The sequence below is a fragment of the Nelumbo nucifera genome, chromosome 1 (assembly GCF_055504915.1).
Source record: "Nelumbo nucifera cultivar China Antique chromosome 1, China Antique-T2T, whole genome shotgun sequence".
Taxonomy (NCBI): domain Eukaryota; kingdom Viridiplantae; phylum Streptophyta; class Magnoliopsida; order Proteales; family Nelumbonaceae; genus Nelumbo; species Nelumbo nucifera.
In genome coordinates, this window is record NC_142649.1 from 138140367 (window position 1) to 138212455 (window position 72089).

Here is a 72089-nt window from a genome sequence, read left to right on the forward strand (position 1 = left end):
TAAAAGTATTTTGTGGTTAGACAATACTGTGGATATTTGGAAGGACTTGCATGATAGATTTTCTCAAGGAGATGCTATAAGAATCTCAGAACTGCAAGAAGAGATTTATAATTTTCGACAAAACTCACTTTCTGTCACTGATTATCACACACAATTGAAGATTCTATGGGATGAATATGTTACTCTTAGACCTGTTCTAGTTTGCACTTGTGAGCCCCAATGTTCTTGTCAAGCACTTAAAGATGTTAAGAAAGCTTATCAGAATGATTATTCTATCAGATTCTTGAAAGGCCTCAATGATAATTTCGCAACAGTAAGGTCACAAATCTTCTTGATGGATCCTTTGCCCAACATTAACAAATTGTTTTCTTTAGTGCTTCAGCATGAAAGACAATTCAATAATCCTGTGATTAAGCTTGAGGAACCAACCTCTGTATTCTTAACCCAAGGACAATGATCTAATTACAATCGAAGACCATTTGTTCCACAAAATTCACAGCAATCTCAGAGATCTTTTTCCTTTTCTAACTCTGGTTCAGGAACCACTAATTCAAGAAGGTCCTATGCTAATACAGGATCCAAGCCAATTTGTAGTTATTGTAACACTCCAGAACATACAGTTGAAACTTGCTATAAAAAGCACGGATATCCAGTTGGCTACAGAGGAGGAAAAGGCAAATTTGGTTCAAAAGCTGCACATGCCAATCAAGTTTCTTATAACAATGAATTAGCAGACGAAGGCACAGATGTTGTGGATTCTTCAATTCCTAATTCTGCATCTAGAGGTCATAATGAGTTCACTTCAGCCAATAATATGGCCACCTCTCCAATTACTCAAGACCAATACAATCAGCTCTGATACCATATCGCAATTTGAAGGGAGAGATAATTCTCTTTCATTGATTTCGTAAATATATATATATATAGCAAATGAAGAAACAAATAAAAAATGAACAAAAAGGAAAACTGATAAATTGTAAATTACAAGTTTAGTCTTCTAATAGGGGTGTAAAAGTACATTGAAAATCAGTGTAAAAGCCATTTTCAAAACTTTTCTACTTCGATTACCAATGTATTTTATACAATGATTTTTCGATGTAAAACTCGATCGAAGTAACCATGATGTAAAAACATAACAACGGCTCTTTCGTCTCCTCTCTCTCTCTCTCACTGTCAAGCACTTCCGAGATTCTTTCGCTAGCATCCTCCACCACCGTCGAGATTCTGCTAGTCACCCCATTCTCTCTTCCACTCCCTCCCTCTCTCATTCTCTCTTGCTCTTTCTTTTCTTTTTCTCACTATCTATTCTCTTTTTGTCACAGGTTCGAACGCACTCGTCTCAAAACACAGAGGACACTCTCAAGAATTTCATAGTCCCCATCTCGCAACGAACCGAAGGTACCAGATCTAGACGTTGGCCTTCAGATCTGAGGGAATGTTGTCAACTCATTGTGGTTTTCTTAGATCTACGATTTATTTTTATCTTTATGGTTTGCGATTTGTTTGTAGTTCTTAAAACTGCAACTTGTTTTTTTATTAGGTTGTTAGATCTGCGATTTGATGGGGAGCTGTCTCCCAATGAACTAGATGATCTTGGGATCCATCTAAATGTGATTTTCAATTTGGATGTCAAAGACCTAGGTCCATTTGATAACAGCTGACATGGCTGAAATGAATGGCTCCTTTGATTCCCTCTTTTAATAAAATCACCATTTATAAAAAAAAAGGGCCGGATAGCATGTTGAGTTGATTTCTATATCTTACATGACTAATTATCCACTAAAACACAAAAATAATCATTCAATTCATCCATCGTGGCTGTTATCAAATCTTCCTTCACCTTAAATTGGTTAAGTCCCCAAAGTGTATCAACTTCAGGCCATGTTCATTTTTCGTGAAAGGGGAGAAAGTTTGGTCAATGGGATTGTGTTTGGATTTCAAAATTTTGTGGGACCCATGGTAAGTTTGATTTATCCGGATGTCACTTCCCCAGGTAAACGATACCCTTGCGAGACTCGGGTAAGTGGATGGTAAGCAGATAAAAATATGAAATTTCAATATTGCCCCCACAAGATATAAAAGTTCGAGACTCTTACCTTTCCGAAAAATCACCTCTGTGTTTCCCTCCTTCACTTCGTTCTACTTCTCTGAAAATCACCTTCTGCGTTTCTCCTCCACTCCTTTCTTCTTCTATGCCATTAATTCTTTCAGACAGAAAATGCTGAGTTCTTCCATCGCTGATGCGTGTCTTTGAGTTCTGCTTCTCTGTGTACCTCTGCGTTTCTCCTCTGAAAATCACCTCTGCGTATCTCTGAGCTCTGCTTCTCTGCATTTCTCCTCTGAAAATCACCTCTGTGTATCTCGGAGTTCTGCTTCTCTGCCTTCGCTACTGCTATATGAACTCATCGCAAATGCTGAAGAGTTGTCGTCGCCGTCCTCCCTCTGTTGCCGGCACCATTGATCATCCCAGTTGTTGTGGCCGTTCCGTCTAGTTGCCGTCTCTGTTCATTTTTTCCTCCATTTAAACAGTAAGAATCACTATTTCACTTGTCGTTGATCCACCATTCCTCTGTAATGCATCTTATTTTTTTTCATCTTATTCAAAAAATGTTGTTTCTCATCTTATTGTTTCTCTTTTATTATTATTTCATTGATTTCCTTTTTTTATTTTGATTTTTTTGTTTCCAGATTTCTTGCATGTGATACCTAGAGTTTTAACATTGTCTTGTTTTCTATTTCATGAATTTGTTAGGCACTAGAGGAAGATGTTAGGCACTGAAAACATGTTAAAAGATCATATTGAGAACCTTTGGTGGCTGAATATTGTTAGGCACTAGAGGAAGAACAATGCAGGATTGAAAATCTGCACGGAGCTCATTAATTGTTTCTTCGGAAGCTTCAAGCAAGCCTTTGGTGTCTGAATCTGAAGCCCTTGAATTAAATGATAAAAGATCATATTGAGAATTATCAGAAATAGGAGATACACCACGAGGCAAACTACTTTGGGAACTAGTTGAGTCTTTTATTTCAGTTGGATCATATGCATCGCCACTCAAGTTGTTTCCAGGGGAAATGTCCATCTTGTCTGTAGAACTATCGGCTGAGTCAGAACTATGGTGTGACCCTGATGCCCAGAAACTTTGGTCCTGTGGTAATAAAAGTAGAGAGCAAAATTATGTGATTTTCGAGGAAAGAAATGCTAATCAGTACAACAAAAAGCAGAAAAATAAAAAAATAAAATTGCATATGTAATTTGCCTACAGAGAAAAACCTCTTGGATGTAAGAAATCTCAGTAAGACTGTAATATGAAGAAAGCTATAAAACTAGAGAAGCATCAAGGGCCTGTCTGACAATATTACCTCAGATGCACCTATCCAAACTCATCCTATAGGTAGTAAAGAGATAAGATACACTATATCACATTACACTACAAATAAGGAAGAATGAAATCTGGTTGAGATTCTATTGTGGATGGATGAATAATGTGATATAAAATTTATTGTAATATAAAATGTAATATAAAATATACATTCATTATCACTTTCTGGTGCCCACAGACGGGCGACTCCACTAGGGAGACCCTGAGAACAGTGTGTGCCATTTTCCTTGCTGGTTCCAGCTGTGGCAATCGGTTTCGGTTCCCAGACAACAGTTTGTTTCCTGTAAAATTTAAAATCCCTCTTGTTTACACTTTTTTTGCAGCTTGTTCTGAGCTTGTTTTTAGTTGAAGCATTCCTAGTTTTATTAGTATGGGCCTGGATTGAATTCCTAGGATGGATAGCTGTCTTGATTTCTGTGATTAAATCATCTCGGTTTGGATTCTAATTAATGGGTAAATATGAGGATTTTCCATCATTGCTGATTTTGAATTTGTGATGGCTTAATTGCATATGCATAAGGTCAGGTCATTAGTGGTTAGATTTTATGTTCAAATAACTCCTTGTGATGAATAAAATGAATAATTTCTTTGTAGTTTCTATTGGCTTAAGCACGAGTGATTTTATTTTTAACTCAAATCAGGTTTGGATGTTACTATTTACTTCATGTTGATGCTTATTTGTTGCTGAATATGATAAAATGGACATATATGGATTGAGGTAGTGAGAAATGATTTAACAGCCCATATTTTTATAATGGATATGGCACTGAATAGAATGGTGTGGCAGAACAGGATTCATGTAGTTGACTGGCCCAACCTCATATAGTTGGGACAAAGCTTAGATGATGACAATGATGATGATAGCCACCCATGGTATGCAGTTGTCCCAAGTTTTGCTAAAAAAATACCATGGGACTTACTGCCTTAGGGGTCCAAAAATATCTGGTAAAACTTAAAAGATAACAAAAGGTAAGAGTTGACATATCTCCAATGTTCCATCATTGGGGATTGCCTTTTCTAAGAAAAGGTAAGAGTTATATTACATCCAGAAAGCAAAAAAATATACAAAATATGGAGAAGCAGTTTCTCCTACCAAACGATGCATGGGAATGGGGATATTGCTCCATTAAAAAAATAAAAAAACTATTGATTTCTGAAGTAGGGAGACCATCTGCTATGGCATTCAGACTAGTAGAGGCAGAGCACTATGCAAAAATGGATCCTTCATGCTCATGGTGTGGTCAAGTTAAATTTTGATAGTTGATCCATCAGCAAGCCTGTCGAGAATGAAGACAATGTTTGTTGATAGTAGCAATACGTTTTAGGTGCTACCTTCTTCTTACCTGGTTCATATATAGCAGAAATTACCATCTCAAGTCTGAACTGGAGCAATTAATTTCCAACTGCTAAGAGTAGACTCAAAGTTGAGGTCATTTCATGGTTTCAGGAAATTATTGAAATGATTCCATTTCACATCAATTAAACATGCCATAAGGTTTAGTTTGGGAAGAGTGTACAATTGCAATATGTACAGTGCAACAATAAGGTTTATAAATAACATTTATTGCACATGCAGTTCACTAAACATATTTGTATGTGCGTTCTTTTCAAATGGAGCCTAAGGAACCAAAATCTTTCACTATTAGTAAGGATTCATTTTGGTTGGCAGTCGGAAATCGGAATTATTAAAATAATTAGTATTTAATACTTCATAGATGTGTCCATGAATCTTTGGTTTTTCATCTTGCCAAGTCAGATTCCTGAACATGTGTTGGATTTTGATTCTTGTGACTATGTCTATGCAACATTGCTTTGTAGTTTTTGGGAAGGCTTGTTGCTTGTATCTCTTTCTTTCAGCTAAAGAAGTTTCCATTATCAATCAAAAGTTAAACAGGGGACCATTCCTTATCAGATTCATGTTGAAGTTGATTAGTTTTATTTCTATTTATATAGTTAGAACATGCATGGGATTCAAAATATGCTTTCAATGCAAACTTTTTTTTTTTTTGCAATTCCACTCTAGGGCCTTATCCTCTTAATTAATGGATTGTAAGTCCCCAGTTCAGTTTCTGCTACTACAATCACTCTCCTTGTTGGCCTTCCCCTATCTCTTTTAAATTCATTCACTTGAATTGTGATATGTTTATCTTCTATGAATTGGTTCCTTTTCTATATTTCTAGCCTTTCAAATAAAAAAGATACACTTACAATTGAGTGTATCCTTAGGAGCCCAGTATGTAACAACCTCAATAAAATTTAACAGTGTTCAATATAAAAATATAGCATTCTCTTTCTTTTATTATGTACTTAAATTCATTCATGCCCCAAGGTATCATTCTCTGTGATGCTCCTCCCTGGCACAAAATCACCATTCTCCCTTGACATAACTCTGTCAAAATATATACATAAGCAAAACCCAATATATATATATATATATGTATGTATATATATATCCAACATTCTGAAGAAATTTGTAGTTTTGTACATGCATTTACAGAGACTAGCAGGTCTAACTTCCCCAAAAAAGTTTCTAGCTTATTATCATCATCCTCAAGAATGGCCATAATTATCATCAGCACCTCATGGTGCTATACCAAACAACTTAACAAGCAATTCATGGACTTTCAAGGGAAATGAATGTAGTAGCAGCTCACACGAGATTCCTCATGATTTAGGCATTAGACAATTCTCACAGTCTGTCGACGGTCAGTTCTCCGGTGAGCTTGAATTTTCTCAGCAAGGAAGCAGGCAATACATGGAACTTCGGAGCTCAAGGGCATATGATTCTTCTAATAATCAGATGCACTGGTCTCTTTAAATGGATTCACTTAGAGCTTAATAGGTTTATGCTATGCATTTGCCTTTTTTCCCGAGTTTTGCTTGGACCTCTTTTTTGAGTTTCAATTCCTGGCTTTTGACCTTGAAAATAAGTTCTGGTTTTGCTCAGTTTTAAGTTGCAGTTCTACTCCTTTAGTAGCTTATTGGGTATGCTGGTATTAATTAGGAAGAGCAAGAGCTCCTTTAATTAGTTTGTTTTAAATTTGAAATCCAGATATTTAACTTGGCCTTGGAATATCAATGGAGCATCCACTTTTCAGGTAATGCAAGCAGCTAGCAAACTTGGTATCTCAATTACTGTCAATAAAGTAGGAAGTGATTCCCCAAACACTGGAGCTCCTACCACTGTCTCTCCAATTGATGGGTCTAAAGAATGGCAACCAACATTTACTTTGGACGAAGATGGGCTCCTTCATCAGTTACGTGCTGCTCTTGTGCAGTCTCTTGATACTGCTGCATGGCAGTTGCTCATACACTGTTATTATCCTCTTTTGTTTTTCTATCACTAGTTATTGTTTGTCATGCCTATATTTAGATGTTTTCATGTGGATCTTCTGTTTGCAGCAAAGTTGCCTTTACCCAATATGCAACAACAGCCTCATCAACTTTCATTTGTCCCTGCCATACAGGAGTGCATTGATGCTATAACTGAACACCAAAGGCTTCATGCTCTAATGAAAGGAGAATGGGTTAAAGGTTTGTTACCACAGAGCAGTGTCTGAGCTGATTACACAGTGCAAAGGATCAGGGGCAAGTTTTCTTATATTTTACTCTTGCTTATAGGCCTAGGTTGAACCTTTTATTACAGTTGCTTCCATTTGGATGGGATAACTCATATAGCAGTCACTATAATCATGGCCTCATGGGTTTTGTGGAATCTCACAGAGCTTGCTAAAGGAATCTGCTTGAAGAATTATGAATATCTGGGGAGTGGGGAGGTTTATGACAAAGTGAACAAGAAATGGACTCTTGAGCTTCCAACAGATTCTCGCTTGCTAGTATATCTTTTTTTATTTTGGTAGGATGAGGTGGGGGATCTCTGTTAATAACACTTCACTGCTTTCATTACAGGAAGTAACAGAGAAACTTATTTTGCAAGTGCTTTGGGTCCTCACGTTATTATTTTCTTCTTTTGTTGTATATGCCCATTTGTGAATTTCATAATTGTGATTTTGAAGGTCAAAGGATTGACATGATCTTATAAGCATTGACATTTTAAACTCTCCTCTGCTATTTGTTATTTGTGAAAATTCAATGGTTCAGTAAATAACCAGAACTAGTTTGATTTTCACAAAGAAAACCAGAAATTATAACAGTCTTAAATGCCCAAAATTTGAGCCCAAAATAATGGCAGATGGTGTTTTCTTCTATCGTTCCAGAGGAAAAACTTGAATTAGGCTCAAATTGGGTTTAAAAGAAGAGGCAGCATGGTTTATTTCCGAAAATTTTAGGGGCATTTAAGACTTTGTGACATGGTTTTCAATCTATGTCCAAGGAGTAAAATTGGAAAGAGAGGAAAAATATAACAATTTACCCAGGAAAGTAGGTGTTGCAAAAGAACATGGGAAAATAAGAAACTTCATTTACCTGGATAAATCAAACAAAAAAAAGAACATGCGTGTAAATGCACTTACCCAGAAAACACTTACCTGCGTAAGTGCATTTACCCAGGTAAATGTGTTTCCGAAAAAAGAACATGGCCTGAGTGTCTAAAGTATTAACGGGATCTTTGTCATGGTTGAATCCTTAAATCCAATGGGTCCATAGAAGGTCTTACAATAAATGGAGTTGGCAAAGTAATAGCTATTAGTTCCTGTACTTGGAAGCAATCAACGAGGTGGGGTCCCCCTCCCCTAGATGTAATCAAGTCAAATTTAGATGGATGTTCTATTCGTATACTAGGTGCTCCAATTTCTAACGTGGTGCTTCTAGAGCTGACTAATAAGTTTCCTGTATATTCAAGAACATAGGTTTTGAAGATTCTCATGAATCATAGAAATTGGTAGCACTTCAGGGACATGGACTGGTGTTTCTCCTTTAACTTCAACTTGGTGGTTTTCTTTGTCAGTAGTAACAAAAGATTTATTGGTAAAACATGAAAACATAGATAAAGGGAATAGAACACACAAGCAAGAAAGGAAATATATAAAAAAAAATACACTATAGATTAAATTTTTTCACTTCTATACAGCATAGGATCAAACTGCCAAATTGAGTGTCTGATCAGAAACCCAGATTACATCAGGTTTTTTGATAAAAATATATCATTTGTATGAAGGAGGCATTTGGTCTTTGGGATACAGGTTTTCTGTTTTGTTTAGTGTAGGTATGTTGTATATTCTCAATGGCAGCCCCAGGGACCCATTCCATTCTTGTCCTCATCTCCCCCATAAACTTTTTAATTTCCCTAATCATATTCCCGGTGGAGGTCACCAAACATCATGTAAAGGATTTTCTTTTTATGAATGATCATGCAAATGATTCTTTACAGTGGAAGAAATGGCCACTAGTTGCTACTATAGCGGAATTGTATACCACCTCCAGATTTAAGTAAGACCCTTTCTTATACAAATTTGATCATCTGAACTAGGTTCCAGCTTAGCTAGTTAAAAGGTTTCACTGCAAAATATAAAACAAATTAGATTCTATTTAGGTATATATTGAGGGGAAATGATTTAATTTTCACTTTTGTTAGTATGGAATGGTCGTATACAAAATACCATGGGGGTCATTCTTTCCAATGAGCTAGCTCATGTTGATATCAGGGAAATAATGCTATTGAATGGAAGTCACAAATCCTTTAATCAATATAGCTAAGATTGTCACAGTCGTTATTTGAAGATTGATAAAAAGTGGGCAATTTACGTACTGAGAATCATTAAAATCCTAATTCAATTATTTCTTGCCTGAATCCTTCAAATTAGGCTATGGGGATTAGTTTAGAATTCATTTAATTGATAAAGCACCCTCTTGTTTGCAGCAACAGATAAACCATCAACATAACAACTTTTGCATGAAAATATCCATAAAGCATAATCTTTCTTGATTAATTCGTTGTGAACGTAGGCAAATACTACCTCCTAAAAGTGCTTTTATAAAAGTGCTTTCATAAAAGTACTTCCATAAAAGTATTTTTATAAAAGTACTTTCATTAAAGTGATTTCATAAAAGTGCTTTCATAAAAGTACTTTCATGTAAAAGTACTTTCATAAAAATGCTTTTGTAAAAGTGCTTTAATATAAAAGTAGTTTTACAAAAGTGTTTTTGTAAAAGTACTTTTGTAAAAGTGATTTTACAAAAGTAGACATCTATGACAACAGTTTTATAGGTAGAATTTCCTCAAAAAATGAAACAAACAAGGTGAAGTATGATTATTTTTCATGTTGCAAGCTCATGGGGCTGATTTTTTGTTCTAAAAAGAATGTGACCGTTGGCAAGAATTTTATAACCAAACACTCTATTATTCATTTTTGCCCATTCTTGCCTAGAATGGACAAGAATTAAAACATGGCCTTATAATCCGTCCATGCCAGAAGGTATTTAAGCAGTCTAACTATCTCGCTCCTTAATCAACGCTACTCTTTTAATTTACCGCTTCTTCTTCTTCTTCTTCTTCAGTTCACCATACTCATGGCTGCCGTCAGAATCTTGGAAGAACATTTGCCTGAGTTAAAGAAGAAGCTGTACGAATTACAGCAACTGTGCGGGAAGGAAGAGTTTCAATTCGTGAATAACGCATCTAATGCAGCCTTAGGAAGGGTGGAAAATTCGGAGTGGGAGCAGCTCATAAACCGCTTCAATAATCTGTCGGATCTCTTCGGTCAACATGCCACTCAAATCCAGGATACCATAGCCGAACTTACATGTATCATCCACGACATCATGAAGATAAAATCCACAAGTTCTTATGTTGCCTACGGCTTGCCCTCTTCTCAATCTCAGCTGGAAGGGGACCCTGATGATGTCTTTGTTCGGAAAGCGTCGAGAGAATGGGGTGACCTTGGCATCGAAGAGAAGATGTTGAAGAGTTCAGTCATCACCGATCTTAGGCTGAGTTTCGATTATCTCACAACACCCGAACTCAAGCTCTGCTTGCTTTGCTTCTCCGTCTTCCCAGAGAATGCTGTCATTAAAAAAAGGGAATTAATCTACTGGTGGATTGGTGAGGGCTTCGTAACAACCGCGGGAGACAAGACCGCCGAAGAAATCGGCCATGAATACATCCGCGAGTTAATGAACAACCACTTGATCGAGCCCTTCCCGGAAATAGGATCTCAAGAAGCAAAGTGCTGCAAAATGCACCCTTGGGTTCGACAGATGGTGATTTCTGTCGCTAAGGAAGCTCAGTTCTTCGACTTTTATCCCATGGAACATCCCACCTCCGAGAACAATGAAAGGTCGGGGAGTCGCCTCGAAACTTCCTCACGATCTCGTCGGGCATGCTTAGCGACAACCAGTCGTCAAGGGTCTCCAGATCTAGAAAGACTGTATCACAAAGAGCTGCTGACACTATTCAATGTTGATGCTTGTTATCTTGATTTCAGAACGGATACATTCTCGAGGATGACGAAGCTAGTGGTTCTGCAACTAGGCAGGTGGAAGAGATGGCCCAAGCATCACATCGAAGTGGAAGATACCGGTTTCCTTGAAGGCTTGAGGGGTATGAAGCACTTGAGGTATCTGAGTCTCCAAGGCATATCTAGAATAACGAATCTTCCAGCTTCCATAAGCAAGCTCACCCACCTCACCATCTTGGACCTCCGAGCGTGTCACAACCTCGAGGAATTGCCTCCTGAGTTGGCGTCTCTGAAGAACCTGACTCACTTGGACCTGTCCGACTGTTACTTGATAGAGTACGTTCCTAAGGGGATCGGCTCCTTCTCCGAGTTACAGGTGCTGAAGGGATTTGTTATCGGTAATTCCAAGATCAATGACTCATGTACGCTAAGCGAGTTAGTTGAATTGCAGAGACTGAGGAAGCTAAGTATCAATATAGCAAGCGACGCAGTTGTTGCGGAAGGTGAGTTTGATAAATTGCAACAGTTGAAGGATCTTCGTTCTCTAACCATAACATGGGCACTAAAAGAAGAGAAGCAGGACGATAACGGTATACGGTCATCGACGGACGCAGTTGCAGAAAGCCTGGACTCCATTTCATTTCCTACAGGCCTCAAAAAACTAGACCTCCGATGCATCCCTCGTGAAGAGGCACCAAACTGGCTCGAGCCCAGAAAACTGGAGAATCTGGAAAAGCTATACATCAGGGGAGGGAAACTGAATCGATTACTGTGGGATCAACAGGATCCCACCTGGAAAAAAGTCCGAGTTTTGCGTCTGAGGTTCCTAGACAGCTTGGAGATGGAGTGGACCAAGTTGCGGAGAGCATTCCCATGCCTAGAATATCTTAACGTAGTTAATTGCCCTCGGCTCAGGAGGTTCCCCTGCAATGCTCAGGGAGATTGGGAGAAGCGAAAGAACCACCCCTGATTAGAATTTTATCTTGTGTTCTTTCCCATGTTGGGGATAAGTGATTGATTAATGTCCTTCTTTAGTGTTTTTAATGGGAAATAAAAAGCTAAACAAAATAGCTAAGAAGGGAAATCTAAAATCTCTCAGCTGGGAAATTTTCTTGCAGAGATGAAATATAATCAAATTCAGCAGAAAACTTTTAGACATTATTTCCTTTCCCATTTCACACTTCTTTCTTTTCCGTGGCTCTTATTTCTCCTAATTGATCATGTGCTATGTAACAATGCATTAATCTATATCTTTTATATTTCCTTCCAGAAATTCTAAAACAGTTTGTAGGGCATGGAGAGGAGAGCCCATCTGATGACTATTTAATCCTGATTCTAAATGTGGATGATCTCATTTTTCCTTTTTTTTGGAGCAGTAAAAATGAGAAAAGGATTCAAGCGCAGGGTAAACTACAGACCATGGTAGCAGAGATGTATTTTGGGTCTTTTATCAACACCATCTGTACAAAATTTAGTGTTGAAATTACCTGCGGCCCACTTCCTTTCCAGCTTATTTGTTATGCTTAAAAAAATGGATCAGTAGGTGAGGGTGCAAATGACTTGCTATTCTAATCAGACTTTAATAGATGTTGTTGCAATTCAGGCTTATAATCCCACTGCTGTCTTTAACAAGACTATCCGGGTAAATTTTCCCTTTCATCATATCAATTTTCTGTTTGTTTGCAGTGCAAATCTGAGCCTCAAACAATTTTTTTCCTACTTCAGTTTTGCATCCCTTTGTAATTATGATTTACACTCCTATCTGAAACCTAAATTTGTACTTTTTGTCTCATTTTCACTCATTGTCAGTGCAGATTTTGCATCTCAAAAACTTTGTGCCACCTTATTCCTACCTCAATTTCTCTCTCATATAAAGTAGGGAGTGGGGACTATATCATCTTTCTTCTTATCTCACTCCCAGTCCCAAACAAATAACCCTCCTACTTCCATTCTCTTTCATATAAGGTGGAGACCACATTAGTTTACTTCCTATTTTACTTCTCACAAACAAATAACATAGAATCAAATCTGAAAAAAAAGTAAATCAGAATATACTCTCAACTTATTTGCACTCCCAGCATTTACACCATTACAAATGAAATTCACACCACAAACAAACTGAGCCATACCAAAATAAAAAGATTACAGGCAGTGGGGTTTTGTTCAAATACTTTTCTCTTTTAAAAGGTCGTCAGAATGTCAGATATAGTTTTCTGGGTTTTGTTCAAATGCTAAGATCTCCCCTCGGGTTTACTTAACCTACCCCTTATAGTTTGGGATTAAGTTATTCCACCCCTCCCTACTATTACCTGTTAGTTTTAGCCAGTGATGGAACATGCTGACGTGCCATTTCAATCTTTTCAAAAATCCATTTTACCTTCATTTGGCACGGATATGAAATGGATAAAAATTTCACCATTAACTTTGTGGTGGGTATGAAAGGTTGAAAATAGGTTCATGAAAAACTAAAAATGACAATAAAAATTTGAGATTTTAAAACTGTATTCATTGTTTATAAATAAGGATGCTTTTATTAATATATATTTTAAAAGCAAAGCTTCTATTATTGTTAAGGGCATTTTGGTGAAAAAACTCTTATTTTCTATCCATTTGATTGACAACTCCAGTGGTTTGGTGGTCAAAAGGGGTATAACTCTTTGTTTATGTCTTGGGTTGAAACAAATTACTATAATTTGCCCCGCCTATGAATCAATCAGCATTTTCACAAATTTAATAAATGAAGGCCCTTATTTTCATATTTGTTATTAATTACTTTAATTTTGAATCTATTAACTCTTTTAAAATTTCGAATATCAAATTGTACCCCCATGAATGGATTGTTGAAAAATCCACCTAATCATTCAAATCTTTGTTGCAAAGTCTATAAACTATATTCCCTCTGTTTGAATCATCAATCATAAGAACTTACTTCAATTTTGACTGTAACTCCAAGTAGTATCTGGTAAGAGGAAATGAGGAATAAGTATCTGACTGAAGTTATAAGTAATTCACCCAAAAAGAAAATCACCATACCTTTCTTCCTAGTCTTGCGTGAGGTAGGGTTGCAAACAGATCGGATCAGATACAATATACCTAGATCCAAATTGGACTCATTAATAGATCAAATCTTATCCATTAAATAACATTAATGAATTGAATTTGGATTGGAATTGGACATTAAATAACATTAATGAATTAAACTAATAATTATATATTGTTATTAAAATAGACAAAAATGACTTTCATTGTATATCATCAACAAAATGATTGAAAAATAACTTGTATGAAACTTAAATCTGTGATTTTTTAGTAAAAATACAACATCCAAACCAGTTTTACTAATAAATAAAATGTAAATCTTATATATATATATATATATAAACTGAATTAGATTGAATAGTAGTGGATCCAGATTCTGTTCAATTATAAATGAATTGAATCTGGATTACCCTTAACGGGATCAAAGTTGAATTTGGACAAACAGATAACATTTGCAGCCCTAATGTGAGGAAGGTCATCAGGCTTAGAAGTGTCACACATGATCAGGATGAAATGTACTGCAACAGTTCTTTACTGTTTGTCTCTTTCATCTTTCAAGCTCAACTTTGAGCACAAGTCATGGTGGAAAGAAAGAATTGCAGGATGGATTGGCCAGGACAGAGAGGACAAGGGGCTTCTAACTCTTCAAGCTTTTCCTATGTATTGCGATTTTTGGTCTGAGAAGGAAACCTGGGTAAAACAGCATTCTAACTGTAGACTGCCTACACAAAAGCTTGCTATTTCCAATCAATCACGCAACTGGGCAACATGGTCCAAAAATATTTTGTTGGGCATGTTATGGACGCACGCGAACATAGGCAGCAGCACGCACAGCAGTGCGCGCCACCACGCACAGCAGCACTTAGGAGCCGCGCACGCACCATCCGGCAGCAGCACTAGAGAGGGGCCCACACGACAGCTCAGCAGGGTGGGTCCACACTTATCTTGCCACAACAGCTCTGCTCACCAACTCGCCGCCAGCTACATCATTCCTCATCCCTTATCCTTATCTTATCTTATCTTCTTAAGTAAGAGTTGTATTACCATTAGGAGTTTGAGTTTGAGTTGGATTACCCTAGCCTAGCCGAATCCAACAAGGAATTCCCCTCTGTAATCTCCTATTTAAGGAGCTACGAGTTGAAGTAAAGGCATTCAGTTTTTCGACCAAGAAAGGTGTAAGGAGAGTTCGGGTGGTCTCTTGGACAAATCACCCATTCGGTCTTCCACAATAGGGTCTGCACGCAAGGGAAGGCGCAAGGGGAAGCAAGAGGTTCTCCCCGTGGACCGACCCATGGCGAGATCCTACGCCTGGGCCCATAACATTCTGGTATCAGAGCCTACTGTCATGGGGGAACAGGAGCCGTTGTCTTCCAGGGTCCATGAGCTAGAGCATAGGCTCGCTGAAACCAACTTGGAGGTTCGTGAGGTCAAGGATGATGTCCGGGAGCTGCGACGCCTGCTGGAAGCGTTCCTCTCCAACAAAGAAAGAAGCTCTGAGGGAACCGCCACCACCAACAGCCGCCGTCCGGACTGGGCAGAGAATCCAGCAAATAGCAGATCGCTGCCCCAACAGTCGCTGTTATTCCCAAGTATAGCCGGCTGGAATTTCCATCTTACAGCGGCACCGGAGACCCGTTAGGATGGCTGTATCGCTGCGAACAGTTCTTCCGTAACCAGCGTACTGATGACAAGGATAAAGTTAGTCTAGCCACCTTCCACCTATCAGAAGAGGCGCAACTCTGGTTCTACAGACTGGAGCAAGAAGAACCGGGTCTCAGCTGGGGGTAGTTTAAATCATATTGTCTCCTCAGGTTCGGACCACCGTTGACAAGCAACCTGCTGGGCGAGTTAATCAACCTCAAGCAAACTAGAACTATGGCAGAATACCAATGCTAGTTCCAAACCCTTCTCGCCAGAGCAACCTCGGTTCACGCAGATCAGCAAGTCGACATGTTCACCGCGGGGCTAGCAGAATCCCTAAGAGTGGACGTGGAGATGCAACACCCTCCCAACCTGGTCACAGGCATGAACCTAGCACGTGCCTTCGAACGCAAACTACAACTCAGCCACGAAACCTTCAGTATGGGGCGGCCTCCATCAGCATGGGCATCCCCAGAACCACTCGGAATGGCTCCATATCCAGCAGCCAGCCAGGAACGGAAGCCACAGATGAGCACCAATTCCAGATTAGCATCCAGTGTGGGGGGCAGCGTCGGTACACCCCCTATTAAGCACTTGTCCAGGGCTGAGATGGCAGATCCCAGGGCGAGGGGGCAATGTTTTAATTGCGATGAACTCTACTCAGCAGGGCACAAGTGCAAGAGACTTTTCTGCCTCCTGGTGAAACAAGAGGAAGATGAGGATGAACCCCCTTCATTAGAACCCGATCTAGGAGGGCAAAGTCATTCCACCTATCCGGGATTCCTTTGACGGTGTTTCCCGACACCCATCCTGAATTCGAGCTTGAGGACAAGCTCGTAGTCCAAGAGGGGTGTGATGTTATGGACGCACGCAAACATAGGCAGCAGCACGCACAGCAGCATGCGCCGCCCGACAGCAGCACTTAGGAGCCGCGCACGCACCATCCGGCAGCAGCACTAGAGAGGGGCCCACACGACAGCTTAGCAGGGTGGGTCCACACTTATCTTGCCACAATTATCTTCTTAGGTAAGAGTTGTATTACCATTAGGAGTAGGTAATTAGGAGTTTGAGTTTGAGTTGGATTACCCTAGCCTAGCCGAATCCAACAAGGAATTCCCTTCTGTAATCTCCTATTTAAGGAGCTACGAGTTGAAGTAAAGGCATTCAGTTTTTCGACCAAGAAAGGTGTAAGGAGAGTTCGGGTGGTCTCTTGGACAAATCACCCATTCGGTCTTCCACAATAGGGTCTGCACGCAAGGGAAGGCGCAAGGGGAAGCAAGAGGTTCTCCCCGTGGACCGACCCGTGACGAGATCCTACGCCCGGGCCCATAACAGGGCATAAGATGTACTTGGAAGTAACTTACCTATAACATTAATTTATTATAAATGACCTATTGTTTCATAAATTAGCCTTTCAAGTGCATTCAAGAAAAATAATAATTAACAAACAACATATCAACCAATTAGTTGATATTCTGAAGAAAAATAAAGTTAATTTTTCCCATAAGTTGCAAATTACACACCATTCTTCTGATTGTAATTCTTAAAATTACTGTAAGGCACTATACATAACTGGATAATCCAGTTTACGGTAAAATGTAGGAGCAGCAGCAGGCCATTAGTCCCATTAACTGACAATGGACCATTCTCACTTATCACCATCAATCATGAATAATTTAGTAAATAAAATGAAAGCTACTATCTTGAAAATCATAGGCAAGAAAGACTGGCTTTAAGCAGTAATCTAAGTTGGTTAGGCAAAGCTCACCAGCCTTGGCCTATAAGCCACAACCAATCAAGTGTCACCCCAGCCTACAAAAACAAAACTCCATAACCTTTGATTAGAAAAAATAAAAGCAAGAACAAGGAAAAAGAAATAGCATCCTCAATACAACTTTAATTGTTATGCTTACAAGTTAACCAAACTTTTCCTAGCTAATAGTATACTTGACTACCTTTTGGTGCTGCAATGAGGACACAAACAGTTAGATAACCATTAGTCAATTCCAAGAATAACATCAACATGATCATCCGGCCTTGCTCTCCATATTTAGTTGTGAAGTAGAAAGGTGGGATGAGAAAAAAATGAGAAAGAATTGCAATCATTAGGCCCTTCTATGACTTTAAGAGTCAGGATTTTTATGAGGGATGCATCTTCCAATAAGATCCCACACATTATACATCGCAATCAGAACAAGTGCGTACCTGAAAGATCACCAAATATGAGACATGATTTGCACAGAAAAAGAAAACAGAGCCATTACACACAATGAGGAGGATATTTTCCTTATGAAAAAAGAGTTAATTTTTACACTTTCAGGTACTAGTAAATTAAGCACGTGCATTGCACGTGAGAAATTTTTTTAACATTAATTATTTGAATTTTAGATATATCATAATTAAGATAAAAATTGAAAATTAACAAAAGTAACAATATGATTAAAAATAAACTCAAATGCTTGTAATAAATGTGCACATGCATTGCATGTGAAAATTTTAAATTACAATAACAATTATTATTATTATAATTATTATTAAATTTTGTATTCCATTAATTTTTGCTATAAATAAAAATAAATTTTATTTTAACAATGATTTTTATTTATTATGATGAATATATAACATTATAAATGTTCCCAAATGCAATAGAATTTTGTGTTTTATCTTTTTTAAATATTTATTATTCAATTATGACATCATGGGTTTCTTTGAAAAGTTGGACCATTGACCCACCATCTAGATAAGAAAATAGCTTTACTTTTTTATTTGTTTTAAATTATATATCAACTACATTATATAAATAATTTTTACTTATTATACTTAATTTTTGTTTGACATAATTAATATATAACTTTATATATTATTTTGATTACTTGTACTTTTTTATTTTTTAAAGATTTATTATTTAAATATCATATCATCGGTTAATCCATTTGACCCAAACCACTAGCCCACAACCCAAAAAGGAAAATAATTTGGCCCAAATTTTTTCTATTTTTTTGTTATTATTTATATTTTCTATTTTTAAAAATTTTATTATTTGACTATGATATCATTTTATTTATAGGTTGGTCTTAACTTTGGCATTCCATTTTCATCATTAATAAAATTACTATACATTTCATATGTATTTTCATTTAGTATAATGAATATGCAATAATAGAGATATGTCCAATTCTTTTTATTTTTTGTATATATTTTAATTTTGTATTATTAAATATGACATTATTTATTAACCCATTTGACCCAAAATGGTTGAATTTCTTACCCACCATTGGGAGGGAAGAAAATAGTTTTGTTTTCAAATTTTTTTTCAAAATATTTATTTTTATAATATTAAAATTAATTTTATGGATTTAATGAGAGAATATACCTTAGTATGAGATTTAATAAGAGAGAACAGGAAAATAGTTTTATTTCTAATTGTTTTTAAATTTTACATTCCATTTCCATCATTAATAAAAACATTTCTTATTTATCATACTTATTATTGTTTAATATGTTGAATATATGATGTTAAAAATGTTCCCAATTTTTTTAATTTCTATATTTGTTGCATTTTATTAATTTTATTACTTAGTTGTGACAACATGGATTGGCCCAATGGTTGGGTTGCTATACTGCAACCTGGGCGATCAGGGTTCAAATCATGGAAACAGCCTCTCTGTGTATCTGCAGGGGTAAGGCTGCATATATCTATCCCTCCCCAGACCCCACATTGGCCGAAGACTCATGTACTGGGCTGCCCTTTTACTATGACGTAAAATAACCTGATAATGGTCATCACATATGACTGAATTAAACTAAGTTCTTAGTTGAACAAAAACAAATAAAATGTCAGTTGAACAGACCCCTGGTGTCTATTACTTTAGTGCAAGTTAAGAAGCAAAAGAGAAACTCTTCAAGTTGCATCATAATTTTAGTGTTGAGGTTCTTTCACTGACAAACTGAACAGGACTTCAGCCATTTATAGTCGTGTTTTTTTCCATATCATGATACTAGAGTTTAACTTAGTGCTGTGTTTGGTTTCTTTGAAAGATATATATATATATATATATATATATATAGGTAGATAGATAGATAGATAGATATTGATCAGCTTTCTTCGAAAAATAAGCTAGAAAGGGAAGTTGTGGGAAAGTCCTTAAGTTATTCTTTGTCAACTTTACCATTTTCAGTAATTTTACTAGAAATCAAATGCAGCTTAACTGTTTTTTTTTCATATTTTAATCTTTTATTATGGATGTAAAAAAGAGAGAACTGAGACATGACAAAGAACTTCTGAAATTCAAATCTGAAGACTGCAAAGAAAGGTGATGCTTAATGCCAACATTAAGATGATCTAGTTACAAATTGCTTCTTATAACCTCACAAGATATCTATTAGTGCTAACTAAATTTTTTCTTATTGAATGTCAATGATAAAATTTCACTATCCAGCATCCTATTCATTTCTTTTCCCTTTTCCATAATGAAATCTGCTGACTCCTTGAAGGATTTTGTGAAACTTCATGCTATTATTTAGGAGGCAAGTATGGAATAATATAACCATTACGGGAACAGTCCCTGGAAAACATCCCAAGGAGAAATAGATAAAAAATTTATACAATCTTTAGAACTTACCTGCTTAATGTTAAGAGTATCTCATAGATAAAACTTTATAGCCAATTTTGGAGAAATAGAAGTTAAGCAACGTAAAGATTTTTGTCCCTTTTCTTTCTTTGTTTCTTTGTTTCTTCTTTATTTATTTTTATCTTGTGAGGTCAGTGTCATATGCACATTGTTATCTGTCTCAAATTCCACCAAGCTATTAGTTTAATATTTATTGTCCATTACAACAGTATTAATAGGAGAAGAAAAAATAATATTTCTAAAAAATTAGCAAATGTAAATTTATTCTATAGAGATAAGGACGTCCAGCAATTGATATATTACATACTAGTGCCCTTGCGAAGTCCATCCTTAGAGTTCTCGAAGATTGCTTTCATAATTAGCCTTAAAAACCTGAGGTGATGCAGCCATTCCAGCTAAGAAAGACTGCAAAATCCATAATAACATGATAATTCGTAAATCTTGAAATGTGATTTATTCAATTTGGAAGTAAATATAAAAATCAGAGGATATACAAGACACTAACCACAATTACCTATTTGAATGAATTCGCGGCACATGAAGGAGAGGTCTCCAACTCCAACCATTCCACCCTGAACATGAGCATCTGCAACTCCAAAAACACCACTGATAGCACATATACCAATATAAGTCACAACTCCCCCTTTGCCAGATTTAGCCAAATCCAACTATCACATAGACAGAATAGGATAAGTTGGATTGGCAGGAAATAATGGTGAAATATAGTAAAATGGATAGTGTATGAAATATCAAGTCCAGGTGTTTCAGTTCACAAAGTTGTTCGAACAATGCAATACAAGAGAATGTTGATAGAACTTACAATTAATACCAACAAAGAACTAATGAATAAAAGGATATATAAAGTTAAGTTTCGCCTCTTGTATTAACTTTTGTCTCATTGTATGCTGATCTTTCAAGACTTCCAAGTGTGAAAGGTTGATAAATGAGGGTAAGAACCTTAGTAGGGTGGTAGCGCTGCAAAGGAATGAACAAAATGTTGTAGCCTCATTATATGAGCCAAAATGAAATAACAATGAAAAGTGTGTTTAGAAATATGGTAAGGTGTTTTCTAAACCATATGATCCACAAGTTTTTTCCTTGCATATCTGTATGACAAAGTATTAACTGGATCATCAATCTACAGTACATCTTATGGACTTCTTTCTATATGCTCACCAAGTCTAGAGATGCTGATGTATATGTTCACCAAGTCTACAAAATCCACAAGGACTAGGCAATTTATATTGCTTAGGAGACTTAATTTATAATAGTCTTAATTTATTGGAACATTAATAAATTAAGCAAGAAGCATTTATAATAGCTTTCAGATGCTTTTCATTGAATACATTTCATTTACTTTTGATTTATGTTGGATATAAGATAATCTATTCTTTTTATTTTCACTGCAAATAAGATATTCTATTCATATCTACCTATTTCATTGAACCATAACCTAGGAAACTGGCAATTGCATAATCTCTTGCCTGGGCACCTCACTCAGGCGGCTCCATCGCCTAGGCTTACCTAGGCATTCAGAGGACATTGAAATGATCCATTTAACAGCATAGCTGGTCATGATCAAAAGATATTGCCATAAATGAACTTGAAATATAAAATTTTAGGGTGTCTTGGCTACTGAGTCAATTCAGAGGCACCTAAACAGTTTCTGATCTACTCGGTTCACAGACAGGCCAAATTTATTTGGAAGAAATAAATTTTCAAGCTAAGACTACAAAATATGCTTTTGTCTATTGGAGATTAACATTGGCAATAAAATTGTGGTGATTGAAATCTTGACCTATCTTCTACCAAAAGAAATAAATCTTGACCTATCATATGGAAGACGAGCAGATTAGCTATCTTGAAGACAACTGTGCAAAAGTGGATAAGTCATGGTTAGATCTAGATGGAAATTCTTGATCCCCCCTGTCAAATATCCAACAGGTTATTTGCTTCATTTTTGGGTTTTAGCCCTCTTTTAAGTCTGCTAACAGGAAAAATCATTTCTTTCTCTTTTTTCTTTTCTTTCAGAATATTGGGCCATTTGATAACTGTTGAAGTGGATGAATTGAATGACTCATAGCTTTGTCTTTAGTGGATAAAATATTTCAGCATCAATCATCATCATCTAAGCGTTGTCCCAACTATATGAGGTTCGCTACATAAATCCTGTTTCACCATTCCATTCTGTTCGGTGCCACACCCATTAGTGGATAAAATATTTAAATAGTAAAATATTCAAGAATATAATAAACAATTCAACTTCATCTTCAGTCGTTAAGGAGCAAACAACCTCCTTAAGAACTTATTCACGAAAGACAAAGCAACAAGTCATTCAGTTCAGCCATTTCAGCTGTTATCAAATAGCCCCTAAAAACTAACAGGTAGATCTGGTTCAGTTTTGGGTTTGAAGGGTTCCTGCTCTGTCCAACCTGGATTTTCAAAAGGGAAAGAGGAAAACGAAAAGCTAATCAACCTAGTTTTCCATCAGGCCGGCTAGACACACAATCCAGTTACGCATATTCCCCAAGTAAGATCTTCTTCCAGACCAGCCATTGCCAACCAAGATCCAGAACTTTGTATAGTATCTTTCTTTGAGAAGAGTTAGGTCAATTTCCTTAATATGTCAAATGCCAAAAAGTGTAAGACCTACAAGCAATGTTTGTTTACATTGACAAGCGATATGCAGAGTTACAAAGCATAAGATAATATAATACCAAAAAGCATGAGACATAAAGAGAAGGGAAGTTCACCATTTACCGGAAACAAGTAAACAAAGTAATCTTCAATTGTTAGCATACTGTTCCACGAGAAGAGGCACCCATTTCCAAGGAGCCAACATACTATGATTGCAGCAGTCTCCCCCTGATGGTCATAGAAGAACTGTATCAGGAATTTTTTTGTTTTCAAAAACCCAGAATTGTATCTCCAGCGATAAAATTCCTTCTTCCCCTGTGTAAAGCAATTAAAGTTTTTAAATCACAAACCTTATGCTTGATTGGAGTTTTACTTCCACCAGTTGTAGGCATGTTTGCTTACTAGCAAGCAGTATCAACATAAAAATAAGGCATTGGCATTGGACCAGTTAATATTAGAATTCTTTAAAACCTCAGAGAAAGAAAAGAAAATCACCTCAGTCTAGAAAAGAGATTAGAATATTGCTTCTGAAGTCTGGACTAAATTTGAAGTGTTATATCCTTAGGCTTTCCTCTACCAATCTAAAATAGAAGTCTAATTTAGATTTCACGAAAATGAGAAGATAACCTGAAGCACAGATATGTTGTGATAAAATTTATTATTTCACAAACCCACTTCATATTTGCTGCAATATAGCCAGACTAAGAACTTAAATAACTCATTCAACAACGTAAGTCATCCCAACAAAAGAAATGTTACACAGATATCAACTTAGAATTTCATGTCAAAAGTCATAAAACCACCAAATATATAGATGAAAGTTGAAAACTTGGATATCATACGCTGTCGTGACGATCAAAACAATCCCAACACTGTCAAGGTCTAGCAAGAATGGAAATACAGAGTATAACAAATTGTAGCCGATCAAACTATATTATAAGTTATAACAGTATGTGAATCCATTATAGAACAATTCACTTACCAGACAGAAATACAGAGAGAGATACTAAGCTCTGACGTTTGGCAATGTAACTCCGAAGTTAGGTCAATTTCCGCTTTCCGAAAGACGGAACATCATTTGGCAAAAGGGTAAAATACAAAAACCTTCTCGGAAGTTTATAGCAATCATAAGAACCTCCCTTTTAGTTTCATTTTAACAAAATCCTCCCCTAAGCTTTTAAGAATTCGGCAAAATCCTCTCTTCCGTTATTGACACAGACGGAAAATCTAAGGCACTCGGTTCTCTGTTTTTTGGGTCGCCGGTCTAATTGTAAACTAAAATCCAACTTGACATTGCTCTTCCTTATTTTCAAATAACAAACTGGTTCAATTCTCCTCCACTTTGCTGTTCTTAATGGGTGCACCACTCAAAAGTAGAACATCTTCTTCTAAATTTCTTCTAAGTAGGGTGAGCATTCGGTTTTTTCGGTTTAAAATCGAACCGAAAAAACCACAATTTTAAAAACCAATCTAGTGAAATGAAAAACCGAAACCAAAATCGAAATGTACTAAAATCAATTAAACCGAACCGAAACTTTTTCGGTTATTTCGGATATTTCAGTTAAAACCGAAATAATGGACATGAGCATGAAGCACATGTGCCATGTGAAACTGATAGAGTTATGAAAACTCAAAATCACTTAAAAGTTAAAACCAAAATTGTCACTGTTACATTATCAAAAGCTCCACCACTTCTATCCTCTGATTTCTAAACACAAATAAAAGTCCCTTACAAAGAAAGTGAAGAAGAAGAACTACTGTTTTGTTGATCGGTTTCTACGAAAAGGGAGGGAGGGCTGCGGACTGGGCGGCTGCTTATTCGTATTCCCTCTTTTATTGGATTTATTTAATTGTTTAATAAATTTGGGCTTTTGGAAAACATTATATGCAACAAGGACCACAATTGTATTGTGTCCCATCGAATGACCCAATGATATAGAGTTTCAAAACTAAATCAGTTTTTTCGGTTAACCGATCTATCAATCATGAGAACCGAAACCGAAAACCGAATTATGTATTAACCGAATTCTAAAACCGAAACTGACCGAAACACCAATTAAAAGGAACCAATTAAATTGAAACCAAAATTTCGATTTTAACCGAATTATGTTCACTCCTACTTCCAAGTGTATAGCACATCATCTTCACTCTGCAACACCAATATCTCAAATATCAACTTTCAAGTTTATTGTTTTTTTTTTTCCTTTAATGGCCAAGCGTCTTGGGTTTCTCTAGTTTTTTAATTTTTTTTTTTCTTGTGGAACATGGTTTTTTCCTGGTTTGACGAGATCTTCTATGGTCATGCCTTCTACTCATCTCCTCTCCAATTCAAAAACTCCACCGATAACATAGCTTTCTCTTTATCTACTTCTTTCGCATTTGCCATTGTCCCCGAGTATCTGAACCTTGTTGGGCATGACCTCGGTTTCATAATCTCTCCAACGAAAGAGCTCAAAGGAGAACTTCTGAGCCAGTATCTCGGAACCAAATCCAACGAATGAACCCAATGCTAGCCATGCCAAGAACTTCTCCAACCATGTTTTCATTGTGGAATTTGACACAGTTCAAGACTTCGAGTTTGACATCAATGACAATCATGTCAGGATCAACATCAATGACTTGAAGTCGAATGTGTCTATTACCGTCGCTTATTATATCAATATGTCAACAAAGACCTTAATCTCAAAAGCGGCAAGATGATATAGGCGTAGATACATTATGATTCGTTGCTGTGAAAAATGGATTGTAACAAAGCCTAAGAAGTGTTGTTTATCGAGTGTGGGCAATTCCAGTATTTTAAGATACTTTTAATAATGTACTAACGACCATTAGGCCGGATTTCGGCCGGGTTTTGCCTCTTTACAAACAAAAAATTACTAGGCTCAAGCCTAACCTGATCCGACCATCGGGTCTAGATCTTGATAGGTATTTTATAACATATTAATTATATATTATATATTATATAATATTTTATACATTTAATATATGTAATAATTTTTTGCTATTGATTTTATTATTATATAATATATATTATGTATTATTAGCATATATATTTTATTTCTGTTATATATTTAATATGATCGGGCTAGGTTTAGGCTCGGGCCAGTCTTATTTGGGAAACCCCGAGCCCGACCTAAAAGATAGTTGGGCCCAATTTTTAGAGCCTGGGCCTGAGCTTGCAGGCTTAAAATTTTGTCTAAGCTCAATTTAAGACGAGTCGGGCCGAGCCAGCCCGTCGAGCTACCTGGCCCATGAACAAGTCTAATCGGGGACAACTTTGTAACTTTATAGATTTTCTATCTACTTTAATAACGGAAGGGGGATTTTATTGAATTATTTAAAAGTTTAGGGGAGGTTTTTATGATTGTTAAAAACTTTAAGGGAGGCTTTTGTATTTTACCCAAGCTAAAATGTGAAAAAAAAGCAAAAAAATTGAATCATCATTTAAAAAAGTTAATTACTTAAAGTATCGTTAAGGTTTCTCACAAAGGTTTCAAAATCTTAGGGCCTCTTCCTTTTGCACTAAACTCTGAAGTCTTAGGCCAAACAATGTTCCCACTTGTTCCTATTCTTTTAGAAATTCTTCGGGAGTAACAGATACGTTTGGCAAATTGTTCTTCGAGAACGATTTTTTGTTCTACAAGAACAGAAATAGCGTTTGGATAATGAAACTATTTCTTAACAGCAGTTTTGCAAATCCACCCACATTAAGCCTAAAATTAACCATTAAAAACATGTGTTATTGTCATAGCGATGTCTTCATGTTGTCACTACCTAATCCTTGATCACTTGAGGATCAAAACAAAACATACAAGCAATAAAACAAAAGCCCAACATGCCATGATGCAACAACACCTGCAAGCAATAATGGCTATAAATCGATCCCTATTTCGTGCATTTTGTTCTTTTCACACTTCAACATGTCTGCCACCATCACGGGGTATGAATTGGTCTACCCAAATGAAATCATTTTTGTGTGTCTGTTTATAAAAAACTCTATTATTAAATATCCAAAATATTTCATAACAAAAAACACATAACCAATAAGAGATGTACCACTCCGATAGGGCATCGATAGAACCACATGCATCCGGCCACATCCACAAGCACAAATTGGACATTGATTGTTGATTTCCATACTGCATAAAAAAACAAGCACATTACATGTAGAGATTTTCAAATGTTTGGTAGCAAAATATCATATACACAACCCGTTCATAACCAAAGTGTCATTCTACTAGTCATTGTTACATTATTCATAACAAACCATGCAAAATAAGGAAATCAAAGTATATCCTAGGCCATTTGATTGAATCAGCTATTTGATTTGCAATTATTTCTCGTCGAAGTATTGCCATTTCCGGCATATTATCTGCATTCACTTCATTATTGACCGATTGATGTCCATCATCTGGATCTTCTTCCTCTTCAAGATTACCGTTCCCATATTCATTAAAAAGATCATCATCAATCTTGTGAACCACACATGCAACCACCACTATCTTGCACTGTGTTCTCAAAGAAAATGATGGCATGAGTTTTAAGATTGGAAATCTTGCTTTTAGCACACCAAAGCACCACTCTAAATAGTTACGTAAGCTTGAATGCCTATTTAAACTCCTTTCTCACACCGTTGGACATCTTTGTCTTCGAAAGTCGGACAAATGGTATTTCTCTCCTTGAAATGGCACAAGAAAACCAGTTTGGCTAGGGAACACCAAATCGCCAAGGTAGTATTTTCCTATAAATATTTATCACATTTGATGGAAATCCAAAAAATGGTAAAAAATTTTACCTTGCGGTAGGAGAGGAAAACCGACACTGGGTCTAGTTAGTGCTTCCAAAAAAGCACGTAAATCATTGGTGGAGCCTTCCCATCCTGCATACACAAATGTAAAGCACATATCAAAACTACATACAAATAATACATTGTGTGGTAACTTGCTTCCTACCACGATACGGGATTTGTTGGTTTGCTGGTACACTTGCATAAATATGTATGTGTCTCATCTATGGCACCAATACAATCCTAAAAAATGAGAGAGAACAATTAACTTAAATATCAATGATATGATATGAGCCCTAATAATCATGATATTAAATGTGAATATTGGCTTACTTTAAAGAATGGATACAACTTAGGATTGGTAGCAACCTGTAGAGGAGTGTCAAATGTAGTAGGGGGTGTTATAAGACTTAATGCCAGTTTGACAATTGCATTCAACACATCCTTGAAATGACGGTGAATTGTCTCACCAAAGTGCTGCTAAAAATCAACTGCCATCCTATTGGATAATCAATGGCACATGATCGACAAAAAAATTCCCATCTGCTCCACTAATACAAACCTAGAATCTTTCGATATCCCATTCTCCATTAAAATTTTACACAAGTGAATGAACACATGAGGCTCCATCCTGAAAACAAAAACATCTTGGCACCTTTCATGGTGTCCATTAAGAACTACGAAGATATACCTCGCACCTCTATCCAAATCTATTCTTTTTGGCTCCTTATATAATTTTTAATGATATTTGTCAGGAACATGTAAAATAACTCAATCACCTCATCATCGCCATCATTACAACCAAGAGAAACATTATTGTGGTTCATCCTATTGGTTTATGAATAAAATATCACATAAAACATTTCACTGGCAGATATAAAGATAAATTCAACATTTGTTTCAAAATAAGAACCATTAACCACAAGTTCAATTAGTTAAAAGTATCCAAAGTAATCAAATTCAAGTACTTAAACATGCTATAGCTCGAAATAGTTCACACCATTGGTTTTAAAGTTCAACAAAACATAACAAAACCAAGTTTTAACACACATCTAATCCTCCTCCTCCAATAACCAGATTCTTTTGTCTTCTTCTATAGTAATAAATATTTCCCTCCAATTCTACTTGATTGCCCTCATGTATAATTGCTTGCTCAAACCTTTCATACTCTGAACAATTTCTTGACACTTTCTTATAGAGAAATCTGGAGTCACTATCTCCATAGTGTTGGTTGTCTTCTGTCTAATGTAAGTTGTGAAAGCCTGACATATTTCAACTATGGCTTTATTTGTGGTGCCTTTCTTACGCTTTCTTTCTTTGGGTGTGACATTATGTTTGGAATCTTGTTGCACATCGCGATCATCTATCTAATCCACCCATCATTGTAGGTAGATCTTGTGTGGAGTCATTAGAATGCTTTCTAATCCATCCACCAACGAAGCGATCACTTTTTACATCCCCACAGTAGTTGTATCACCATAAATATCACATAGCTCCGGCCACATGGGACAACCGGCAGTGCCAAAATGGCTTTGACTTCGGATGGTCCTCAAGTCCATGCATGATAACATACAACATTTCATCATATATTGTCTATCTATAACCCAATCAGTGACTTGTATTATTAAGAAAAAGAAAAATCAAAACAAATTCACCTACCCTACCCTGATATATGCATCCCAAACCTCATCATCAGCCGTCACGGTGCGAGTAATCGGGTTATATCCAAACCCAGTGTGCTTTAGTAATTTTTCAAATTCCTATACACCAATCTCATCTCAGTTTGTTAAATTTGTTTCTAAACTGCATGCCTGAATAATCATTACCACTTTTCTCACGAAATTGCTTCCTAATGACATTCCAACCAGCCTTGTTGAAGCTTGTGGTTGATCGGTTTCCCTTCTTGAACTCTTCGTGCACCAACGTGATGAATACCCTACCCTCTCATCTCTCACCACTCCATCTTGCTACATTATAACGCTTGTCCTTTTCATCATCACTCTGACTTGTAGCAATCTCCTTCCCTTTTTGACTTGATGCGCGCCATCTGTTCGTAAACCCATCACATTTCATTCCACAGTTCTACAAACATTCTAATAGAGAAGTTACAACATGACATGCCAAAAACTACCATAGAGATGTTACAAAAATTCCAATAAATTAACTTATAACATAAAGTTTTGACTCTTTTGTCCACCAATACCAGCTTAATTTTCTCACTAGATATTCTACATAACTAAAGAAGAAATACCCATTATTTGGTCCCAGTTATTGGCTTACTTAGAAGGAGTAGACTGGGTATTCTTCTAACCTTTGGCATCAGCTTGTTTCAGACATTATAATAGCATCAGCTTGTTTTAGTCCTTATAATCAACAAAAAAAATGAGAATTGAAATCCCCATAAGCTGAAATCAACTTTTTCGGTCATGGTGGGTGTATGAACTTGTTTCAGCTGATTTGCATCAGCTTGTTTCGGTCATTATAGTCAACTTTCAGTTGATCATAAAAAAAAAAAAAAACAAAAAACAAAAAAAGACATCTGAAATGCCCATCAGCTGAAATCAACTTTTGGTCATGATGGGTGTGGGAGCTTGTTACATCTGATTTGCATCATATTGTTTCAGAAATTATAATAAACTTTCAGTCGATAAAAAAAATCAAACTTATTTTTTATATGGAACTTAATCCATTGAACCAAAAAAAGTCATTTCACAAATTGACCGTAAGAAGAAATTTTCATTAAAATACAATAACAAGGTTGCATCCACATTAGAGTAGAATTTCTGTTTCTTGCTTTTATAAATTTTGGCTCATAGGAGTAACTGAGTCATTTTTACGTCTTTGATGTGGGGTCTGGTCATTGTTAAAGTTCATTCAAAATTTTAATGTCAATGGTCAATAAATTAGAAGCTGCAATTTTTCAAAAATAAATAAATAAATAAATAAATTAGAAGCCGCAGTGGTTTTGGTTTCTCTTAGTAGGGTATGAACCCAAACCATCCTAGTTAAGCTAGGCATATTTTTTACCATCTGATCTCCCTAAGGAAAAAAAAAATGAAAAATAGAATTTTTCAAAGAGCTTGTCTTGGTGTTCTCTTTGCAAATCCTGATTTTCTTCTATTTATCTCTCTAATCTACCACTATCTTTTACTCTCGTCTCCTCCAACAATATCAAGTCTAGTGATGTAGGGTGAACCCCATAGATACTTTTTCATCCCACCAAATCTCATCTCCTGATTTCATAATTTTTTTTATGTTACTTCACAACCTAGAATTTTCATCCTGACAGATTCAAAACTACACCAAACTTGGTCAAGCATTTACATCCATTTAGGGCAAATTACCTATAATGTTTCATTGAAAAATTCCAAACATAGATGGAATTCGATGCCCCTATGGTCAAGCATTTACATCCATCTGGAATTACTACTATATCCTATCAAATGTGGAGTCCAAGGCAGCTCATTGTAAAAGATGTTGATCAATGAAACAGAGTATCAATGCTTCATTGAAAAGCTGAGATCCACCTTCCTCCGAGATTTGGAGCAGCAAGTTTTGGAGGAGTTCATTGTCGAACGAAAGGTTAGTAGGGTTTTCTATTGTTTAGTGCAAAAAACCAAAAACACCCCTTCTCTCACGTAGATGTCCATCACACGTGTTTGTAAATATGGGTTAACGTAGTGGGAACCGTGCATTCCCTGGGAATACATTCTTTGGGAGCGTCAATAGAATTTGGGTGCTATTCTCATGCGGGAACAAGGTGTTTTTTTTTGTTTTTATTTTACCAAACGTGTTTCTGCCACTATTTTCAAAACCGGACCGGACCAGATGGTTGGACCGGAAAAACCAGGAACCGGTCACCTAACCGGTTCTGTTTTCCTCCAAAACCGTTGATTTTGGAGGTGTTTTTTTTGTTTTTATTTTACCAAACGTGTTTCTGCCACTATTTTCAAAACCGGACCGGACCAGATGGTTGGACCGGAAAAACCAGGAACCGGTCACCTAACCGGTTTTGTTTTCCTCCAAAACTGTTGATTTTGGAGGTGTTTTTTTTTGTTTTTATTTTACCAAACGTGTTTCTGCCACTATTTTCAAAACTGGACCGGACCAGATGATTGGACCAAAAAAACCGGGAACCAGTCACCTGACCGGTTCTGTTTTCCTCCAAAACCGTTGATTTTGGAGGTGTTTTTTTTGTTTTTATTTTACCAAACGTGTTTCTGCCACTATTTTCAAAACTGGACCGGACCAGATGGTTGGACCAGAAAAACCGGGAACCGGTCACCTGACCAGTTCTGTTTTCCTTCAAAATCGTTGATTTTGGTCAGCAAACCGCTGAACCGACCAGTTAACCGTTTGAACTGTTTGAACGGTTTTGACCGTTTTCCAATTTTTTTATTTTTTTGTCAGAACGGGTTGGCCGTTCAAGTCGAACGGTCGGACTATTCGAATCGGAAATCGGACCCCTGACTGGTTTGATCATCGGTTTGTTTTTTCTGCTCTGTCAAAACACCGGGAATGCGCAAAACGTTCTCACTGAACGTTACCAAATAGGGCCTTAATGCTACTCAAACTATAAAAATTATTTTAAGGGTTGTATTGGAGGTGGTGAACTTTTCTTGGTTGAAGTCTAAACGCAAGAATGCTATTTTGAAATCTGAATGTTGAATTCTGAAAAGTATCAAATGACCATTTTTAACCATGAATATGAAATGTTTGTTTAACTATTTAACAAATTAATTAAATAAATATAAAATAGTTAATAAAGTGGAATTGATAAAAATTATTAAAACAATTAATAATTATTTATTAATTAAAATAAGTAATTAATTATTAATAGATATTTAGTACATAATGTTTTATTCGTTATTTAATAAAAATTAAATAAGAAAATAATAATTATTCAATAATTGAGAAAATAATAAAATAATCATTCATATATAATAAAATATTTAAAGTATTTGTATAAATTTATAATATTTACTAAATAAGTTATTTTAATAGTTAATTATTAAATAAATAAAAAATAAATTATTTCAATAAGTAATTATTTATTTTTAATATAAACGTGAATGTTTAATTAATTAATAATTAATATAATCATCTTAATTATTACAATAATTAAAAGTTTTTTATTATATTATTTAAATAATTATTAAAGTTTTTTTATTATATTATTTAAATAATTATGTAATTATTATTTTCGTGATTAAATATTAATATAGTTTAATAATTATTAATTTGTTTAATTAGTTAAATATTAAATAATGATTGGCATGGTTATTGTTATTATTAAAAATAATTATTTGAAATTATAAAATTGTTTTTACATATTAAAATAAGCAATTTATTTATTAATCCATTGTTAAACTAAATTAAATAAATTTATATTATTATTATTGTTATTGTTATTAGTCCACATGGATCACCCAAAATGGGTACCCTTGTTACTCGAGTGGAAGATGGGTGTGTTGTAAAAAATAGAATAAAAGAGGGATAAACTAGAACTAAATTTATAATGCAATTGATTGATAGGATGTCATGTTAGTACAACTTCAAAAGTTTGAAAATTGCAGGGCGACAGAAGCGGCTTTGCTTGAAGAGGTTGCTCAAAAGAATGTTCAACATCATTTTGCACTCAAGGAATAATGATTTTTGAATAGTTCATGACTGGCAGAACATTTGATGAAGTTATTAGAGATTAATAGATAATAACTACTTGTACACATGGCATACAAGTTGTATCAGTAAATTGCATTTGTTAAGTTAGTTACAATAGTTAAACTTTGTTAATAGCCAGATTCTATATCTAGAAATATTAATGAAATCTTTTACTTGGTACCTTTTCTTCTTCACCCCATTCCTAGTTTATATGGTATCAGAGCACCAAGCAAGGGCAGAGCCAGGGGGGACCCAAGGGAGGCATGGCCCCCTTATGGCCCAGAAATCCCCACTTACATATTACCCTTTCGTGTATACTTTTTCCCTTCCCCACTCCCCACCACAATGGTTTGCCCCCCTCTCCCTCACCAATGTCTTATCTATGCTTATTCTCTCCTCTCCACTTTAAGTTTTGGCCCACCTAGTTTATATGGTATCAGAGCACCAAGTGCTTTGTTGAACATCTATTCTTGATTTGAGTGTTTTTCTTCACTGACGACAAGAATGGCCATGAATGGAAGCAGAAATACTATCATTATCGTCATTGATCCAATCTCTTCGTTTACCAGAGTTCACCATTCTATTTCCATTTGTCAGACAATCCTGATAAGTGCTTGTTTAGTGTTTGTTGAATGGAAATAGCTACACCTACACAACTTGAAGAAGAGTCATGGCTAATGCTCTTAGCATTAAGAATAAGATTGGCTTCATAAACGGAAGGATTTGGAAGCCAAAATCAACGAAGTAGGAAAAGATGCTCACTTGGTCGAAATGTAACTCCATAGAAGTGTCATGGATCTTCAACGCATTAGCCAAAGATCTTCATGAAAGTGTGGCTTATGTTGCAAATGCCCAAGAAATGTTGAAAGATCTGGAGCAGAGGTTTTTACAAGGAAATGCATCAAGAGTTTTCCATCTCAAGCGGGAGCTCGTGTTACTCAAGCAAGAAAACCTTCCTATTTCTATTTGTATTTCAAAACTTAAAGCGATCTGGGATAAATTGTTGGCCTATATTGTTGGACCATTATGTACAAGTGGATTGTGTACCTATCGTATATGGAGTTCAGAAAAATTTTATTACAAAATGAGAAAGAGAGAAAGTGTATCAATTCTTCCTTGGTTTGAATGTGAAATTTAATAATGTCAAATCAAGCATCTTGAGTATGGACCCCTTTCCAAATATTAGTAGAGTTTATGCATTTGTCTCACTAGAGGAGAGACATCAATCTTTGATTACTCAGCATGGTCTGATTGTAGAAGTTGTTGCTTTCCAGACGTCAATCTTTGATTACTCAGCATGGTCTGATTGTAGAAGTTGTTGCTTTCCATGTAGTGGGTCCAAGATTCAACTTGAAAGGTGGAAAAAAAAATCCAAGGTTCATTGTGACTACTGTTTTGAATTGATCGGATACCCATCAAATTGGGAGGCTCGATCAATATCACCATCCAAGAATGGTACTGATAATCAAGAAAAGAGTCTTTTGGTAACACTTGCTCACTTCAAGTGGCTTTTCCAATTTTCGGTTTGCCAATAGAGCAGTACCAATTCTCAGCCAACTTTGCAGGTAAGCTCACTACCACTCTTGGCTTTTATACAGTGAGCCCTCAAATCATATGGTCGTTGGTAGTTCTTAGTTTGTTACCTCATCAAGTATTCTGGCCTCAACACTAAAACCAGTTCAATTGTCAAATGAAGCACTATTGTTAGTTCAGTCACAAGGAGATATAACTTTGTCTTCGGATTTGGTATTTAAAAGATGTTTTATTCATTTTGGGCCTTCAGTGCAATTTTATTTCTATTAGTAAACTCACAAAAGACCTAAATTGTGTTGTATTGTTCTTTCCTACATCCAAGAAGCTAATTGGTTTGGGCCTAGTGCATGATGGACTATACCACTTTGTTTCTTGTTATCAATTTTTTTCTTTGCACGGTACTTGTATTCATGACTCACATGTGTGGCATTCAAGATTGGGCCATGCTTCTTATGAGAAATCACTTTGATTCTTGAATTATAGATTAATGTACTTAATAATAATGATTATTGTGACACTTGTTTGTAATCAAAATAAACTCTTTTTTTCTTTTCCTGTTAGTCATACTAGATTTGATACATAGTTCGGTCTCATGCATTATGACATTTGGGGGGTTATTGCACCCCATCTCATTCTAGCACTCACTACATACTAACAATTGTAGATGATTCTACATGTGCTACATGGATGTATTTGTTGTGATATAAATCAGATGCTTGCTCTTTTTTTGCTATGTTTTGTGAAATGGTCAAAATACTGTTTAATGCTTAAATATATCTATTAAGACAATGGGTCTGAATTTCTTTCTGGACTTGTTCAAAATTATTTGATGGCACATGGGTTTCTTCATAAAAAATCTTGTTTTGGTACCCCTCAACAAGATGGGGTTGTTGAGTACAAGCACCGACACTTACGTGAGATAGAAATGACATTATGATTTCAAGCTCATCTACCAATAAAATGATGGGGAGGATGTGTTTTGGCAGTAGTTTATATCATTAACCATTTGCTAACTCTAGTTCTTACTGAAAAATTGCCATATGAACTTTTTCATGAATCTCCTTCATATGATCATTTCCATGTAGTATTTATAGACTTGTAATTATAGTAATATTTTAAAATTTTTAAAAAAGTAAAACCATATATATAGTATTTTACAATTATTGGATATGATTCTCCCGGCTTATGGTATATTTATAAATTATGTTACTTTTGTTGATTTCAGTGTATTTATGCCATTTGAAGAGGTTTCTTGAGCTGTTCTATTCCAATGCTCATGATTATTACCACTTTTGTTCAGTAAGATTAAATTCTGCCAAAGACCTCCATCTCCGTTAAGTTTAGTGATGAAAGAAGTTAATTTATCAAAATACCCACTCAAGCTATAAAATGGAAATTGTAACAAAAAAAAAAAACAAGAAACTACTATGCAAGTAATATCAACTGAGTGAGTAACAAATAGAAAAGTTTAAACAATCACATGAGATTCTTTTCAAAATTAACTAATGGAATACCAATGGAGAAAGGCTTTTTCTTGGAATCCGAAAGTTTATGAGGTCTTTGTCCCAAATAAAAATTCAGGGGGTATTGCCACTACCCTAAAGTACAGGATAATAATCTAGAATTTACCCAAAAAGAGGAGGTACAAATTTTCATTCTTTTTTTTTCATTTGATAAAAGGTTTATACTGAAAAAAGTTTCCCTCTTTCAGCATATCTAATTTTACCACATAGAGGGATCTTGTTGTTAATGCTAATCATCCATTTGATAGAGGGCAAACTAGATTGATATTGGACAATTTCAATCACACAAATACAACAAGTAAAATATCTTAATTACTCTTGAATTTATTAATGGCAACCCCTTTGCCATTTTGGGAAGAGCTATTAGGCATTTGAAAGAGTTTATGGAGTAAACAATTCAGAAAATTGTGATTTTGTGAAAGTGATAAGATGGATTATTTGAAGTAGGTTAAATGAAAATCCCTTTTAAGAGATTTGGGCCAACACCAATTTTGATGTCTGGAGGCTCACAAATGGAAAATTGTGCCATCTATAGAATGAGGAAAGAGGGGAGGTGAAGGGTCCTCTCACCACATAGCTCACATGGACCTCCTTCTCCTCCTCCTCTCCTTTCTCAAAATGTGAATATTTGTTTTTAAATTAAATTATTAAAAATATAACAAGTCAAAATTGAAACCTCATGGGCCTTCCTTGTCTCTCATAAAATCTATACTTACTCTCCAATAAGACCATTATTAAATCTCTCTCTCTTCAACCTTAATAATCAATGTTTGTAACGCTTTCCTTCCCCATTAAATCCTTTTATTCCTCTTAAATATCTCTTATTCCCTTTTGACTTTCTCTAATAAAGTAGGGTCGTAAATTAAATGGGTTGGGTTAAGTTAAGGGTCAACCTAAATATGAACCTTAGTTTGAACCCAAATTAATGTCAAAAAAAAAACCCAAATTTACCCATAGTACATGGAGTGAACCAATCTAAAGAAATCATTGCTCTTTTCCTTGGGTTATCAGGTTTTCCTTCCATTTTTATTAATTTAATTTAATGTAGATTTGTTTCATGGATTGTTTTGGTTATTGATGCGAATAAAAATTATCATATTCTTATCTATGAATATTCAGTCTTTCTACACTTAATTTACATTTAATTGGACTCATTACTCTGGTATTTTGATTCAGGGCAAGGAAAGAAGTCGCAAGAAGGAAAACAAGGCTAATGGGATGGTTTTTCACAGTTTCGGCATCATTCAGTAATCTGTACCTAACTCTCATATCCGACCTCCGATTGGGCTGATTTAAGAAGCACTGCAAAGATAAGAGTAAAATCTACCATTTTCATGTTTTGGGTTTTGACAAATTCGGCCTGCACCAAAGTCAAAATCAGGCCCAAAGTCGATGCGGATCTGTAGTAAAGCCCAGCTCACAGTTGAGGCCCAATACGCAGAAACGCCTTGTAGCAGCCCACTCGAATTCAAGAGTCCAGAGTTTTCTTAAATTTGGATTTTAAATGTAATTCTAGAAAGTTAAAGAAGATTGAGATCATTAGAGAAGAGATAAGATAAGATAGGATAGGATCAATTTAGAACTAACCTGGATTATCTATTCTAGAGATAACTCCAAGTAGTTGTAACAGCCCCCCCTCCCCCCCCCCCCCCTAAACTATATCAAGTGTTGGGCATACCAGCTCCTGGCATCAATCACTCAATCAAGGAAGGATTCAATTACTGAAGTTTCCTCTGAAGTAATCAAGAAGATCATTAAGAAAACTTCAAGAAGGAGATCAACAAAAGGGAGAAAGCTTCAAGAAGGAGATGGCGACAAGAAGAAGAGGAGATCTCAACTCCAAAGGCGAAATCATGAGTTCTTTCTTTTCACTTGTTTGCTTTATTTCCTTTATCATGAACTAATTTATTTATAGCTAGGGCTGTGGAAAGCTTAACCACGATAATTAATATATTTTTATTATTATGATTCATCCAAGATCGTGATTTCCATATAGTCTATGAGTTATTTGCTTAATGCGATTAGGAGTGGCCATCTCTTAATTGATTAGGTTTATATGAATGAATCGGGAGAGGAATTCGTATATTAGACCACATAATTCATCGTGTGAATTGAATGGTATATAAGGATATATACACATGATTCATTTGAATGTATGAGTTTTTTTTGCACTTAATGCATTTCTATCTTGAGAATTCTAGTCGAGGGATCGAGGGGTTACTTGATAGAAGTAGGTTTAATATATCTTGGAAAAGAATATTAAATAAAATTGGGAAAATTTTAGCTTATGGGAATGACAAATTATCTTGGTTAATCGCATCCATTAATATGCATTGGAATGGTTAGGTGGACCAATGGTCCTAGCGATTTCACTTAATCGTTGCATATTAAGTTATTGATTGTCCTTGTTTTTATTTTCTTTTTCTATTTTTTTATTTTCAGTAGTTCTTACTGTTGGATCTGAATTTCGATTGTCCAAATAATTAAGGAAGGCTGTAGTTCTAATTCTTATTTTGTTAAATCCTCGTGGGAACAATATTTTTATACTACTTAATAACTAGTGCACTTGCTAGGGTTATAATTATAGCTATCAAGTTTTTGGCGTCGCTATCGGGGATTTAATCCTAAAGTAATATTAGAACTTGTTAACCTTGGTTAATTTGGATTTTTATTTCTGTTTTTAATTTTTTTATTATTTTATTTGTTCGAATTCTTGTTGTGTTCAGATTTACTAGTGCATGACACGCACTAGAAGAGAAGAATTAGCAAGATTCGATCCTGAAATTGAGAGAACCCTTCGCTTATTGCAAAGAGCCAACAAAGGTAAGCGAGAGAGGAGGTTGAAATTGGCAAACCAGCAATAGAAATTGAGGAAGATATGGCAGAAGCAAATTGCACCCTTTTGGACTATGCTTGTCCAACAATTGATGGGGCTACTTCCAGCATTTGCAAGCCCACAATTCAGGCCAATAATTTCAAAATCAAGCCTGCAATTATCCAAATGATTCAGATGAGTATTCAATTTAGTGGGTTACCAAGTGATGATCCTAATGCACATATTGTTAACTTCCTAGAAATATGTGATACATTTAAACATAATGGAGTTAGCGATGATACTATTAGGCTTAGACTATTTCCATTTTCATTGTGTGATAGAACTAAAGATTGGCTTAACTCACTCCCTATAGGAAGCATCACCATTTGGAATGACTTGACCCAAAAATTCTTGGCCGAGTATTTTCCACCCTCTAAAACAACAAAATTAATTAATGATATCACTACTTTTGCTCAATTAGAGAGGGAATCTTTGTATGAAGCATGGGAACAATTCAAGGAGATGCTTAGGAAGTGTCCTCACCATGGGATACTAACTTGGCGTCAAATCCAAACTTTTTATAATGGTATTACCCCCTTTAATCGTTCTATTATTGATGCAGCTACGGGTGGCACAATCATGAGGAAAACGCCAGAGGAAGCTTATGATCTAGTGGAAGAAATGGTGTTGAACAGCTACCAATGGAATAATGACCAAATTGATCGAAGGGGAGTACACCATATCGATTCTTTTGCTGCTTTATCTGCACAACTTGCTAGTTTGAATAAAAAATTAGATACTCTTAATATTGCAGCAATAAATACATCATCTAGCAATCCATGTGATTTATGTGGCCAATTAGGACATATTAATTCTGACTGTCCATTAGGTAATCCTTTTGCTTCACCTAAAAGTGCTAATTTTATTTCTCATGGTGGCAGGCCGAATTTCAACCCCTATTCGAACACATACAACCCAGGGTGGAGGAGTCATCCAAATTTTTCATGGAACAACCAACAAAAAGCACCCATGGAATTCCAATAATAGCCGCCCCCACAAGAGAAGAAGGGTAATTTAGAAGAATTGATTTCTAAGTTCATTAATATTACTGAAACAAAATTTCAAGAACATGAAAAAAGATTCTAAAGTCAAGAAGCATCAATTAAGAACTTAGAAATCCATGTGGAGCAGATTGTGAATATGTTATCAGAAAGAAAAGAGGGACGATTGCCTACCAACACAAAGAAAAATCCAAGGGAGCAAGTAAATGCCATTGCTTTAAGAAGTGGGAAAACAATTGGCGAGACCCAGAATGATGACCAAATAGCTGAAGAGGTCGATCCACAAAAGGAGGCCGAAGGGAGTACACCTAAATTGAATCTAGATGCTATTAAACTTCCTCTCCCCTACCCTAGAAGAGTTTTGAAAGCCAATTTATATAAACAATTTGAGAAATTTTTGGAAATGTTTAAAAAGATACATATTAACATCCCTCTTCTTGATGTATTGTCACAGATGCCAAAATATGCTAAATTCTTGAAGGAGGTGATGTCGAACAAAAGGAAATGGGAGGAATGTGAGATGGTGAAGTTAAATGAAGAGTGCTCAGCCATTCTTCAAAATAAATTGCCCCCAAAGCTTAAGGATACATGGAGTTTTTCTATACCTTGCACTATAGGGAATACTGAATTTGAAAAAGCTTTATGTGATTTGGGTGCTAGTATAAATTTAATGCCTTACTCTATTTTTGAAAAACTCGGATTGCATGAATTAACATCTACAACCATTACCCTGCAATTAGCTGATCGAAGCATTAAATACCCTAGGGGAATAGTAGAAGATGTTTTTAGTAAAAGTGGGTAATTTCATCATTCCTGCTGATTTCATTGTGTTGGATACGGAGGAAAATAGGACAATGCCATTGATTCTAGGGAGACCCTTTCTTGCTACTGGTAATGCCTTAATCGATGTACAAAAGGGTCTACTTACTCTTAGAATCAATGGTGAAGAAGTGGTGTTTAACGTATTTCAAACCATGAAGTCCCAACACAAGTGAACATGAAATATATGCATTCGATTGTATAGATGTTTGGGTGGCTGAGATTAACTCACCAAATTTAGACGAATCCTTTGAAAGCTGCAGTCCTAATTTATGTAAAATTATGCAGGTCATGGAGGAAGAAGCAAAGGAGGCAGTGAACTATTTGGAGGCCATCCCGGAAGGGTGTAAGCCAAGACAAGGAAAGCTTCTGCCACTAGAAGGGCCGAACTCTACCAAACAATTGCTACCCTCCATAAAAGCACCTCCAACTTTGGAGCTTAAACCTTTACCTTCTCATTTGAAATATATATTTTTGGGAGAAAGTTCCACCTTACCTGTAATTATCTCTTCTGAATTGACAGGTCTCCAAGAGGAAAAGCTTGTGAGAGTGCTCATGCAACATATATCGGCCATAAGATGGAGCATCACCGACATAAAAGGGATTCACCCTTTGGTATGCACGCACAAAATTCTGATAGAAAAAGGCTGCAATCCCAAGACACAACCAGAAAGGAGGCTGAACCCTAAAATGCAACAGGTAGTAAAGATAGAAATTCTGAAATGGCTCGAAGCAGGTATTATCTACCCGATTTCTGATTCATCATGGGTAAGTCCTGTTCAAGTCGTACCAAAGAAAGGGGGGATTAGTGTAATTCTAAATGAAAATAATGAATCGACTCCCACAAGAACAATAACTGTCTGGAGGGTGTGCATAGACTATCAAAAGTTGAATGAGGCCACTAGGAAAGATCACTTCCCTTTGCCATTTATTGATCAAATGATAGAGAGACTTGCAAGGCATGAATATTATTGCTTCCTAGATGGATACTCCGGGTATCTTCAAGTACCCATTGCACTTGAAGATCAGGAGAAGACCACTTTTACTTGCCCATACGGAACCTTTGCCTTTAGGAGAATGCCATTTGGACTGTGCAATGCACCTGCCACTTTCCAACGTTGTATGTTTGGTGATTTCATCGATGACTTCATGGAAGTCTTTATGGACGACTTCTCCATTTATGGATCATCATTCGATGAATGCTTGCATAATTTAGAAAAGGTACTTCAAAGGTGTGAGGAGTCTAACCTTGTTTTGAACTGGGAAAAATGTCATTTCATGTTTAGGGAAGGAATAGTTCTAGGACACAAAGTGTCCTCCAGGGGCATCGAAGTGGACAAAGCTAAGGTAGAATTAATTGAAAAGCTCCCTCCACCTCAATCATTAAAGGATGTTAGGGGTTTTCTTGGGCATGCAGGTTTTTATAGGCGATTCATTAAAGATTTTTCTGAAATAGCCAGACCCTTGACAAATCTGCTAGTTAAAGATGTACCTTTTGAATTTGATGATGACTGTTTGCATGCATTCAACACTCTTAAGGAGAAATTGATTCAAGCTCCTATTGTATCAGCCCCTGTATGGGAACTACCCTTCGAAATCATGTGTGATGCAAGTAATGATACCTTGGGCGCAGTTTTAGGGCAAAGAAAAGATAAGAAATTTCATACCATTTACTATGCAAGTAGGACTATGAATGAAGCATAAAAAAACTATTCCACTACCGAAAAGGAATTACTTGCAGTAGTTTTTGCTATTGAAAAGTTCAGATCTTATTTGCTCTTATCTAAAGTCATCGTATTCACAGACCATGCTGCCTTGAGATATCTACTTGCTAAAAAATATGCAAAACCTAGGCTACTACGATGGATCTTGCTGTTGCAAGAATTTGATCTAGAAATTAAAGACAAGAAGGGTAGTGAAAATACAGTAGCTGATCATTTATCAAGGCTAGATGAAAATTATGTTGAAAATATTAATAATTCAACATTGCATGATGAATTCCCAGATGAGCAACTGTATGCAATTAGCAGAAACAATGAACTTTGGTTTGCTAATTTGACTAATTTTTTGGCAGGAAAGGTGGTGCCACTTCACTTGACATATCAGCAGAGAAAGAAATTTTTCTCTAATGTGAAGCATTATTTATGGGATGAACCTTATCTGTACAGAATCTGCGGGGATTGAATGATAAGGAGATGTATTCCTGAGGAAGAAGTGCGAAGTGTTATAAATTTTTGCCATGACAAAGAAGCAGGAGGTCACCATGGAGCATCAAGAACTGCTTCAAAAATTCTCCAAAGCGGTTTTTATTGGCCTTCGCTCTTCAAGGATGTCTACACATACGTAAGTGCTTGCGATCATTGTCAAAGGACAGGTAACATCTCCCGACGAAACGAGATGCCCTTGAACAATATTCTTGTTTGCGAAATATTTGATGTGTGGGGCATCGATTTCATGGGACCATTTCCAAAATCTGTTAATAATTCATACATACTCGTGGTTGTGGATTATGTGAACAAATGGGTGGAAGCATGTGCATATCCCACTAATGATGCTCGAGTTGTCATTAAATTTATAAAAAAAATCATATTCACTCATTTTGGAACACCTCGAGCTATCATAAGTGATGGGGGAAGCATTTCTGTAACAAACAATTCGAACAATTGTTAAACAAGTATGGTGTTATGCATAGAATTGCAACCCCCTACCACCCCCAGACTAGCGGCCAAGTAGAAATCTCTAATAGAGAACTAAAACAGATTTTGGAAAAGACGGTTACCACATCTAGGAGAGATCGGTCCTTGAAACTAGACGATGCACTTTGGGCTTACCGTACTACATTCAAAACCCCAATTGGCATGTTCCCTTATCAATTAGTCTTCGGCAAGGCGTGCCATCTACCCATTGAGCTGGAACATAAAGATTACTGGGCTACCAAATTTCTGAATTTTGATTTAAGAAGTGCAGGTGATAAAAGGAAGCTTCAACTCAACGAAATAGAGGAATGGAGGAATCAAGCATATGAGAATGCTCGAACTTACAAAGAAAAAACCAAAGCATGGCATGACTCCCGTATTGTAAGGAAGGAATTTAAGGAAGGAGACAAAGTTTTGCTCTTTAATTCCCGTCTCAAGCTATTCCCTGGGAAGTTGAAACCAGGTGGAGTGGACCCTTTGTAGTGGCTAAGGTATTCCCTCATGGAGCGATTGAACTGCATAATGGTAAGGGAAACACATTCAAGATAAATGGGCAGTGTTTAAAGCATTATATTAAAGGAGAGCAACCCATCCACCATGGGTCCATTCTCTCCTTGAAACAACTATGAAAGAAAAGAGAAAGTCAAGCTCATGACTTAAAAGGAGCGCTTATGGGAGGCAACCCATTGAGTTCAGTTTTTTTTCAATTATTTTCTGTTTTTTTATTCAGATTGTGTTTTTCTCTTAGGAACTTAATCGTGTATAGCAGCTGATTTCACATCTGACGGACCTCAACAAGGTGTTTAGGGAAGTACCCTTAAATCTTTCTATCTTATGAAAAGTCATATACATTGAGGACAATATATACCTTAAGTGTGGGGGGATTAAGGGAAATTGATAATTTTTGGATTTACTCTAGCATGCTTCGATCATCACTATTTTAACCTTTCTTTTTGAAACTTCTGCTCCCTAGAAACTTGTTTTTGAATAATTTCAAATTATCATGAATTATGTGCTTAGGTGGAATAGATAGGAAATGATGCAAACAAGACTAGCTGAAATTTTCGGCTATAGAAAACACCTCATTATTTTGACTGATCAATAGGTAAGATCCAATACAGTTGCAACCCCTATTTGATTAATTTTTTGCCTAAATGACTATCAGACATGGCTTGATTATTCCAAAACTTGTTTTGCTAGACATGTTGAGACCACGATAATGAGTTCATGGATTGGGTTGACAATGGTGATGGCATTTCCAAAAAAAAAGAAAAGGAAGAAAAAAGTGAGATGGAGCATAAAATGCACTCACCCCTAGAACCACAAGCCCCATTTCACTTTTTGATGCATTGAACTCATGCTAAGTGGTGGAGATGTGATGCATAAGCAAGCTTATTCTTTGTTTTGACCAAAAAAATTATGTAAGGGCAGTTTGAATCTTGCTGTGTTTTGATTGTTAAAGCAATGAGTGCATACTTTAGTCCTAAAATGTTCATGCGATGAAATGCTTGCTCCCCTTGACTGTTGATTCGACTTCGGATCATGAGGATTGGTGATTAGAGATTATTCTTTGACGAGTTAAAGAGGATGAAGAAGTGGACAATGGAGGGATTATAAATCTGGAATAAGGCATGCGAGAGGACAAGCATCTTGTTGAGAAAAACCTCAAAATTTTCAGTAGATAGTCACCTTGTTCCCGTTTTATTTTTGCTTGAGTTTTGTCTTGCCCAAGGACGAGCAAAGTTTAAGTTGTTAGGCAGTTGTATGCCCTTAGCTCCAATCAGAATGATGTACGCTATGAATTTATTGTAAATGAATAAAGTACATATTTGATTCATGTTCCTGTGGTATGTTTCTGTGTAATACCCTTAAGCTGGACACTTATGAGACTCGTGTTAGTTTAGAATGTTCACAGCCGTTGGATAAGTCTGGGGAGATTTATACCGCCAAGGCTGACACTGGTGTGCTGCCAAATGTTGGGGTGGCCTGTCTCAGCCGCCTGGGTGAGACCCAAGGCACAAGCAATGTAGGATTAATTGAATCTTTGAACCGAACCAGATTTCTAGTATTGCCCTGGACCATGGAGATTGATGGGCAAAACTGGAAAGTTACACCTGACCCCTAGACTCCATTATGATACTACACTAGGTGTGGGATTGGGTTGTCTTTGATATGCCAATCAGTGAGATCCTTAGCAAGGGTCAAAACCTGGGTATGTTGGGACAGTCTAAGAGTTCATCTGAGTGGGTGATCATAATGACAGGATTAGCCTCTTTGTCGGACAAAGGTAAGTGTTGAGCCCATAGAGCCCATGTGATGGGTTTCAGGGGGTGCACTGTCCATAACAGTGTATTCGGCCAGGCCTTGTAATAAAGGCTGGGTTGAACCCATGTGGCTGATGTGTAGATTAATGTTTGGGTCCCACACCATACAAGGAAGCCCAACTGGGCAGCCGTTTGGAGGGCTAAGAGAGCACGTAACTTTATTGGGCCTAAAGCCCATTTCGAACTGGGTTGATTTAATCAGTTAAATAAGGGGCGAATTCTGAGATTAGATTAGCAGATAGGATTGGGCTTTAACCCTATCCACTCAGAGAGTTCCGATCTGAATGTGATTCAGATCTGGAAACCTCCTAATAGGATTAGGAGGGGGTTGATCTAATCTGCAGATAAAATAAGGGTTTACCCTTATCACTTAAAGGGAATTCTAATTCAAATATGATTTGGATAAGCAACTCCTAATGGGATTAAGAGCTGATCCCTTTAAATTATAAAAGGAGGAGGGGGCGGCAACCTTTAGAAGATTCATTATTCACATCCTCTTCAGAGCTGAAATCACAGAAGAAAGAATTCAGTACCTCTGCGCAAATTCTTTCTTGCCGCCTCCTTCCTGCCGCCGCCATATCTACCAGTTTGATCTCTTGTTGCCAATAGGAGTGATCAAGATTGGATCTTGATATTAGTCCTTTGTGAAAGGGCTGATTGGAAGTAGTACTCATGTGACGTCCAGCTGATTCTTGCGAAGGATCTAGTTCTTGTGAAGAACGTTGTTGATTTTGCTCCATCCTACATTGTGCCATCTTCAGTGGGAGCAGTTTTTGGTTCCTTCCTTGGGTGTGAACACCTCCATTGGGAGATACTATTTCTCCGTATCAGGTATATCCCTCTCCTATTGCTTTTGTTTAGATCTGGTTCGGTTCTTGGTTTAAGATTGATCCTTCAAAAATATGATTTTTCTAAAATAGGGAATACGATTCCCAGTAGGATGGAGAGAAATTTTTGAAATTCGCCCATTCTATTCGGCAAGATTCGGGCGTCCATACGATGGATATCTCATCTCTTCAGTGGTATCAGAGCCAGGTTCAAGTCTTGAACTAAATTGGATCAAATCTGAACCTGCGTAAATCGACAGAAGGCGTTCTACCCGATTTGCACAGTTATAAGGTTTTTCTGGAAAATTTGTTTTCAGTTAATGGGCGATTAATCTGAAATTAAATTTTATAAATCTGATTATTATTTAGAATTGTTCTTTATAATTTTCTTGATTTATGGGTTGTTCATACACATGGAGATCGAAATCTTGATTGGCGCAGGGAACCTGCGATTTTGCAGTTTCTTGGTTATTTTATTACATTTGGTCTGTAAAATAATTTTTTTTTTTATTTTTAGACTGAATGTATAGGCATTCAATCTGATGTAATTATAATAGAAATTAGGTTTTCTATTTTTTTGGATCGAAGATAGCAGCACAAGGAAGGAGATTTCGCAGATGGGAGAATCGCTATCTGTGATTTGTAGTTTATGAAACTGCAAATTGTGATCTAACCTCTGTTTTGCAGGATGGATTGTGCGAACAACCCTATCTGACTGATTCTTGATTTTCTTTTATCAGTATTTAATTTCAGATTAATTTCTTGAATTAAATCTTTAATTAAAGATCAAACCGTAGACCCATTCGAACCAGGTTGGACCGAATCTAGGGTTCGATCAAGGCTGAATGTCAGCCCTAATTCTCCCACTAATGGGCCTAAGGATTGATAATTAATTGAACGTTTAATTCGGCCCAACCTGTAAAGGCCCAATTTTAATTTGTTAAAACTGCTAAAAGCCCACTTCGCAGATAAAGCTATGTGGACCAAAATTGATCAACCCTAATTTCGGCCCATATACCTAGATGATATTAATGGTTAATATTATGGGCTTTAAAATGGTCTTTACAAATATTAATTGATTGGATCAATTCTTCCCTGCATGTGATGTATGGATGTGTGATGTGCTACGGTCATGGACCATAAGTGCTTGGCCCATGCTGATTCGATAGTGGCTCTTGCGCACACCATGGCTGAATGCACATCATTGCCATGGTGTCCCTACTGGTCATTGGATGACCTCCCTCAGTGGTGGGCCCCATACATCCTGGAGAGGAAACGTGCGGAACCCTAGCCGATTTGGGCCCACCGAAATCTGGCTTTATGAAAGTCAGTGGGAGCCACTTTGGTTTGACCTAAATCAAACTAGGGCCTAATTTTTCGTTCCCTCCAGCAAATATGAGTGCATGTGATAGGGAGATTCATATGATGAACTCTTTAAAGGCCTTCCATCATTAGCATGAGAATGGGTCATTCAGTAATGAGGAAACGCACCAGAAAATGGGCTATCCATTTACTGTTGGGCTTGTCTGAATGTTTCATAAGATGATAGGGGCGTCATAGACTGATGTGGGAGGGCTTCACCAGAAAATGGGAACTCTCTCACGGTACCTTGGCGTTCACGAATATGATGGGTGAGCACTCACTAGACAGAAAGGTTTATCTAAAAACGGCTCTGATCCTTCACAGAAAGGTGGTGGGGTTTTGTAGTTGAAACAGTTGGCTCCATGCACCCTATGTGGTTTCCCACATTTCCAGAAACAAGTCGTTGTCTCCGCCACTGAGATGGGAGGGAAATCTTAGAGATGAACAAGTGGGAATGGAACATAGATTAAAAGCCATATCTATGTAATGAACATGAATCAAATTAGGTTGTGGACTAATGTTTGTTGTTTTATCAGAAAATGGCAAATGGACAATTTGCAAAAATTCTTGACGACAACAAGCTTAAGGGCCCGAACTATGCCGATTGGTACCGTAACCTCATGCTGGTCCTAACATCTGAAAATTTGGATAAGGTAGTCAAAAATTCTGCCCCGGAGCGTCCGAGCGATAGGGCTTCTGAGGCTAGAAGGAGGGAATTCCAAGATTGGGAGGATAAAAACTCCTTATAGCCTGCTGTTATGTCATTGCCTCCCTAGACAATCCGATATAGAGGTAGTTCGATCAGATCGAACTAGCCAATGACATATTGGATAGTTTAAAGACAATGTATGAAGAACAGAATCGTTCTACTCGGCAGAAGGTCTTGAAACAGTTCATGACCGCTCAAATGTACAAGGGGCAACAGGTTCACGACCATTGTCTTCGGATGATGGGTTATATCAACGAGCTTGAAGCCCTTGGATCCGGGCTAGATCTTGGCACGCAAATGGATTCCATCCTTAACTCTTTGCCTCCTTCCTTCAATCCGTTCATAATGAATTACAATATGAACAAGCTGAATGTCAGCGTCCAGGAACTCAGCAACATGTTGCAGAGGACCGAGGATTTGATTAAGGATGAGCCTATGGCTATGCTTGCTGAAGCTAGAAAATCGGGCAAGAAAAAGAGGAAGGCAAAGAAGCCTCAGAAGAAAGCTGCCAAACCCAAGAAGTAGAAGAGAGACAGAGCATCGGATGTGTGTCACTTCTGCAAACAGACTGGCCACTGGAAGAGGAACTGTCCTCAATACCTGGAATCCAAGAAAGGTAATTTCGAATCTTGTGTCATAGAAACCAATTTATTGGTGGCTTCTGCGTCCTGGTGTATTGACTCTAGGGCTTCAACTCATGTGTGTAACTCATTGCAGGGGTTCAAGGTAAGTAGAAGGCTGAATGAAGGTGAAGTGACGCTCTACTTCTACAAGTGTTGCTGCTACGGCGATAGGAACCGTAGAGTTATTTTTTAGAGAAGGATCCATTGTACTTAAAGATTGTCTTTTTGTGCAAAATTTAAGAAGAAATTTGATTTCTATCTCTAAACTGTGTGCGGATGGATATTCTATCTTTTTCGGTAATATGATTACTATTAAAAGAAACAACAGATTCATCACATACGGGGAACTGGAGAACGGTCTTTATGTTCTGCATCCTTCTCTAGAAACTAACATAGCTAAAACTACATCGGCCGACATCCCCAAGAAAAGAGTACATGATACAGGCCTGTGGCATTACCGACTTGGCCATATCGGTATTGACCGAATCACAACACTGGTAAAGGATGGTTCTTTGAATTTTCTAACTGTAGAAGATCCTCCCACTTGTAAGCCTTGCCTTTAGGGTAAAATGACAAAGAGGCCATTTAACGGTAAGCCTGAAAGATATACATGCATGCTTGACCTTATACATACTGATGTATGTGGTCCCTTGAGTGTTAGGACCCGTAACCAACACGTGTACTTCATTACATATACCGATAATTATTCTCGGTATGGTTACGTGTACCTAATAAGACATAAGTCTGAATCCTTTGAAAAGTTCAAAGAGTTTAGACAAGAGGTCGAGAAACAGTTAGGGAGAGAAATTAAGTCCCTTTGATCAGATTGAGATGGTGAGTATCTCTCTAACGAATTCAGGGACTACTTGAAGGTCAACGGGATAGTATCACAGTTGGCTCCTCCTGCTACACCATAACTTAACGGTGTTTCAGAGAGGAGGAATATGACCTTATTGGATATGATCCGGTCACTTCTCGTCCATTTAGAGTTACCCACATCCTTTTGGGGATACGCATTGGAGACTGCGATATACGTGCTGAACCGGGTTCCAACCAAATTAGTTCCGAAGACTCCATATGAGCTTTGAACAGGAAAGAAACCAAGTGTATGACACTTGAAGATTTGGGGTTGTCCAGCACACATTAAAAGAACGAGTTCGGAAAAATTGGAATCCAAGACCAGCCGTTGCCTATTTGTAGGCTACCCAAAAGGCTCTGTGGGTTACCTATTCTATGACCCAAGTGAGAAAAAGTGTTCTGCAGTCGAAATGCACAATTCTTGAAAAATGATTACATCTTGAACAATCACCGTCAGGAAATTGTTCTTGATGAAGAGAGCTCGGATGTAGTGGGAGGTGTCCCACAAGTTCCAGGTAGTGACCAACCTAGAAGATCTACCTGGGTATCCAGGCCACCAGTCCGTTTTGGTTATAAACAGGATAGTTACCTAGTAGAAGCCTTAACTAGTGAGGAGGATCCCGTGACTTATGCAGAAGCTATGTTGGACATAGCCTCTCTTAAGTGGGTAGATGCCATGAGAGCTGAGATGGACTCAATGGAGACCAATGGAGTCTGGACTCTAGTAGATCCGCCCCCCGGGGTAAAAGCAATTGGTTGCAAATGGATCTACAAGAGGAAGAAGGGCCCCGATGGCAGGGTTGAGACCTACAAAGCTCATCTGGTGGTGAAAGGGTACACTCAGAAAGAGGGCATCGATTATGAGGAAACCTTTTCGCCTATTGCCATGCTTAAATCCATTAGGATCCTGCTAGCTGTAGCAGCATACCATGACTATGAGATTTGGCAAATGGATGTCAGAACTGCATTCCTGAATGGAGATCTTACTGAAGATATCTATATGCAGCAGCCACAAGGCTTCATAGCTGCGGGTCAGGAACACATGGATGTAAACTAAATAGATCCATATATGGACTTAAGCAAGCTTATAGGAGTTGGAACATCCGATTTGACTCTACTGTCAAAACGTTTGACTTTGAGCAGAATCCGGATGAGCCCTGTGTTTACAAGAAGACTAGTGGGGATAAGGTTACGTTCTTGGTTCTGTATGTAGATGACATTCTACTCATTGGGAATGATGTAGGAATGTTGACTATGGTGAAAGTATGGCTTTCACAGCAATTCTCCATGAAAGATCTTGGAGAAGCCTCCTATAAACTAGGTCTTCGACTCTATAGAGATAGATCGAAGCGGATAATAGGATTATCCTAATCTACATTGACAAAATTGTCAAGAGATACAGCATGGAGAACTCCAAGAAGGGAAATGTTCCTTTCAGACATGGAGTCACTCTTTTCAAGAAGATGTTTCCCAAGACCTCTGAGGAGATTGAGGGCATGAATGACGTTCCCTATGCCTCAGCCGTAGGGAGCATCATGTATGCCATGCTGTGCACTCGTCCAGACATTGCTCAGGCAGTGAGTGTGGTAAACAGATTTCAGGCCAACCCAGGGCAGGAGCACTTGACTGCTGTGAAAAACATACTTAAGTACTTTTGAAGGACAAAAGAGTTTTGTCTGGTATTCGATGGTAGGTCACTACAGATCTAGGGGTATACTGATGTCGATTTCCAATCGGATCCAGATGATAGAAAGTCTACATTTGGGTATGTTTTCCCGATAGGATCGTGTGCTGTTTGCTGGAAAAGCAGTAAACAAGGGTCCACGACAGACTCCACAACCGAAGCCAAATACATTACTGCAAGTGAAGCTGCCAAGGAAGCCGTGTGGATGAAGAAGTCCGTTCACGAATTGGGAGTAGTTCCATCCAGCACATCACCCATCCCGTTGTTGTGTGACAACAATGGAGTGATTGCTCAGGCTAAGGAGCCATCACCCCACTCGAAGTCGAAGCACATCGAGAGGAAGTACCACATACTGCGAGAGATTGTTGGTAGAGGGGACGTCCTGATTCAGAAGGTAGAATCAGCGGAGAATGTAGCAGACCCATTGACTAAGCCACTAACACAGAAAGTGTTTGAAAAACACGTGGAAAGTATGAGACTCCGACTTGTACCAGATTGGACCTAAGTGCAAGTGGGAGCTGTTAGACAGTTGTATGCCCTTAGCTCCAACCAGAGTGATGTACGTTATGAATTTATTGTAAATGAATAAAGTACATATTTGATTCATGTTCCTGTGGTATGTTTCTATGTAATACCCTTAAACTGGACACTTACGAGACTCGTGTTAGTTTAGAATGTTCACAACCATTGGATAAGTCTGGGGAGATTTATCCTGCCAAGGCTGACACTGGTGTGCTGCCAAATGTTGGGGTGGCCTGTCTCAGCCGCCTGGGTGAGACCCAAGGCACAAGCAATGTAGGATTAATTGAATCTTTGAACCGGACCAGATTTCCAGTATTACTCTGGACCTTGGAGATTGATGGACAAAATTAGACCCCTAGACTCGATTATGATACTACACTAGGTGTCGGATTGGGCTGTTTTTGATATGCTAATCAGTGAGATCCTTAGCGGGGGTCAAAACCTGGGTATGTTGGGAGAGTCTGAGAATTCATCTGAGTGGGTGATCATAATGACATGATCAGCCCCTTTGTCGGACAAAGGTAATGATTGGGGATGCACTCTCTCTGATGGAAACCAAGACTACCGGCAACTGACTTCAATCACTGAGATTTGTTTTGCAAAATATATTTTATATGAGACATAAAAGTATATATATTACGGTTTCTAATTGTTTGCAAAAGATTTTAATTCCCGGGATCCATGTGAGTAGAGAGTGCAACATTGTTCCTTGCAGCCGAGGGAGAGGTCATCTCTTGTCGGCCAGTGTTTGATCATTAGGGCTGAGAGGGTTAAATGTAAGTCAATTGAGGGTAATACCTGATGGGCTAATCTTGCATCTGCCCACAGTCCCTGGGTGTTACAAGGTGGCTTGGCCCAGGGACCACTTAGGGTAAGTGTTGGGCCCATAAAGCCCATGTGATGGGTTTCAGGGGGTGCATTGTCCATAACAGTGTATTCGGCCAAGCCTTGTAATAAAGGCTGGGCTGAACCCATGTGGCTAATGTGTAGATCAATGTTTGGGTCCCACGCCATTTAAGGAAGCCCAACTAGGCAGCAGTTTGGAAGGCTAAGTGATCACATAACTTATTGGGCCTAAAGCCCATTTCGAACTGGGTTGATTTGATCAGTTAAATAAGGGGCGAATTCTGAGATTAGATTAGCAGATAGGATTGGGCCTTAACCCTATCCACTCAGAGAGTTCAGATCTGAATGTGGTTTAGATCTGGAAACCTCCTAATAGGATTAGGAGGGGGCTGATCTAATATGCAAATAAGATAAGGGTTTACCCTTATCACTTAAAAGGAATTCTGATCCAAATATGATTTGGATCAACAATTCCTAATGGGATTAGGAACTAATCCCTTTAAGCTTATAAAAAGAGGAGGGGGCGACAAACTTTAGAAGATTCATTATTCACATCATCTTCAGAGCTGAAATCATAGAAGAAAGAATTCAGCACCTCTGCGCAAATTCCTTCTTGCCGCCTGCTTCCTACTGACGCAATATCTGCCAGTTCGATCTCCTGTTGCCAGTAGGAGTGATCAAGATTGAATCTTGATATCAGTCCTTTGTGAAAGGGCTGATTGGAAGTAGTGCTCACGTGACGTCCAGCTGATTTTGCAAAGGATCTGGTTATTGTGAAGAACACTGTTGATTCTGCTCCATCCTGCACTGCGCCATCTTCAGTGGGAGTAGTTTTTGGTTCCTTCCTTGGGCGTGAATACCTCCATTGAGAGATATTATTTCTCCGTATCAGGTATATCTCTCTCCTACTGCTTTTGTTCAGATCTGGTTCGGTTCTTGGTTCAAGATTGATCATTGAAAAATATGATTTTTCTAAAATAGGGAATACGATTCCCAGTAGGATGGAGAGAAATTTTTGAAATTCACCCATTCTATTCCACAAGATTCGGGCGTCCATACGATGGATATCTCATCCCTTCATAAGTGTGGGGGGATTTGATGCGAATAAAAATTATCATATTCTTATCTTTGAATATTCAGTCTTTCTACACTTAATTAATTTTAATTGAACTCATTACTCTGGTATTTTGATTCAGGGCAAGGAAAGAAGTCGCAAGAAGGAAAATATGGCTAATCGGATGGTTTTTCATAGTTTTGGAACTGTTCAATAATCTGGGTCTAACTCTCATATCCGAGCTCCGATTGGGCTGATTCAAGATGCACTGCAAAGATAAGAGCGAGGTCTACAACTTTCATGTTTTGGGTTTTGACAGATTCAGCCTGTACCGAAGTCAAAATCAGGCCCAAAGTCGAAGTGGATCCGTAGTAAAGCCCAGCTCATAGCTGAAGCCCAATTCGCAGAAACGCCTTGTAGTAGCCCAAGTTATTAAAGCAGCCCACTCGAATTCAAGAGTCCAGAGTTTTCTTAAATTTGGATTTTAAATGTAATTCTAGAAAGTTAAAGAAGATTGAGATCATTAGATAAGAGATAAGATAAGATAGGATAAGATCAATTTAGAACTAACCTAGATTATCTATTCTAGAGATAACTCAAGTAGTTGTAACAGCTCCCTCCCCCTCCTAAACTATATCAAGGGTTGGGCGTACCAACTCCTGGCATCAATCACTCAATCAAGGAAGGATTCAATTACTGATGTTTCCTCTGAAGTAATCAAGAAGATCATTAAGAAAAACTTCAAGAAGGAGATCAGCAAAAGGGAGAAAGCTTCAAGAAGGAGGTGGCGGCAAGAAGAAGAGGAGATCTCAACTCCAAGGGCGAAATCATGAGTTCTTTCTTTTCTCTTGTTTGCTTTATTTCCTTTATCATGAACTGATTTATTTATAGCTAGGGCTGTGGAAAGCCTAACCATGATAATGAATATATTTTTATTATTATGATTCATCCAAGATTGTGATTTCCATATAGTCTATGAGTTATTTGCTTAATGCAATTAGGAGTGGCCATCTCTTAATTGATTAGGTTTATATGAATGTATCGGGAGAGGAATTCGTATATTAGACCACATAATTTATCGTGTGAATTGAATGGTATATAGGGATATATACACATGATTCATCTGAATGTATGAGTTTTTTTTTGCACTTAATGCATTTCTATCTTGAGAATTCTAGTCGAGGGATTGAGGGTTTACTTGATAGAAGTAGGTTTAATATATCTTGGAAATGAATATTAAATAAAATTGGGAAAACTTCAACTTATGAGAATAACAAATTATCATGGTTAATCGCATCCATTAATATTCATTGGAATGGTTAGGTGGACCAATGGTCCTAGCGATTTCACTTAATCGTTGCATATTCAGTTATTGATTGTCCTTGTTTTTATTTTCTTTTTCTATTTTTTTTATTTCCAGTAGTTCTTACTGTTGGATCTGAATTTCGATTGTCCAAATAATTAAGGAAGACTGTAGTTCTAATACTAATTTTGTTAAATCCTCGTGGGAATGATATTTTTATACTACTTGATAACTAGTGCAATTGTTAAGATTATAATTATAGTTATCAGTTATAAAATGTAACAAGAAAGAACTTAATATAAGTCTTTGGTTATATTCATCAATTCGATTTTAAAATTATTTTTAAACTTGGTTATTAATCTCATGCTAAGCACATTTTTTTGGCTTTATAAGGCTACAAATGGGAGGTAGCCTATCCTCCCAACCCATGTTTGTGCTACAACTAGTTAGATAATGTATCAAGTGAGTCACCATCTTTTGGTTTATGTGCTTCTCATAATATATAAGCTATATAAAAAAGAAAGTTTGAAGCTCAATAACAAAAAAAGAAAAAAGAAAATTATTTTTCTACTATTCTACATTTGAAAAAGTAGAGATATATAAAAAACTTTGGTGATAACTACTATTTCATTTTCCTCCCTTAAAAACATATTTTTAAATAGCATCCTATGCACCGCACAAGTCACCACCAATATTGCAAGAAATCACCAAGGCAAGATTCCAGTGCTCATGGGGCTTAGTTGGTGGATTATAATGTTCATAGGGAGACTCAACTCTGAATCAAATCCCTTTACCACCAAAGTTGGGGGGTTAGCTACCCCGTTGTATAACCCCAAGAACATGAGCACCAACAAAACATATTTATCTAGGTAAGACTTCAGTTAGTGTAGCAGAGCAGAGTGGAACTAGAAACATATGGATAGGAGACTCAAGCTGGTTATCAAAAGCATCATTGGAAAAGAAAATCCTCCATGAAAATTGTGAGACTCAATTGTAAGACGGTAGAATGTATGCTCAGTAAAAGGGGTTTTGTAAGGCAATGAAGTATAGTAGGGATGGCAACAACTCACTTGCTGCATGGAAGAGATTTATCAAAAAAAAAAAAATGGTAGGGATGACAACGTGTAAGGTACCCATCAAATTTGCCCTATTTATTTTCAAACCTTCCTGATCACCTTTGATTCTAAACTCATCTCAAATCTATTTATTTTTACTCTCAATTTTCCAAATCCATCCCATTTTAAACACATCTCATCCCATTTTAAATTTAGAGTAGGTTCATTAACCAATTTGAGCCCGGCCCAGGCCCGAAACCAATTCGAGTTCATCAAATTACAATGCAAGGTAGGCTCAGGTTGGAAAGATCGGGCTTAACATTGGGTTCTATCTGAGTTTGGGCCTTAAGCCCAAATTTTAGGCTGGGCCTGAATTGACCATAAACCCAACCCAACCCGCCATTTACACCCCTAATAATTGAGGACTTGAGGTCTTGAGGTTGAGTTGAGATGAATCGGGTTTGACCAAGCTAAGCAAAGAATGTTTAAATGTAATTGAAATTTAAAAATACAAAAACCAGTGCCAATAATAATAACTTTTTTTAAGTCCATTAACCAGGTTATTTTAAAAATAGCTTACGAGATTCCATCAAATAAGATGCGTTTGCGAATAAAAGATACATATTGTAATAAAACTTGGGTTGGGCCAAAATGAGCCCAGTTCCACCTTTTTCTTTTTTTTTTTTAAAGCTTAGCAATAAATAGGGTAGACCCAACAACATCCGGATCAAAGGACTGAGTAAAATTAATGTTTGCTCATAAGGCTCTTACATGCAATTTTTATGTGAGTAAAATTAATGTGAGTTTGGATCAACTACCAACAACGTTCCAACCAGCCCTTCCAGTTATACATCAAGAACATTTGCCCATGAATGACAAAGGAAACGTTCCTAATATATACGGCTGAAATGGGCTGTTGGAATGATATTCGGAGCGTTTTGTTGGTAGCTGATCCTTACCCCCTTTAATATAGGTTTGGACTGATTTAGTTTATTTTAGTACAAAATGCATAATATATTAATGCTCTGTTACTGAGCAAAGCATTGTTTTGGGGTATCAGTGGTTCAAGTTATGTTATAAATTTTAGGGGTTCGATTATGATACTGAAAAAACTAAGATCCCATTTAGTTTGTTGAGATAGGGGTCAAGAATCGGAATCGGAATGGGCTATTCTGATTCCAACTGTCTTGTTGGGCGGAATTGGAATCTCATTTCCATTCCTAGTGGAATGACATTCCCACATTTAAGGGAATGGTCATTCCCTCCCCCTCCCTTAGAATAAAATCCCCTTCCTTCTAATTCCATTTTTCATTCCAATTCATGTGATTCATTTTTTAAAATCTGATACTAGATATGGAAGAAAATCGGTAGTATTGTTTTCTTCCACCATATTAGACCCATATCGGATTGTATCGGGGTGTATCAAGAGTGTATTGATGAAAAAGATATAAACAAAAAATGAAAAAAAGAAAGGGGAAAAGAAAGCTTGAAATAAGCCTTTTTTCAACCCTCAAACGATTTTCCAAACCTCAATCCTAGAGTGCTACATATGCAAAAAAAATGCAAAAAACAAGCATGAATCATCAATATTTTTGAAGATTTTTCAAGTTTTGAAAAATATTGCAAAAATAGGCCAGTTTTTTTCTCAATTTTTCATAATATCTTGTGATTCTTTTTTTGCTTGATGCTTAAATATGTTTAAATCTATGTTGATCTATATTTCTTGTGTTCAATATCACAATTTTTTTTGGGTAAAAGACTTAAAAACCTCCCCTCACTTTTTAAAATGGACTAATACCTCCCCTATCTTAGTTATATCCAACATAATCATTAAAAAGTCTCTTTTGTCCTTGTTAAATCATTAAATTTTCAAAACAGTGGAGTGGTCTCAAAACAGAAAATAGGAAGTGCCCATTCTACTTCAAATTTCTATTGCAATTCATTTTCAGCACTACCAGAACAAGCTTATCTTGGTTGTTGAAAATTTTGATCATAAAAGCATTTTAGATTATTTGTTCATTTATTTGTTTTTCACATTCTAGATCTCGAAGTTGCAAGGAAAGTTTGGCTGCACCACTTACTTGAGAAGAAAAAGATAATGCTCACGTAAATTCAATTGCGGTTTTTATGCTGGGTATAGCTTAATTTGACTTTAAGTTGTTGAGCTTAGATTGTCAAATGTGCTCTTTCAATTTATTTTCACAATCTGTTGACGGATGATTGGTTCACATTAATATAATTTAATATTTGTTTTCTTATGTTCTGAGATGTTGTCATCCTAAATTGATGAGTTTAAAGTCCATTTGTAAAACACCCAAATTCTAGTTTTATAATTTTGTATGGATTAAATCTTGTTTGCATCATCAAATCTTTAAACGGTTTCAACATTGATCAGAAATATTAGAAAATAACAACTTCAGATTTGTGTTATTATTTTTTCTTACTACACCATGAAAATGGCAAAATTGGGTTTTTGAAAAGTTTTGACATCACATGTAACCAAATCTTAACAGATTACTAATGGAGGGGAGGTTTCAGTATTTATATGAAAATTAAAGGGATGTTTAAGTCTTTTATCCATTTTTTTGTGTTATGAGTAGATTTATGGAAATTTTATGAAAAGATTTGGAAAAAATATAAAATAACAAAAAAATTAAAAATGTATTTTTTGTCTACCTTATAAAGACTTAATATGTTTTAGATTTATAGATTATCTAACATATCCATAAAGCAATTGAAATATCTTCTTTAATATTTTTGGAATTAAAAATAAAGAATAATTAATTATTATTTTATGATCCAATCACAATGATTGAATATATTATAGATCTATGGATGATCTATCATATCTATAGAGCCAATTGCAATTTCTTCTTAAATAATTAATTTTCTTCATTATATTCTACAATGTTTTTTATTTATTTTTTGTAATTTTTGAAAATAAAATAAAATTGTAATTATTTAAATAAGAAATAATTATTAATTATATTTACACTTAAAAAGTTGTGCCAATGATTGTTTTATGGTTGGATAGGAAAGTTGGGTTTTTCCATCCCTTAAAACTTAAGAATTATAATTTATAAATTGTAGTTTAACATAGGTTTTTAAATGAAATTAGAATTAATTACAATGCATTTCTTCATAAAACATTAAAATATATTAATTTAATACATATAGAATTTAGTGTTATTAATATATTTTTATGATTTATTAAAATATTTATAATATTACCATACATATTTACGTCCATCTTAATTTTTCTTCAATATACATACATATTTAAGACATATCCCGATATATCTCTTAAAATTACCTTTCTGATACGCCTAAAGTTTCCGGTACTTAAACCTTACTTCCAATATCATGTATTTTGGGCAGCATACATTTTTTCTAACTTTTAATATATATTCATACATAAAATTTTTATTTCAAACCAAACCTCGACAAACCCAACTGAACAGCCCACCCGCCGACACCTGATTCAACCCATTCGTACTGGAGTGGAATAATTAATTAATTATCAATTTATGACAATGGGGTTGGGCTTGATTGAATTGGTCAACTTTGACCGGCCTACACAATCAGAGTTAAATTCTTGGCTATGTTATCCCTGTTATTGTGTGACACTCCCCTTCTTTGTGCTAAAAGCAAAATCCTGTCCTGCTTTTTTTGACATATAGTTTTTTTTTTTTTTTTTTTTTCAAATACACTGCATGGTTTCTGCCACATGCAGAGATGATGGTCCAAAACTAAGATCATCCATCACCTTACAAATTAACCCTTTGGGTTTGGTCTTGTTTTTGGCTTTTATTGGAACTTTTTTTGAGGTGATGTTACCTTTTGAAGAAAAGCTTTGGGTCTTCCTTTTTATTTTTAATATAAATTAGTGTTTTGGAAGTCAAAAACTTGTGCTGGAAGGTCATTAAGTCAAGTTAGAGCTGATTTAACCAAGCTTCTTGAACTCTGTCAGCTTGTAGCAAATTGAACCTTCACCTTGGCTGGTCCGGGGTCAGATTCCTTCATTTTTAACATTTTTAAAACAATAATGGCAGAAGTTGCCAATGTTTAATACTGGCAGAGGTTTTCAGATTGCCCGGTATAATCATCAAATACACTTGGTTTGACCAATGACCACAAGTCCACAAAGATTCAGTGCTTCTAAAGTTGAAACTTATTAAAGAGGAGAGAGATAAACATGTCCAGGCCCAGGCCCAGGCCCAACACTTTTGCTCGGTAAAACCATCAAATACACTTGGTTTGACCACAAAGAGAAAGTGCTTCTAAAACTGAAACCCATTAAAGAGGAGAAAGATGAACATACCCAGTCCCAGGCCTCTCTTTTATACTAGAGTACCACTTCAAATCTCTTCCCATCTAAAATTCTTCCTAAAACACTTTTTAATCTATATTGCCACTTGTTTGTAACTCTCTCTTCTTCACTAGAGTTCCACTCCAACTCTCTCTCTCTCTCTCATATTATCAATCGGCTCAACCCCCTCCTAAAATTTCTCCTAAACAATCTCTCCCATCTAAAATTTTTCGTAAAAGGCTAAAACACCTTTTAATCTATATCATATTATAAATCATCTAAAAACCAAAAATGCGGGTAAATTAATTTGTGAAGTATTTTTAATATTTTCAATAATTACTGATATTATTGAATATTATTTAGTAAATATCAACACCTAAACTATAATTTTTTGTAATTTTGGTAAATTGAAAATTTTAATTACTAAGAATTGATTACTGAAAATTACTGATTTTGGTAATTTAATTTCAGTTTTTTTGAAAATTAATTATTGAAATCAATAATTACCAAAAATTAGTAATTAATTAAAATATTAATAAATACAAATTTAGTAATTAAAATTATCAGTAATGTTTTAGTGGAAAATTAATTTCAATAAATATAAATTTATTTTTTATATTTTCAGTAATTTTGATATTTACTATAATTTTTTAGCAATAATTAGTGATTTTGTTAATTAAGTGAAACTTAAATTATATAACTTCCAATTTTTCAAATAAATAGTTGAAATATTTTAACAATTTCCATAAGTATTGGATACTACATTTATAATTACCATAATTAGTGGAAATATATTTATGGATTTGGGGTGGTGTTATAGATTTAGGGGATGACCCCAGGGTAGGAATGGTAATGGGCAAGTTCGAGGCAGGGATCATACTCCCCATCTCGACCTCGAGTTTTAAATTAATCCCTATAAAAAATTTTAGCTTGCATCCCCAATTCTTGACAGAAAAGATTTCCCATCGGGGGCCTGAATATCAGATTTTTTTTAATTAAAAGTTTATTTTTAGAAAGGTATTTATTTAAAATAAAGGAAAATTAAAATGCGAATAATATTTTAATATATTTTGATATATAGATATATATAATATAAAATATTATAAATAATATTATATATTTAATATAATATATATACACATATTTAGTATATATAATTAGGATTGGGGTAGGGTGTAGACTTTGCTCCTCGTCTCCAATCAAGTATTCCTATTAATTCCATCCCAACCCTATCTCCACTAAGGCAATCTCCACCCCATCATTGCCTGATTGGGGAGGTTGGGTACTTGGCGGGGATAGAGAAAATTGCCATACCTACCCTTGGGTTGTATAGTTCTATAAAACAATAAGTTTTAAGTTCAATTCCGTATATCACACGGGTTCCGCTAGTATATGTATAACCATATATGATATACGATATTAGATTTAACTTTTATGATTTACACTAAAATTAAATCAAACATTCAGATATAGATAAACCCTTTTTTAAGTGGGCATATTTATATTAAAACAATGATTTAGGAATCTATCAGGTGGACTCAACCCATTGATGGTTCTACTCTTCTACTCTACATGGTAGAGAAGAGAAGAAGAAGAGTAATTGACTCAACTAATATAATAAAAAATCTCTATCCTATAGAATTATTTGACCTTATTAAGAGCCTCCCTTTCCTGGAAAGCAACACTAATAAACGTCACTTGTCCCCAAGTGGGCTTTGGGCGGCAATAAAATTTCCTCATTATCACAAACAAACACCTGTGATGATGTATTGCATTCGCATCCACAGAAAAATTCTTTTCTTCTATTTTATTTTTCGATATTTAAAAAAAAATAAAAACTATATATGATAGCTAATCCGTGAATGGTCGGCGTTGCAGTATTAACATGGACCGCTTACATCCCATCACAAAAGTTTGGCCTTAAGCTCTTTGGAGTTATTCTGACGCACGAGGATGCCTCCACCCCTCTCACTTCACCACAAAATATTTTCTCCTTCTCTTATCAATCTCTACAGCAGTGACCAGTGGGTTATGTTATGTGGGTTCCGCTTACCAAATCCTCCAGTTGTTAATTCTTTTGGGGAGCATATTTCTTTTTCCTTCACGCCTGCATTATCTTCAAGTTATCAACATCTCCAGTTTCAGACTTTTTAGCAACCTTGCTTGCATTAATTGGACCTCATACAGGAGTTGAACTCCAAATACCCAATATAAGGACTTGGTTCTGCCACGTGGCAAGTGTATTTGGTTGGGAGTGGGCTAACAATTGGTGAGTGGTAAACACATCAAGCGCTAGCTTTCAGGTGTAGCAAATGCATAGAACTTGGGATTTTACTCAAATTACCCATGATCGTATTCATATTGTCACTGAGTTTATTTGTATCTACTTTACAGTTTACAGGTGTAAATACATCGTCCTAGTTTTTTTTTTTTTTTTTTTCATCCTTCAATTTATTTTATTTAAATGCTAAAAAAGAAAAAAAAATCATGGAATAAAAGAAACAAAGTATAATTCAAATATTTTCAGAGTGAAGAAAAAAATCAACCCACGATTTTGAAGTCCAACTTTGAGTCGACAGTGAAAAAAGTCAAAGTTCAATCTCAGCCATCTGATTTTGAGATCTCTGAGGCCTCTACAATAAACGGTCCAAATTTATCACATTACAACGTGGTTTATGGAATTATTGTGTACCAATTTAATTGTATCTATGTGTGTCACTGTGTTGAGTCTACACTCTACACTCTACAGACAGCGGGAGTGGCTTGTATCACAGTATTAGTAAGGGCGCATGCCTGAAGAATAATTGAAATTTGACAAAGCCAATTAACCAAGCCACGTTGCGGCGTGGATAGACTATGAGGTGTAGGACCCACACATCTCGCATCACCCAGCCGTCCATCGTATGTCTTGCTTGTATCACGTTTTCTTACAAAAGTAAACATCCCCTCTTATCGTTCCCCCCAAACCCAATCGGCCAATCTATCCCTCCTCTCTCTCTCTCTCTCTCTCTCTCTCTCTCTCTCTCTCCAACCAGAGGCCAGCCAAGAGTTGATACTTGCGGAAGCTTGTATAGTCGCGTACTCGTATAATATTGGAAAGCATAACAATCGCCAACAGCCTGTTTCGATCAAGTAAGTGTTTCTTCTTTCTTTCTTTCTTTCTTGGGATACATGTAGAATTTTTTTCATCAAAATCTTGATGATTTTTCCTGGTTTTTGTTTATTTAATTCGTTGATATATTCAATGAAATGCTGGATTAATGAATCAAAGAGTAGCATTCTTGTCGATGTAGTTGTATTTTCCCGGAACATGGATAGAAACACATCTTCGAAATAAGTGGCTACAGACAACTGTAAATGCACTGTCTCATTTCATCTCCAACTATTGTTCACCAAAAGGAGAAAAAGCTTCCATTATTCTGAGACGATCAAATAAAACACAGACAGCAGGCAATTTATAAGTGACTGTTTTTTCCTTTTCTTTTGAAAAAAAATGAAATGTTTTATTTTCTGAGATGGTAGCCACAGCCTCACAGCTCGAGTCTTTCACTGTTTCTGGAGCTCTTATCCTATGAAGAGGACAAACAATAATTATTTAGGTTCCAATATTTCGGATTCGGTACAAGCTTTCATTTTCAGATAAAAATAGGTATTCATGCTTACTTGGCACACCCTGGATATTCTAGATTAGAATTTAGATTCTCAGAAAATTACTTCTCACCTCGGACCAGATTTACAATTTTGAGCTGGTACTCCTAGTTAAAAAGAAAATGAGGGTAAAATAATCAAAGGTAAACGAAAGCCAAATGTGAATAATGCATCTACTTAGATTTCAGAATCTCATCAGCTTGTCTAAGGTTTCAGAAACAGAATAGATATAAAAAAGACCAACAGCTGCAACGTACGATCTTTAAAGGGAAAGCCTAGAAACACCAATATAATCGAAGCAAACACTAAACACTACATTACTATTGTTTCAGCTCATCAGCTGGGGCCCTCCTCTTCTTTCTTACCCAACAAAAAGAAAAAAAAAAAAAAAAAAAAGATTAACTGCTGAAGCCCGAAAGCTGAAACCAATCAAATCGAAAAGCTGTTTCTAGCGTCACCCAGGGGTAATTGTGTTTGGTGCATGGGACCAGCAGACATGAGCTCTGGTAACAAAAGGATCCCTGCCCGCCCGAAATGGACATTTGGGAACCCAAAACGGGAATTAAATCTAATTATCCAAAGATCAAGTTAATAATCTTGATTTTAAGATAGTCTCTCTTATGCCAGGTCCGATTGAGATTGACCCACATCTCTCTCACTCTCTTTGATCGAGTCTGTAACAGACAGTGGATCGGTTTAATGGCGTCCCAACATCCATCCGAACTTGAATCCGTTACGGCAGACTCTGTCACGTCTTCCCCGCGGTCGGACCACTTACCACATCCGCCGCACAGATTGTATGAAGATCTCTTGCCCCGTGTCCGATTCATGTGCAGTTTTGGAGGCCGGATCCTCCCTAGGCCACACGATAACCAGCTCCGGTACGTAGGAGGAGAGACGCGTATCGTCGCCATCAATCGTAACACCACCTTTGCAGTCCTTCTCGCCAAACTATCAAAGCTTTCTGGAGCCACGGACATCACCGTCAAGTATCAACTCCCCAACGAAGACCTCGATGCCTTGATCTCCGTCACCGCAGATGAAGACGTCGAGAACATGATGGAGGAGTACGACCGCTTATTACATGGTGTCAACTCCAAAACGGCCCGGCTCCGACTCTTCCTTTTCCCTATCAACGGCTCCAACGCTAGCAGCCTGGGCTCACTCCTCGACGGTTCATCCAAGCGCGCAAACTGGTTCCTCGACGCCCTCAATGGTGGCGATGGGTCGGCTTCTTTAGAGCGTGGCCGGTCCGAAGCCTCCTCTATCCTCTCTGAAGTCCCTGACTATCTCTTTGGCCTTGATAATTCGGATGACACTCGCGAGCCCAAACCAAAAACCCGCTCCTCTGTGGCCGAAAACATCTCGGTTTTCGACCCCGGTTCACCGGCTCCGGCTACTTCATCCCCGTTCTGCTCTACCTCATCGGCGCCTTGCTTGCCTCCAATCCCGGATCTCCCACCCGTTAAAACAAAGCCAGAGAATCCAATTCATGCCCCTGATTCAAGAGAAAATCCGCTACAGGGTTTGAAGGAGACAAGAGATGTATCAATTTCTCAACAAGCCGGAGGATACCAGGGTAGTCCTGCATGCCAGTATCCACCGGACTCTCACTTCCATGGTCCCACTGTAAAACCAGTTCCGGTTTACTATGTTCCGGGTCCAGTACCCGCGGGGAACGTTCCGGTGCAACACGTCCAGATACCGGGTCACTACGTGCAGCAAATCCCGATGCCTCCGGGTCAAGTTCCAGTCGGGTTCCGGCAACCAGTTGCCGGCGTAGGTCAGGTATACGGCGGGGGCATGAAACCGGTTTCAGCGGTTGAAGCATATCCATATGAATACCCGCCAGGAGTGATTCCTGACGGGGTAGGTGTAGGTCAGCATGTATACTACGCGGTTAGAAATCCGGGTGCCATACCGGCTTACCCTGCTGCAGTTCTCCCGACTGGGGTTGAGTTGCACCCAGCTAGTACAGAGACGAAGATTCGGGTTTCTCAGTCGCTCTCAAAGACATGATATGGGTATAGCCGTATAGGCTGTTATATGTATCATAACTATCGTCTGGCAAGATATCAGTAAGTACTGTTTCTGCCGTTTTGTTTGTTGATCAAGATAATTGAGTTGTATATAGTTTTCTTTTACTTTCCAATTCTGGATTGTACATAGTTCTGTCATATGTATGCTTGATAATTTGTAAAGAAAATTTTCTTTTAAAAAACATATAAATAATATTTTAGTTGGGTTTAATCAGAAGTTGGATTGGAGCACGGATTGGGCTTCGGCAGCTTGTCTTGGTTGTGCTCGTGCTTGGGTTGTAGGCCATGTGGCATAAGCAATTTGGCCTAACTCGTTTATTTATCTTTTCGTTGCATCACTTACACTTACAGATCGTACTCTCAATTTGGTGGCTTGGGTGTTGATAAGCTAGCAATTAATAAACATAGAGTTTAAATGCTTTATACTTAGATTTGATGCTTGGCAAGAGGCCCAAGATTGATTTATAAAGAAATTCGAGCGGGCAGCACGGGTGAAGGGCAACGTAAAGACATTCTAAAACACAGCTTTTGATGGGCCAGACCTTGTGTGTAATAGGTTGAATAAGCATCCGGACCGAAGAATTGGGCTTAAGGCCCAAGCCCAAGGTTAAGTTTGATTTGTCTAAATCAGGCATAGTTTGTACTCAAATTTGAGATATTTGAATTGACTTGCATTGAAAATTGAATTAGCCAATCGACTTGCATTGAAAATTGACATACATATATGTGTTAATACAGTTATGTATATAAATACGTTTTTATATATGTACTTATGCATATTTATAGTTGGATAGGGCCCAGGTTCGGCTGAAGTTGGATGGAGCTCGAGTTAACTAAGGACTCAGCTCGAATAAGCATAATATTTTGCACCCAAATTCTACCACCAGAAACCCAAGCTCAACTTGTATAAAAATATCAAGGTTTTTAAAATCGAATCAGACAATGAGCTGGTCAGGGGTCTGATTTCAGGGTCAAATGGTCCGATCATTTTGACAAAAAATAAAAAATAAAAAGAAACAGCCAAACCGTTGGACAGTTCGAATGTTTCGACTGTCCGGGTCTGCGGTTTGCTGCCCAAATCAATGATTTTTGGCGAAATAACAGTTCTGGAGTAAAATGGAACCTATCACCTGACCGATTCCCGGTTTTTCCAGTCTGACCGCCCAGTCTGGTCCGATTTTGAAACCCATGAAAATTATTGACGGGATAAATCCAGATTAGGTTGTGCATAACCAAGTTGCACCCCCTACGGCCATAGAACCAATGGTCGTGCCCCACGCTAGTGATAAAATGCATTAGACCCACAGTGAGAAATTAAATGATTGTGGGTTAAATGTATTTTATTACTGGTGTAAAGAGTTTTTTTTTTTTTTTTTTAGTAGAGAGTTATAGTTAGTTCCACAGCCCGTTTGAACAGTTAGCTATTGCCTTCAACTAATCCTTAATCTTAGCTGGTGTTTGGCACCAATGCGTTGCTTCAGAGCCGTTATCTGAGACAACAGTGTTATATCTGTTGCACCATTTTCTGAGAAAATGGCTTTTTTTATTGTTTGGCGTCAATGCTGCCACATAGGATATTTTCTGGGGGAAAGTCATCGGTTTTATTTGGTATCAATGCTCTATAATTGTTTTCAGCATTGGTCCACAGATCCAATGGTTTACATGATGCCATGTTATGGTACAATTGGCGGCAACAGTTCCAAAAATGAGAAACACCAAATTTGATGTTTTCTCGAGCCACACTTTCCTGAATTCCAATGCATGGCTGTTTTTCAGAATAACGGTTCCAAACAAGGCTGTATTTCTTGGCACACCGTCGTTTTTTCTGATGTGGCACAGACTTGGAGCTGTTTTTTGAAGCAACGGCATCGATGCCAAATAACACTTTAATAAATCTTAATAAGCAAGTGAGATATTTGCTAATAAGATTAAGGCTGCATTTGGAGTTAAAATGCAGCCTATATAAACAACGAGATTATGCGAAAATCGCCCAACGAGATATTTGCAGTTAAAATGCACCTATTAATAAAGAAGGAGATAAATCCTTAAAATGAGGAATGCCAAATATAGCCTAATACAAACCTATGAGGACTTCTATATAAACAACGAGATTATGCGAAAATCGCCCAACAGACATGCGGGACTAACAAAAAAACATCATTGGTGAGAAAACTTTTTAACAAATGCAAACTCATTAAACTCATTGTGTACATTCTTAACAGTTCAAGTAAATGAAATAACTGAAATTCTTCAGTTATGCCCCACTGATCATTGTCGCTCAACTCTAATGTTGGGCTTTTGAGGTCATCTTGCCCATTGCAACCGCTACAGCCTACAGGAACTGATGGACTGTGTAGGCGAGATACAAGCCTAACTTATTTGGCTACATGTTTAAAGCTTTAAGCAATAATTATTCCTATTATATGTTCTATCGTCATGCATCTCCATATAAAAAATTTATCGTATTTATAATTGCTATAGGCTGAGGGTAAAATCCGGCTTATTTTGCTTCAGATTTAGCTTTAGGGATGTTGGACAACATGGTTAATTTTATCTTTGAAAACAGAAACAACTGTCACGTACAGCAAAAGACAAAGCTAACCATATTGTCCAATAGCCCCTTAGTCTTATTTGTTTGTGAGAAGCAAAAATGATGTGGTTGCTACCTTTATGAGAGAATTGAGGTAAAGAGGCCTGTAGGTGGTGCAAATTTTGCATCTAAAATGTAGTTCTTTTTGAGATATGAAGAGTATAAATGACACACTTATTGAGTGTATGTGGTTGCTACTATTATTTTCATTTTCATGAATCCATAATTATTAATATATTCTAATTCAGAGTTACGATGCATCTCTTATTGTATGACACACTTGATAAGAAATGCTGATTATCCATTACCACTTGCCAGAAGAGAGGGAAGGGAGAAGAAGACAAATTTGTGAGGGTCTCTAATGCCTTAATTTGCCTAAAGGAAGAAGCTAGATAGGAAGAAGATAGATAAATGAAGCAGTACATATTTGCATTGCTTCGTACACTCCATGGACACCTATCATCTTCTCATTGGGGATGTTTGATACTTGATAGGGAGAAAAAATCTGCTGTGACCACCATCACAACCTGACCTCTCCTATTATATATAACCGAGGAAATAGCAAGTTTGATTCACTGTAGATGTTAAGGCCACTTCATTGGAAATGGAAAGTACTTAAACTTTTCAAAACACAATTAGGCGGTGTGGCCTTATCATTCACCACCACGAATCAAACCATTTCCTCTTTCACAATAGCAGCGGAAGTATTTTGGCCGTTACATGAAACCTCCAATTAAACAAAACACACCGGTGTTTGAAAGAAAAAACAAAACATTACATCAATTCATTTTTTTTTTCTATTCAAATAATAAAAAACGGTGTATTCATCTCTTTGGAGTCAATTATGGTTGAGCTCCTCCATATATATAAGGAAAGTTGAGGTGGCATTTTTTTTTTGTTTTTGGATTTTGAGAGGGGGAAAGTTGGTTAATGGGATTTTGGTTTCTATTAACAAAAAAAACTGTAATATTTTATTTTTTTATTTTTCATATTTATGTGGGAATTAGGGAAAGTTTATTTTCTTAAGTATACCCATTTCGTACATAGATAAATAACTTTTTCACCCTAAGCTTAGTTTGGAAGGAGTACAAATATAAATTTGTTGAGTACAAAACCTTATATTTTATATTATTTTGCATGTATTTGTGTATTGTATAAATTTATATTTGTACTCTTTCCAAATTGAGCCTTAGGCTCCATTTGTTTGTAATACAAACGTCGAACCGGGGTATTTATGTACTCCGGTTCACGTTTGCGAGCATTTGTTTGAAACGTAAAAAAGTAATGATTATCAAAGCAAAAATGTATTTTCTGATACTTTTGTAATGTGAGAAGAGAGCATTACTGTACCTATATTTTGGATACAATTTTGTGTTCTTTTGATAATTAACTTATTGACCAAAGTTACTGCATTGGAGCATAAGATAGTTGGAGCATTTAATGATGAGCCCACACTTTTGCACCAATTTCAAACAAACAAGATGAATGCAAAAACGGTTTAAAATGTGAACCGTGTTTGCATTCATGAATCGAAAAATGGGTAAATATGTAGTGTACATATTTGCATTTGCATTGCAACCAAACACAGCCTTAAGCTCAATTTGGAAGGAATACAATTCCAGGCCGTGCTTGATCGCTTGGAGTATTTAACACAACGAGTCGAGCAGAGCTACCCCCAAGAAGGAGGTCCTCCCTAGGGAGACCGCCCTGTCGGGGAGTCAACACAACCAGGTCAGCACGGGTCTACAAGCCAGCTAGCCCTCGGCCTCGGACACGTGCCACAGATCGACCCCTTCGAGTCCGGCAATAGTCGCCCAACCAGCCTGCCCAGGAACTCCTGACCTCCCAATCAAAGGGAGGAGGAACCAACACAATTTGAGGATAGCTGCCAACCTTTGAACAACATCACTGGTGCCAAAAGGCAAACTCGAGGGACGAAGGCAGATGTCACGGTCACCCTAGTGCTCATTCTAGGATCGAGGGCCGATGAGGAGCCTCTTCCCCTCACATCTCGAATCTCCGAGATGTCCTGAATGACCATTGCGCCAAGCGCGAGGCGTGTGATCTCGCCTCAAAACACTTTGGAGTCCGTGCTGACCCCCACCGCATCCGCAAAGACTAGGATGGCACGTAGGCCATGCCCAACCCTCAGTTTGCCGAACTACGAGCGGAGCTCGGTGCTGTCAAAGCCGAGCTCCGACAAGTCAAGGAAGGCCAAACTGACACCTTAGCCGGATAGAGTAATTCTATGGGGAGAATGGATGCCTTCTTCCCCAACATCATTGTCGAGCCACTACCCCCAAACTTCAAAGCTCGCACCTTGGAGATGTACAACGGGAACACAAACCCAGACGATATCACCTAGAGAGCTTCAGGGCACTCATGATCCTATATGGATACTTCGACACCTTGACATGCCAAACTTTCCAGGCAACCTTCAAGGGAGCCGCTCGACACTGGTTCTCAAGCCTCCCTCCTCGGTCCATTAACTCGTGGGAGCAGTTCTCCAGCTTGTTCCTCGCCCGCTTCATCAGCAGCCGATGACCACAAAAGAGTGTTGTCTCGCTAATGACGGTTAAGCAGAAGTGAGGAGAAAGTTTACGGTCATACATTGACCGCTTCAAGAAGGAAGAGCTCGAGGTCCGCGACCTCGACCCCATGGTCTCTATGCACGCCGCCTTCAGCCAGCAGATGTCCCACTAGTTGGCTTCTCCGACAATGTTGTCAAACCAGAGGGTAAGATCACCCTACCAGTCATA

General features: G+C 37.0%; 2 protein-coding genes, 1 long non-coding RNA gene, 1 other non-coding gene and 1 pseudogene across 11 annotated transcripts; 3 read left to right on the forward strand and 2 right to left on the reverse strand.

Annotated features, from left to right (window-relative positions):
- Window positions 1-1053: 1053 nt before the first annotated feature.
- LOC148803889 (uncharacterized) lies at window positions 1054-7438 on the forward strand. 5 transcript variants are annotated; one of them, XR_016080248.1, is made up of 4 exons: window positions 1054-1398; window positions 6433-6636; window positions 6783-6968; window positions 7104-7438. It is a non-coding gene; the product is annotated as an uncharacterized LOC148803889 (long non-coding RNA). The 5 variants fall into 5 exon arrangements; XR_016080250.1 differs by having other exon boundaries at window positions 1059-1398; window positions 6479-6636; XR_016080247.1 differs by lacking the exon at window positions 1054-1398 and adding an exon at window positions 1429-2528.
- Window positions 7439-9525: 2087 nt separating this feature from the next.
- On the forward strand, window positions 9526-11819 carry LOC104612243 (disease resistance RPP13-like protein 4). Its single transcript, XM_019200246.2, has one exon. It carries the CDS (start codon window positions 9849-9851, stop codon window positions 11703-11705), a length of 1857 nt encoding a protein of 618 aa, XP_019055791.1. The 5' UTR covers window positions 9526-9848; the 3' UTR covers window positions 11706-11819.
- A 945-nt stretch (window positions 11820-12764) lies between these two features.
- LOC104612244 (equilibrative nucleotide transporter 2-like) lies at window positions 12765-23659 on the reverse strand (annotated as a pseudogene). The gene is made up of 8 exons (XR_016080245.1): window positions 23034-23659; window positions 22807-22911; window positions 20867-21021; window positions 20561-20714; window positions 20354-20451; window positions 17329-17379; window positions 17184-17227; window positions 12765-13828 (listed from the first exon to the last, which is right to left on the reverse strand). The product of XR_016080245.1 is annotated as an equilibrative nucleotide transporter 2-like (transcript).
- Window positions 23660-39445: 15786 nt separating this feature from the next.
- On the reverse strand, window positions 39446-39552 carry LOC148803890 (small nucleolar RNA R71). Its single transcript, XR_016081626.1, has one exon. It is a non-coding gene; the product is annotated as a small nucleolar RNA R71 (small nucleolar RNA).
- A 24462-nt stretch (window positions 39553-64014) lies between these two features.
- Window positions 64015-66957, forward strand: LOC104612242 (uncharacterized). Of its 3 annotated transcripts, none has more exons than XM_088894451.1 (2): window positions 64015-64185; window positions 65314-66957. In XM_088894451.1, exon 2 carries the CDS (start codon window positions 65401-65403, stop codon window positions 66718-66720), a length of 1320 nt encoding a protein of 439 aa, XP_088750577.1. In that variant the 5' UTR covers window positions 64015-64185; window positions 65314-65400; the 3' UTR covers window positions 66721-66957. The 3 variants fall into 3 exon arrangements, with proteins under 3 accessions (XP_088750577.1, XP_010277896.1, XP_010277897.1); XM_010279594.3 differs by having other exon boundaries at window positions 65329-66957; XM_010279595.3 differs by having other exon boundaries at window positions 64016-64185; window positions 65385-66957.
- Window positions 66958-72089: the final 5132 nt, after the last annotated feature.

Excerpts from the sequence above, each read along its gene's own strand:
- LOC104612242 (XM_088894451.1), top strand. The coding sequence starts at position 65,401 with ATGGCGTCCCAACATCCATCCGAACTTGAATCCGTTACGGCAGACTCT.
- LOC104612243 (XM_019200246.2), top strand. The coding sequence starts at position 9,849 with ATGGCTGCCGTCAGAATCTTGGAAGAACATTTGCCTGAGTTAAAGAAG.